Source organism: Hemitrygon akajei, chromosome 32 (genome assembly GCF_048418815.1).
Source record: "Hemitrygon akajei chromosome 32, sHemAka1.3, whole genome shotgun sequence".
Classification (NCBI taxonomy): Eukaryota; Metazoa; Chordata; class Chondrichthyes; order Myliobatiformes; family Dasyatidae; genus Hemitrygon; species Hemitrygon akajei.
The window spans coordinates 24,586,921-24,659,009 of record NC_133155.1 but is presented as its reverse complement, the minus strand read 5'-3'; the positions used below and the strand labels follow the sequence as shown (position 1 = coordinate 24,659,009).

General features: G+C 42.1%; 1 protein-coding gene across 2 annotated transcripts; it reads left to right on the top strand.

Annotated features, from left to right (window-relative positions):
• Nucleotides 1-17,745: 17,745 nt before the first annotated feature.
• zc3h12aa (zinc finger CCCH-type containing 12Aa) lies at nt 17,746-41,723 on the top strand. Of its 2 annotated transcripts, none has more exons than XM_073034481.1 (6): nt 17,746-17,872; nt 25,775-26,376; nt 34,186-34,325; nt 36,348-36,582; nt 37,983-38,089; nt 39,612-41,723. In XM_073034481.1, exons 1-6 carry the CDS (start codon nt 17,825-17,827, stop codon nt 40,628-40,630), a joined length of 2,151 nt encoding a protein of 716 aa, XP_072890582.1. In that variant the 5' UTR covers nt 17,746-17,824; the 3' UTR covers nt 40,631-41,723. The 2 variants fall into 2 exon arrangements, with proteins under 2 accessions (XP_072890582.1, XP_072890583.1); XM_073034482.1 differs by lacking the exon at nt 17,746-17,872 and adding an exon at nt 17,968-18,097.
• Nucleotides 41,724-72,089: the final 30,366 nt, after the last annotated feature.

Genomic DNA, 72,089 nt, shown 5'->3' with positions numbered 1-72,089 from the left:
AGACTTGATGGGCTGAATGGCCTAATTCATCTCCAATATCTTTTGATCTAGCTTATCTAGCACTGCAGTGACACTCTGTCGAAGGTGATGATCACCTCGATGTATGAAATAAAAGTTACTTGCCACTTCCTAGCCCTTGTCTGAGTGGTGTGCAGTGTTTGCTGCCTGCAGGCATTGATTGTTTTGCTGTCATGGAGTTACAAACAGATTTGCAGATTGAGCAGACAACGAGGTTTCTCAACAGTAGAGGAAGTCACACTAACCAATCAAAAGATGTACCGAATGGTGATATGTGTGGAAATTAACAAATATTGCATCCTTTGCTTTTGTATAGACTAACAGAAGGAAAATTATGAACCAAAGTGTCAGAAGTGTGTCACCCAGCAACTTGGGTTTTGATTGATCAACTTTACATGAATGTGGTCATTATATACCTGCCCATGAGACATTTTCTTTTTCCATTCTGCATGGTACACTTTGATCATCTGAAGATCTGATGGTCTGAGAACGGGATTGCTACTGAGAGAAAAGGAAATACGATTTGATAAGCCGAATGTGATGATAAGGCAGGTTGTCACGCAATCAGCCAGAGAAAAGAAAGTGATGATATTTATATAAGACTTTACCCAATCTTGGAGCATCTAGAGATACTTATTAGCCAATCAAACATTCTTGACGTCTTGGAAATATTATTTCCTCTTTGTAAATAGTAAATCTCTCAAACAAAAAAAGTGTCAATAAACAGGTTAATGGAGCACTACAAATTACTCCTGAGAGCACAGAGAAGTCTCCTAAATTTCTTTGAAATACTGACGTGGAACTTCTACGTCTTGGCACATGGGGATATTTGTTTATTTATTGAATTACCCCTAACTCAGAAAACCTTGTGTTAAAACAGGAGGTAGGAACTTTAGTTTTTCCTTCATCTGAGTACACAGTTACATGGCCTATTTTTTTGTGATTGTAGTGAGATTCATAACGTACCAGCAGATCAGTAATTTCAGCCTGGAGGAGAATGGATGTGACCAAGTGACCTAGAATGTACAGGAAAGGGATCATGAATTAGCTCGGCTATTTCCTGCCAGCATTTGTTCTCCAAATTTGACTAACATTTTCAGTATAACCTTTTAGATGTTAGCAATTCAAGATTCAAGACTGTTTATTGACAATCATCAGTACCCAAGTGTAAAGGAGAACAAAACGATTATTACTCTGGATCTGATGCAAAATTTAAAAAACTCAAAAAAATAAATATAAATACCAAGCTTGGCCTGACTGAAATCCCTGACTAGAGACATTGAAATACTGTCCAAGAATTTAAAACTAGCACCATTATTGGGAGCCACTGCATTTCTGCATACTACCATTTTCAGACCTAGATGATTAATACAATTTGATTGAAAATGGGAGAAGAATAGCTTAATAATGGCAGTCATTGCATCAAATGGTGTTGCCAACATGGTCTTTCAGGACAGAGTTAACATGTAATGAGTTACCTGTTGTCAAAATGGTAATAGGTTGTGCATCTCCTTATAATGGAAAAACATGCTGATGACCTCAACAAGAGGACCACAAACTTGCTGTGGTTTGGAGGCTTGCATGCCTCAATGACCTGGACAACTATGCTGGCTGGAGTCAGGGCTTTATGTTTGTCTCTTGGTAGGGTCACCCAGGCCAAACAGGTCAAAGGGTGGAAGCCAGATTAAGAGTCGTCCACCGATCCTCCAGGTTCGGGGGTTCAACCCTGACTGGCTAAACAAAACTGTTACGGACACACAGCAATGAAGAATCCTTCTACATCCGTGCGTGACGGGATTCCGAGTCATCACCCGGAACTTGCGTGAGTGACAGTAAACCGAGAGGGAGCTAGTGACACGATGAAGGAAACCGTGACGGTCGCCAGAGATGGGGGGGACCTTCATTGCTGCCCTAAGCGCCAGTGGCATAACGGGCAAAATGTTGATGGCAGCTCAGAAAGAAACAGGATACTGATTGTACATGGCCTTGTGTGGCTGTAGCATGACACTCGTCCCATTGTATAACCCTTTAAAACCATGCCAGTTTTAAAGTACAGGAGAAAGTCCAACTTTACTGACTGTCGGTGGGGTCATTTAGTTCAGTTTTCTAGAGGAACAGCTTATCATCTATCAGGGCTCTCGTAAGTCCTAGGAATGAACACTAAGTACCCCAGCAGCAAGCAAGATGCTGGGGTAACTCGGCAACCAAGTCCAGATGAAGGGTCTTCACCCAATGCACGCACTGTCCATTTCCTGTCATAGATGCAGTCCGACCTGCTGAGATTCAGTATCTGCAGTCTCTTGTGTTATTCTTCCCCCTTCAGGTAACTACTGCCCTATTGTATCCCAGCTTCCTGCTTGTGTCCCTTTATCACCTCATTTCTATAAAAATGCCTTCCCAACGATCGACCGGTGCCCATGTTCCTTATCACCTGGTCTGTTTTTATTCATCTCGATTTATGTCTTGTCTTACACGTCACTACTCCTCTCAGCTCTGTTGAGCAAACCGTAAACACTGCAGTCTTTCTCCAGTTCAGAACAAGAGCCCATCACCCAAAAACGGTAATCGGTTTCTCTTCCCACAGATGCAGCTTGACTGGCTGGGTTCTTCCTGTATCTCCCGTAATTATTTCAGATTCCAGCATTCTAAGTTTCCATTTGTTTTAAATCTATGTCATTTTAACCATCCCATAATGGAAACAGTTCCTCTCTAGGAATATGGCACACCCTGCAAGCTCCACTGTAAACGAGACACTGAAGCTCCTGAAACCTGCCAATTAACAGCATTATGTAAGTACCCGGGTGTTGGGGTGGGGATACGTCTCTACAAAAGAAGTTGTAAGGCGCTCCTCCTCCCGCTAACCTGAAGGTCACCCTTGGGCAAGGTGTAGCACATACCTACACTCCCCCTCCCCTGCCTACTGATTAGGGTCATGTGAAGCCACGGGACCTGTGGGTTGAGTGGATGGTCGTATGAGTGGCTGGTGCATATCAGAGTTCCTGGCTATCAGAGTTCAGCCAATCTCTGAAGAGTATTGAAAATGGCTGGCCTCACCCATCTTGTAAAGACACTGCCCAGAAGACGGCAATGGCAAACCACTTATGCAGAAAAAAACTGGCAAGAACAATCATGGTCATGGAAAGACCCTGATCACAAATGCCATGCAACATGGCACATCAGAAACGAATCACGTAAGCACCTCCACTAAAAATCTGCAACATTTCCAAGTATCTTCCAAATCTCCTCAAGATCTATTAGGGATAGATTCTTTTCTTCCCCAGTGGTACCTACATAGAATGAATGCAAACATAAAGTGATCAGAGGGCTTTTTAATAAGCATCTATTGCTGTTTATACAAGTTCAGTGGTAAAATTTGCAGATTCTGGCTAAGACAGGTATATAAACAAGGAAATAAAACACTTGAAAAATAATGGGTGTAAACTTTTAAGGCTGTCTGTCAAAGTTAACAGAATGACAGCTTGGCACATTCCCAATTATTTCAATCAATGAAATCCATTCTGCAATGGATAAGAGGTCCACCCTCAATTAATCTTGTTATGTACTAAGCATTATGTAAAAGAACAACTTAAATTGGCTCCTAAATTACTTGAAGGATCTTATGCGGGGAATATCATTGAAATTGACTCACACAGTATGAGCATAATATAAAATGCTTGTTGAACACACATTAATATCCATCTGAAGTAAAGTTAGCCTCCAGACAGCAGATACATTGCTCTATTATCACAGCCCAAATGCCTTCATCGTGAACTTGTTCCAAAAGAACGCTTGTTTCTTTTTAAAGAACACAGAGCTTGACTGATATCTGCCATAATTTTTTTAAAATATCATTTCTTTGATAAAGGTCAGTCTTGCGAAATAGGGAAAGCCCGTACTGCCCAGGCTAAGATACATTAGATTTTCCTCTCAGATGGTCGTTGACAGTTGACTCTGGCCTACACCTGTAAAAAGTTCTGAGACTTATCTAGGACTGCTCATGCAATTTGTACTTTGCATATCCAGCAACAGAAGGGTGCAGCTGTGTATCAGATTCTGGGAAATAAAGAAGGTCACATGTCTATCAAGACAGCACTATCAACTGCTCAATGTCCTCTGATATTTTTGTGGTTTTCTGTCAGAGTGTTTATGCTCCTGTTTAAATCAAACATTCTTGGGCAACTGGGATCATTAAAAGTTTGAAACAGTTTGGCTCTTTTTACCTGTTTAGATATTCATGCAAGAGCATGTCTAATACCCAGCTCCTTTTCTCTATCTCTTTTAATACATTGTTATCAAACTGCCATCAGTTTCAGATATAAAACGTGTTCCAAATTTCCACATCTACAACTATTTCTTAGCCTCTGTCCTGAAAGTTTGGCTTCAGCTTCGCTCTTCTCATCTTACTTTCCCAAGCCAACAAAAATAGTTGCCCAGCCAAACGATTCTCATTAACATATTGAAATTTTCAATGAAGTCATCCCAATCTGAATTTCATGGTGCATCACATGGTTTCTGTAATCTCTTTGCTTTAACATCTGGATCACTCCTGACATTCTTTCAAAACATGAGCCATTGTTCTTCCACAGTCAATATTTCCTTCTCTTATGTAAGACAGCTGAAACATTCACACTGTTCTGAGTGTGATCTGAGTCAGGCTTTGGCACACAACATCCAACTACTGTCCTCCAATCCTAAAGCCAGAGTGTCATGATGACATCGAGCTTGGAATGAGCCATCAAGTCAGCAATGGTGTCAACCACACACTTACACTCATCCTACATTAGATCCAATTTTTTATTCTCCCCAGTTGAAGAATCTGGTCCATTGTGCCTGAATCCATGATTATCTTCTTTAAGAGACGACTGAGCAGTAGTGTAAGTTTGGCGTATATATTTTGGAGTTGGTTCTTTCTCTATGGACCTGCTTTCCTGTCGAGTAACATACCATTCCTTCTTCACATTTCTCAAGTCCGGTGTTACAGCAACAAAATCAAAGAAGCATTGTCTTCATGGTGCCGTGTGTCCTTGGGTCATCGACGTGCAGGACCTTCACAAACCCAACAGAAATAGTTTTTCACCCAACTAGTTCTCATTAGCTTAATGAAAACTTGAACAAAACCACCCCAATCTGAATTCCATGGACCATCAGCATGGTTTTTGTTTTAATCTGTGCATCTCCGGTGATATTCTTTCAAAATGTGACTCACTGGTCCTCCAAATCTGAATGCTTGCTTAAAGAGCACGCAACCCTAGGAGTTCATTAACACCGCGTGGTTGTGTTAATTGGTTGCTGTGTGGCTTAAGCATAGAAACAAGCCCTTTGGCAGAGCCAGTCCATGTTGGACTCTCTCTCTCTCTCTCACATTTTGCTCTGCTGTGTGCTGAAACTAAAGCTGAGGCTGTGGGCCTGCTCCAGCTGCTGCTCCAGGCTTCATGCCTATGAACACACTTTCATACTGTATGCTGATTGCTTGCTTTCATTGTTTGCAACGTTTGGTTTTATTCTCTGTCTGTATATAGAGTGTTAGTTGGATTTTTCAAATGGGTTTTTTTGGGGTTCTTGTTTTGTGGTTGCCTGTTGTTATGTACCCCTAGGGGTCATATTTTCTGTGGACTGTCACTTGAAAATGCCGGGAGAATGAGACTGACTTTTGGACAGTGTTTGAGCTGCTCCAGAGAGAGAGAGAGAGAGATGAGAGGTGAAGTTATTTGATGGACAATCTATGTTATGGTTTCTCTGCAGCTTGTTTTGAATATACAAGGACACACAGACACACAGTTAGAGTCAAGATGGATTCGGTCAATGAAAGACACCAGTGAGTCAGTCGCTGGTTTAAACTTTCAGTAGCCCAAAAGAGGTGAGTTGAGGTTGATCCAGAGTATTGATACATGACTCTCACAAGTTTGCTGCAACGAGAAGTTTGCAGAGAAGAGAGAAGAGAGGAGAGGAAGGTTTGAAACAGAAGAAACCTAGTGTCAAAGAGATCACTGTTTGGACTCACTCTCTAAGTGGCCCATGAGGGTGAGTTTGTTTCCATTCATCTACGAAAGTGTGTTTGTCACAGAGTTAATCCACAGGAGTGGGTTCTCTGGTGAGGTGAAACCCTTTGTGAATACCACATTTGTGTTTACCCTTTGTCTGGGTGTGGTAGTTCCCTGAAGTAAGGCACTCCTGTGACAAATCACTGATGGAGTTATTTCGTATGTCATGGAACTGAATAAGTGGCTATCATGTTGTGTGTGATTGGAGTAACCTTGTGGAATCTACCGGTGTGTCGACCCTTGCCTGGGTGGTGGTTCCCTTGAAGATGGTCCCCTTTGTGATGAGCTACTGTCAGTGATAATCCATACGTGGATTCTGTTTAAATATCCTGTGGCCACCACATTGGGATGTCCCGTAGCTGAATTCGGCTGTGGTACCACTTGTGTTGAAAGAACATTTGTTGAAGTTCACTGTCAGTGATACTTCTTGTGTGGATATTTTATAATGCTGTTTATATTATAAATACATGCTGGTAGGTACATATTTATGTACATTTTACTCCATATCCATACTTCAACCTCTAACTTTATTTTGTATGTAAACCTTTATTCTTTATAATTGTTCAATGGTTTTGTTTCTCTGTCGCACGCTGTACCCTGACCAACACATCACAGCAAACTCCTAAATGGATAGGCCGAAAAAGGTTGACCCTTGATCCTAAATCTTTGATCCAGTTTGACTAACTGCAACTGGTCAAAGCAAGAGTAGAAACTAAATTTGCAATATCTTCTTCTGCCTGATTTTAGATATCTGTGTGTTGTCACGTAAGAAAAAAAGTCAACCAATTCATTTGACCTATTTATACAGTAATTGCTGGCACAGTAATGAATGGTGGCAATTATGTTTTGAAGATGTACACAGATTAACTGTACTCAGCCAAACTTTCAGTCCCCACGGTCTTCTCCACTGTCAGGGTGAGGCTAAATGCACACCCATTAAACAGCACTTCATATTCCACCTAGCAGTGGGATGGATATTGAGATCTCCAACATCTGGTAAACTGCTCCTTGTCTTTCTCCTAATAATCTACCCAGTTCTTCCTTCATTCCTAACACCATCCCAATCACCCAGTTCCTTTGCCTCCTCCACCGCTTCCATTTGCCCATCATCACCTAACTATACATTCCTTTCACTTGGGTCCCCACCCTTGCCACTGTTTTGAGACGTACCCAACCACGCTTACTTCCGGGGATTAGATGGTCTAACTCTCTGGAGGTTGGACAGCTGGTGTGGCCCCTTTAAGGGTTCGGGACTGTCCCGGTAACAGGCAGTCATGTTTTGGCACCAAGAATTCGGTGTTTAAAGAGCACCTGAACAGAGCCTTAGTGCTCAATCGTAAGATCAACTAGAGAAGTCATCGAGCATTTTGTATTGTGCTCCGTTCTCGTTCCCGTTTAATTCCATGTCCCAATTCCAGACTCGGATACTCCAGCATCTGGGTCCTAACCACCCTTGTCAAGAGCTCTTGTCACAGTAGGACTGAGCCAACATGGCCCCAGTGGAGTATCAGAGTCTTTTGTCCACCGTGGCCAGTCACAGCGTAAATATTTCTAGATGGAGCCTGCAGACACACGACCTCCAGGTCACCTTGTGCCAGTTATTGCAGGGAGGAAGTCAGAATCGCTCGGGTGAGGCTGTTGGTCGCTCTGCCGAGCCAGTCCATCTTTCGACCCTGAAGAGGTTCGATAGTGAACAGGGTTCTTGCCACAGCTTCTGGACTTGGCCCGTTGGCCCAAAGTACCACTACAAGAGTTGAGCCAGTCCTTGCCCGCAACTGTCTTGGATGACTGTCCTCTGGGTTCCGGGCAGATCTAGCAACAAACATTGGTCTTGCAGATGAGGGCTGAGGATCATGTGGAAGACATTATTTCTACATCATTGACTCACCATTGATCCTCGGTCACCCTTGGCTGATCCAGCATAACCCTTCCGTGAACTGGAAGGAAGGGAGAATCATTGCTTGGTCCAGTCATTGTAAGAGCTTTTGTTTGCATCATGGGGATCCTACTGCCAGACTCTCCCGAGCCCAACGACCAACATGGGGATAGAATTTGGTGCAAAGTAACCAGAAGCCTTCTGGAGAACTAATACTGCCCTCAGAGACAGACAAGTTGGTTCCAGTCAATGGAACTGTGTGAGTCTCAACCCTGTCTAGTCAGGGGCTCGCTGGAATTGGAAAGAAGAAATCTCTAGTTCAGGTGAAGACCAAGAAGGTGCTCAAGCAGACAGGAACTCTTGCCACTAAACCCGAGGGATCTAGCGACCAGGTCCCGACTAAAGGTAAGACTCCTAAATATAGACCCTTGGAACCTGTTCCTGGGGGTGCAAGAACCATCTGTAATACCTTCTTATCTTCGTCTAAGGATACAGATGAAGATTTCAACTGTAATTCAGTCACCATTTCAATGAATGAGTCTCGTGAACCTGGGGAGGAGACTTGGAGGTCTGTTGAATCATGCCTGCCACCTCAGAAACCTCAGGAGTCGCTCTTGAGGGAATATTCTGAGGAACTTGCCACCAGCAGACCGGTCGATGTTCCTTTCATTTACAAGGACTTGGACGAGGTCTTCAGCAAGGGAAAGCCCTTAACTCTTCCACCATGCTGACCCTACGACTATGCTTTAGAACTACTGCCTAGTACTTGTCCTCCACAGGGTCAACTATACGTGTCCTCAGGCCCAGAGAGAATGGAAGAATATATAAAGGAGGCTCTCACCATCGGATTTATTTGGCCCTCCACCTGACCAGCTGGAACAGGCTCCTTCTATGTACAAAAAAAGTGGGAGCCTACAGCCATGCATTGATTATAGGGGGTGAAACTGCATAACAGCCAAGAACCATTAACCCCCTTCCACTGATAAATCCGGTCTTCGAGATTCAGCAAGAGTACTTACAAAGCTAGACCTGCGGAGTGTATACAATCTGGTCCGCTTAAAAGAGGTTGATAAGTGGAAAACTGCATTCAATACACAGATGTGGCACTATGAATACCTGGTTATACCCTTCGGTCTTGCAAACACTCCAGCAGTTTTTCAGGCCTTTATAAACACCGTGCTCTGGGAACTCTCCATAAGTATGTCTTCATCTACTTAGATCATATCCTAATCTTCTTGGTCTATGGAGGAGCACGTCATTCACAGTAGGTTCATTTTAAGGAGGCTCCTAGACCATGGACTTTATGTCAAGCTGGAGGAGTCTGACCATCATTTCATTTTTGCCTTTTATCCTTTCTAATAGCAATCTCAAGCTGGACCCCACTAAGACCCAGGCAGTCAGAGGTTAGCCACCACCATCCAAGGTGAAACAGGTTTAATGATTCCTGGGATTTGCCAACTTTTACTGGAGTTCATCAGGAACTTTAGCTCTGTGGCAGCTCTGCTGACAACTTTGACCATGAAATCCTCGGGACCTTTTGTCTGGACTACCGAAGTAGAGGCTACTTTTGCAGAGCTCAAACAAGGGTTAACATCAGTTCCAATCTTGGTTTGACCGAACCCAGACCTTTATCATGGAAGTGGATGCCTCCGACATCGGAGTGGGTGTAATGTCTCAATGGTCAACTTCATGCAGTAAACTGCACCCACGTGCATTTTTCTCCAGGAGGCGATCCCTGGCAGAGAGAAAAGGGGCCAAGAACCCTTTCAGCAGACCAGAAGAACCTAGCTTATATTCATAAGGCCAAGAGATAGAATTCTAGGGAGACGAGGAGGTCTCTTTTCTTTATCCACTTTAATTTTTCCTGACCTATCGACCAGGGTCAGAGAACTAGAAGCCAGATGCTTTGCCACGTTAGCTTGATGAACCAGATTAAGAAAATGTGCCTACACCATGTTGCCCCAAGCCAAGGTCGTTGCACCAGTTCATTGGGGAATCGACACTCTCATTCGCAAGGCCCAAGTGCAAGGGGAGATTCCTAAGAATAGTCCTTCAGGTTGGCTGTTCTTCCCAAGTTCTGCCTGGCCACAGGTATTCCAATGAGGGCATTTATTGAGAATGACTGCTCACCCAGGGGTTGTCAGGACCCTCATATTCATCAAGAGAAGGTACTGGTGGCTCGGACTGGCAAAATACGTTCAGCAATACATACAGGCATGTGAGGTGTGCCCTCAGAACAAGGAGCCCCATAACAACCTCAAGGGTCTCTACCCGGAAACCAAAGCTAATTGAAGGAAAAGACAGGGCCCACCCCTCCCCCCATTCCCGCAGCCTGGACAACAGGTCTGGCTGTCCACTCAGGATTTGCCTCTCTGGGTGGAGTTTAGAAAGTTGGTGCCCAAGTTCATCGGACCTTTCAAGCCCCTCAAGAAAGTAAACCCAATGATTTAGACCTTGCAGCTCTCCAAGACCCTGAAGATCAATCCCACCTTCCACATCTCTAAACTGAACACCAGTCCTTTAGCACCACTCCCATCAGCCCCGCCACCACCCAGTTTTATCATGGTGTGAAGAATTTTGGACTCACTAACTATTTGGGCTGTTTGGCAATATTTTGTGGACTGGAAAGGAACTGGACTCGAGGAAAGGTGCTGGGTGCCTGAAAGAGACATTTTGAATCTGGTTCTCATCCATGACTACCATTTGTGCAGCCAGGGTCAACGGTGGTCGGCCTTAGGGGAAGGGATCCTGTTACGAGATGCACCTAACTGCACCAGCTTCCAGGGTTTAGATGCTCTAACTCTCCGGAGTATGAATAGCTGGTGCGACCCCTTTAAGTGTTCAGGACCATCCCACTAATCGGTCAGCATGTTGTGGCGCCAAGAATTCAATACTTGAAGAGCACCTGAATGGAGCCTTAGTTGTCATGTTTAAGCTCAACCAGAGAAGTCGCCAAGCGTTTTGGTTTGCCTTCCATTCTCATTCCAGTTTAATACCGTGTCTCAATTCCTGCCTTTGGATTCTCCAGTGTTTGGGTCCTAAACATCTTTGTCATCCTTGTCAAGGACTCTCATCAGACCCACCGCCATCATTTTGTTCAATGCTCCACCATTCTCACCTCTCAGAAGATTCACCGTCATTAGACTTTTGTCACCTCCACCCGTCGCCTCCCAGCCTCTGTCATTATTTCCACTCTTCTGTCTTCCATCTGCCTGTCAACACCCCTCGTATGTTCCAATACCCTTTCCCTTCACCACTTTAAAACTCCCTCATTTTTTCAGTCCAGATGAAGGATCTCAATCTGAAACATAGACTGTCCTTCCACCTGCACAGATGCTGCCTGATCCTTGGAATTCCAGTAGCATCTAGATGGTCACTTTCCTCAAGAGACCATGGTATGCTGAACTCAAAGGATTCATAGATGATGTAGCAGAAGATGGTTGTCCTTGTGGAGGTCAGTCGTCCCAACACTAAAACATTGTGTTTAGAAAATGATAAGAGGCATAGATAGAGTGGGCAGCAGAGACTTTTTTCCCAAAGAGGGAATGACTAACATGAGAGAGCATTATACGAACGTGACTGTTGGAAAGTATTTTGGAGATTTCAGATGTAGTTTTCTAAAAAAGAAAGTGATGGTTGTGGAACACGCTGCCAGGGGTGGTGGTGGAGGAAAGCACATTAGGGACATTTAAAAGAGTCTTTGATAGCTACATGGATGACAGAAGAATGGAGGGCTTAATGGGAAGGAAGGATTAGATTGAACTTAGCGTAGGTTAAATGTTTGGCACAACATCATTGGCCAAAGGTCCTGTACTGTTCTATGTTCTATCTCCTATCATTTCTGAAGTTCCACAGGGCAGTTGCCCCTCAATCAGGTGCTTCTACAATGACCTTGCTTCAATCATAAGGTCAGAAGGGGGATATAGATGATGACTGGATAATTTTCAGTTCTAGCTGCAACTCTTCAGCATAAGAAGCAACCTAAGTTGGCCTTTCTCCAAGTTAGAACCTCAACTCAAGGACTAGATCTATCCTCCTCCATAGTTAACTTGAAATTAATGGCATTATGATCACTAGATACAAAGTGTTTCTCTACACAAACCTTTGTCACTTGCCCTGTCTCATTCCCTAACAGCAGATCTAGTATTGTATTCTCTCCTATTGCAACGAAATCTAGGCAATATTCAAGCTCGGGGTGATAAGCGGCAAGAAGTATTTCAGAAGTGGTAGATAATGACTGTATCCAACAAGAGAGTGTAACAAGCTATCCCTATTCAATCTGGTTCTAATTGTATAGTCTTCTGAAGTGAATCACCTGGATTGTTATGGATCAATAGCGTAAACTAAATCAAATGTCTAAATTTCTTTTCACAGCAGCAGGCCAGATTTTTGAAATGTTTAGCATCTCTGGTAATTATCAGATTTGTTATCATTGGCCTACATGACATGAAATTGGTTGTATTTGATTGATTGTGATACCCTAACCCGCAATGCCCAGCAACCCCCAATTTAACCCTAGCCTAATCACGGGACAATTTACAGTGACCGATTAACCTACCGACTGGTATGTCTTTGGACTGTGGGAGGAAACCAGAGCACAGAGAGAAAGCCAACACAGTTGCGGGAAGAACATACAGACTCCTTATACTTTTTGCAGCAGCAGTGATGTACAAAGACATAAAATTAATTTATTTATAAATAAATAAATAGATCAATGAATGAATGAATAGTATAACAAAGTTACGTCCATGAGTTCATTCAGAATTCTGCTGCCAGAGGGAAGAAGTTGTTTCTGAATCATTGAGTGTGTGCTTTCAGATGCCTGTACCTTCTCCCTGATGGTTACAATGAGAAAAACGCAAGTCTGGATAGTAAGGATCCTTAGCGATGATGTCACCTTCCTAAGGCATGGCCTCAATGGTGGGGAGGTTTACGCCTGTGATCGAGCTGGCTGAGTGTAGAACCCTCTGCATTGGAGCCACAATACCTGGCTGTGATACAACCAGTCAAAATTCTCTCAACAATACATCTACATAAACTATAATGAAATATCAGCAGATGTAAGTGAGCAATCTTTAAACGGTATGTTTGATTAGGCAAACTGTCTTTTGCACTGATATGCATCCAAATGAGAAAATTATGATTAGACACCTACAAATTTTGTTTATATATTCCAATAACACTGGCCGCCAAGTTTTTGCTTCCTGAATACTTCTGGGCATATCTTATGGATTTTGGGCTGGTGATCATGAAACCACCATGATACTTTTCTATCATGCACCTATCATTTTTTTTGAAATAGCCGATAAATGTTATTTCAATTTATAATTCAAGTCAATTCAAATATTGCTCACAGTGTAAGCTGAGAAGTTTTTTTTTATTTTGCCCAGGCATGCTTGGGCTTAGACAGGGTGAATGCTGCATGCCAGGCCAGGTTTTAGAAAGGCTATAAATTTCCATGAAGGATTTTGATATTTGAGACAGATGTTTCCCAGAATAACTGATAGCAAGATAAAGATTAAGAGTCATTGGTCCACAAATCAACAGATCATCAGTGACAGGCAATTTGAAAAACTTCTAATGCAACTGGAGAAAATCACATGGAAGACATTCAAGGATGCTGTTGAAAATTTTCTTGGCAACTACAGAGCATCAAGCTACGTGCAGCTAGTTGACAACATGCCTCAGGCATACAAAACCATGAAGTGCAACATGTCACTGAAGATTCATTCTCTGCATTCCTATTTAGACTTCTTCCCTGTAAATCTTGGTGCTGTCAGAGATGAGCATGGTGAAAGGTTTCACCAGGGCATTGCACTCATGGAGAAATGGTATCAGGGCAAATGGAATCCATCAATGCTGGCTGATTATTGTTGGACACTTAAACAAGAAGCCTCAGACACTGAGTACAAAGAAAATCATCAATAAAACATTTTTCGCTTAGTTGAACTACTGCAAAGCATCAGCACTGTTATGCAATTAAATGCATTACAGTCAATAAAAATTAATTTTTCTTTCTCCAAACTCAAAGAGCAGCCACACTGACCCAGAGTCCTTCTGTATTCACATCTTCTTCAAGCATCCCCAAAAATCTGTTCAAGAATGCAATGAAGAAATTCTCCTGGCTTGTCTATTTGCATATTGCCTACAATACTGGAACACAGGGACATGTGCTGGTGCTGTATGGGAAGGGCAATAATTATAATATTTGCTCGATAAAAATAGTTCAATGAGAAGGAAAAAAATATCATTCTTCTAAAGTTCCTCTGTAGCCTTGGGGTTCCGATGACATATTGCAGCCACATGTCTATATACTATAATTAGTACCAAACTAGAAAAAACCAACAGTCAATTTACAATCAGCAAATTCTAAGAGGCAGAAACCATATGATCATTTCTGGATATTGGGTGAGGGACAAACGACTGGCAGGACTCCAGGATGAATTATTTTTAACTTCACCTGAAAACCTACTCATACTTAGTCACGTTCTAGAATTGTGGCCCGCAGCACTTCAAGGTTTTATTTTGCAGTAATATACCAGTTTGCTTCCTTCCTTGTCATTATTAGGCTAAGTCCTGTCAGAGTCCTATTGCAAGATGATCACAAAGTAGGCAACTTCGGCCAGTGTTGGGAAATCAGCCTACTGCAATTTCTGCAAGTGTAAATTTAATGAAGAGCTATGTAGAAGGGAAGAGTAAGACCGATCTTAGAGTAGGTTAAAAGGTCAGCATAACATTGCAGGCCAAAGGAATATTACTGTGCTGCAATATTCTATATTTTATGTTCTATGCAAATTTATTTCCTAATTTTTATATTTCAGCTAATGCAATTTGCCACTTAAAGAACCATATGTTTTTAACTTTAGATGGAAACATTTCTGGATATCTCATTGTCTGATCTTCCTCTCCAAAGGACATAAGCCGACTCAGAAATCATAGAATCATAGAATCAGGGAATGTTTATGGGATAGATGTTTTGTTTTTAACTGATTATATCACTGCTAGCTTTCTTCCAGAGCAACTCACAAATTCCATACCCTTCCTTATTGTCCACAGCCAACCTTTCCCTCAATGTCAGTGAAAACTGTGGTCACTTCTACTTTACAAAAAGAAGACTCAACAACTTGATGGCCAAAAGAGCATCTTTATCTGGGACGGCAAATGATATTTACAATCCAGAGGCTTCCAGGTACCTCGTGCGGCATGGGTGGAGGGACTGTATACACTGCATACTGGGAGTAAAAAGAGCGGAAGTAAAGACCCCGCCAACCCCGGATCCCGCCTCTTGCTACCAACAGCTCCCCGATTAGTATTAACTTACTTTTAATAATACTCACATTACAACAGAAACAAAAGAGATTGTCATTGACTTCAGAAAGTGGGGGGAGTGCGGCTGTGCTCAAATCCCTGATTAATGAAGCTGAGGTCCGGGGGGTGGGGTGGTGTTGAGAGTATCACATTCCTGGGAGTGAACGTCACCAATCGGCTGTCCTGGTTGGTGCTCAAGAATTGATGCTGTGGCCAAAAAAGCTCACCATTGGCTCCACTTCCTCAGGAGACTGAAGAAATTTGGTCTGTTCTCTTGACCTCACCATTTTTTTATTGATGCGCTATTGAAAGCATCCTATCCGATGTATCATGTTTTGGTATGGCAAGTGCTCTGCCTGTGACCACAAGAAACTAGAAATTGTGGGCACAGAAACCAGTCTCCCCTCCATGGACTCCATCTACACTTTACATTGCCTCGGAGGGGTAGCCAACATATTAAGACCCCAACCACCCTGCACATTCTTCTCTCCTCCCTTCCATAGGGCAGTAGATACAAAAGCCTGAAAGCATGTACCACCAGGCTCAAGGGCAGTCTCACTCCTGCTGTGATGACATTATCCAGTATGATAAGATGGACTCTTGGCCTCACAATCTACCTTGTTATGACCTTGCACTTCACCGTCCACTTGTAATGCAACACTTTATTCTGCACTCTGTTATTTTTTAACCTTGCTCAACCTCAATGTCCTGCGTAATGAATTGATCTGTATGGGCAGTAGACAAGACAAATTTTTCATTGCACCTTGGTGCATTTGAAAATAAACTAATTTACCAATTTACCCAGTCTTCTGTCACCATCTATTTATCCAATTCCCTCAGAAAGGCATCTATGAAACCTGCCTCCAGCACATCCACAAGCAGGTTCCAACCATGTGAGTCAAATGAAACAGCTTTTCCTCACGTCACTACTAATTCCAATCTCCTTAATCTGACATATCATCACTTCTTCATCTTTGGAAGGGAATAATCAGTCGATGCTTCAAGCCAAAATATCAGTTGTTAATTCCCTCCTTAAATGCTTCCTGACCTGCTGAGTTCCTTCAGCAATTTGCACGTGTTGCTCAAGATTTCCAGCAACAGCAGAATCTCCTGTGTTCCTTCATCCTTTCTGGGTTCAAAATCTAAACCCTTCCCAATAACATTGTGGGAGTGCCTTTACAAGAGAATCTGAAATGGTTCAAGATGATACCCCATCAACACCTTCTCAGGTGCACCAGGAATGACCAACAGGCTTGCCAGTGATACCCACATCTCATAAGTTAATTTTTTAAAAAACAGGTCTTTACATTTCCAATATTTCTTATAATTATGTTCCATGTATATGGTACTTCCCCATCCCTTTCAGGATGTCCTGCTGCATCTTAGTACAATGAAACTAGAGTCCTGTCACAGATGCAATGGGATAAATGCAGCAAGGTAATTACGCACAAGTTCCCACAAACAGTAACCTGTTCATGAAACATAGAACACACAGCACAGTACAGGCCTTTTGGCCCACAATATGATGCTGACCCTATAGCCTACCCTAGGATCAATCGAACCCTTCCCTCCTATATAACCCTCCATTTTGCTAACATTCATGTGCCTAAGAGTTCCTTAAATGTCCCTAATGTACCTGCTTCTACCACTACCCACAGCAGTGATTTCCACACACCCACCACTCCCTATATCAAATACCTTACTTCTAATATCCCCTGTATACTTTTCTCCAGTCACCTTAAAATTATGCCCCCGTGTTCCTACTATCATCTCATCGCAATATTGAATGAAATTTAAATATTGACCAGAGCATGGAGATTATTTTATTGAGGTTTTTAATAAATATGCTGCATTGGATGTAAACTAACAATTATTTTGTTCTCCTTTAGATTCGTGTATTGGATGACAACAATCTCGAATATCTGCCTGGCCCTACCACAGAATTGTGTGGTGGGGTAAATCTGCTCCAGAAGATAGGAGGGCAGTATTGGAACACCAGCCCGCATTTCTGCGGATTGCATATGCTGGAAACTGGAGCAGTACAAAGGGGCGCAGGAGGAACTCATCAGGTCTGGTACCACCTACGGAGGGAAATAATACTCCCGGGCCCGCTGAACCCTTACAGCGGCCCTTCTGTGCTGCTACATTTTTGTGGCCAAGATCGATAAACTTGAGATCCAGAGGTTACGCAAAAATAATTGCTTTGCGCTGTCGTCCCATAGTGTTCCATTCCTGGAAATCGGTGGTAATTGCTGAAATGTTGCTGAACGCAAGGAAACTCTTCAGAATGTGACCTTGCATCGGGCTTAACAGGGAAGTCAAATCCACAAAACGGGAATCAAAACAGATCCGAAACGCGGACTTCCGGATTTCTTTCGACTGTTTGGTCTAGTGAGAAGGAGGAAGTTCATCTCGAGGCGGGGAACTGTTTGTTCTTCAGTGTAGACATTTGCAGTCTCCTGGCAACATAACACTGTCATGACATCACGGGATGGGCGGGACCGGGACATATGTGTATATAAAATAACTTGTGAGTGCCCGGCTGCAGTTTGGCGAACAGGCAGACTTAGGTGAAAGTGGAATGCGCCTTCCAGAACGATTACATGGGGAGCTCGACAGGCAGAGCTTGGTAAGTGTGATTTAAGTTTCCTCGCCGAGGCTTGGTAACAAAACCAACGTCACGAGAGTGATTATACCACTTCAGGACTGCGCCTTAAGAAATAACATTACGTGTGAGTTGGAGTTCGCTGTAAATCCCAGTCAACTAAGACGCGGTCGCTCCGCAGTGTTAAGAAACTTAATCTCGGTGCGATTTCGGATGGTATATTAAGTCCCCAGCAGGGAGTGAGTGCTGGTAAGCATGCGTTTCACTTCGGAACTGAGGTTTTTCAGATTTTGGGCGCCAATTCTTACTTCAAGTATAGAGGAAGGGTGTTGAAAGATTTTTGTTAAATTAGTAAAATCGTGACCAGCTCCTGTCAAAGAGAGTCTGTGAAAGGTCTAACAGATTTTGCCAGCCACACACATCCAGGCTGAATGCCTTTGGAGGAGAACCCACTCAATTCACCGGATTTTCGGCTAGTTATTAGAATATTGCGAAATAAATCGTGCCGTGCGCTTCGTCGTGAAGGGGGGGGGGGATTCAAACATGACGCAGTGGGCTTATCTTTGAAAATGAAATAGAAACGAGAGTTTGGAACATATTAATCATAAAAAGTGTATAATAAGGGTTCAAGTGAGAAAATCAAGGAAATTACCCACCCACCTCCCCTGAACGCTTGAGAACTAATGTTTGTGTGGCTCCGAGTCTGAGTGTTATTTTTATCAGCCACTGAAATCCCGGCGGGGTCAGATGTTCTATGCTTAGTTTCTGGTATTGGTGAGGTTAATCAGTTCATTGCCGAGCGAGCGGCAAGTGGAGCTCGGTTTCACCAGTTAGCAGAGGTGCGCTGTGCAAGCGGCGGCTAAGGTGAGTCCTGGGGGAGAAGGCAGAAGAAGGGTCCGGGATGAGGTGGAGTGAGCCGAGAGGAGCTTTGCGCCGACCGTAAACGCCAATGTGGACAGGTTGGGTTGAGTGTGCTGATTATTGAACAGTTCTATGGTAGTTTATTTCTTGTGCTATTGTTTGAAGGCTGTCTTTTTTTCCCCCGCAAGTTATGTAGTGCGGTCCTCGTTACCCGAAACCGAAAATACACACATTTCTCTCTTCATCCCCTCGTCAATTTTTCTTCCAGGATTAAAAAAAAATAGGAGTCAGGTCAGGAAAGAACTTATGGAGCCAATCACCGAATAATCCACCGTCCCTTCCTTCTTTCCAAGCAGCACACACAAGATGCTGGAGGAACTCAGCAGGTCAGGCAGCGTCCATGGAAAACTGGTACCGTCGACGTTTCGGGCCGAGACCCTTCAGCAGTAGAGTAGCTTTAAAAGGTGGGGGAGGAGCGGAAAGAGAAACACGAGGTGCTAGGTGAAACCGGATGAAGTAAAGAGCTGGCAAGTTGGTTGCTGAAAGAGATACAGGACTGGGGCAGACTGAGAAGAGGACAGAAAGTCATGGAAGAAAGAGAAGACGGGGGGGGGTGTAGGAGCACCAGTGGGAGGCGATGGGTGGACTAGAAGATGAGGTGGAGGGGGGGGGGGGAGGAGAAATGGATGCACACACAAAACAATCAGTATTACCTTGTCACTTTCTAATCAGGAAAGGCCCATAATCAAGCAGCTTCCTCACTTCACTACCAACCCACCCCTCACTCCCATCCCCTCTTCACTCTTCTTGGATTCATTAATTGGAGGGAAATGGAGCAGTGATAATTTCTTTCATTCTCAGTGTAAATCGAAGACATTTATCATCAGCATATTCAGTTGCACTGCAAAATACAAATTAGGCAGTATGCAAACATCAAGGAGAAAGTGTTACCCTGGATCCAGAAAGTAAGGTGAACCCTGGTATCTTCTAATTCTAATGCAACTGGAACTACGGGCTAAAATGGGCATCTTTTCTGGCCTCACTTGCAATAAAACAGCCATTGCATTTAATCTTTCCCATCTTTCTCAGTGGGAGGTAGGTGCAGGCTCAACTGAGTGTGCGGCAAGGAGAGTGAGTGAGAAAGAGGTTTTGTATGATCAGTACAAATGGGTTAAGTCTGTAATGTTAGCAATACAGCCTTAACTGGTAAGAAACTTGTTGCCTTGAACCTGGATGGGAAGTGGCTGAGGAACCTAGAACCTCAATGGTAAATTGCAGAGGGGCTCCAGCGTGGATGTGTTTCTGAGGAGACAAAGGGTGGGTGAGAAAACTGGGATTGAGGCTTCACTTGCAGTCTGTATGTGGGTAGCAGTTAAGAAGGGATTGAATCTTTTCCAGTCCCTCCGCCCAAGCTGCGGGGAAGGAAGGATGTCAGGAAAGTTGTAATAGGGATGAGGAGGAAAGACAAAGAGGCCAGGAGATCAGTGAGGATAATATGCTGCAGGAAATCCTAAAGAAACTCAGTCAGGTGGAGGTCCTCCTGCAAGTCAGGACATACTGAGTAAATTTAAAGAAGATGTTAGTTGAGTATTAAACTTTCATGCCAGTTTGGTGCTGTGCAACTAAGATTTTCTTGTCCCAGGAATGTCTAATCACAGCTTCCCAGGAAAACTTGGTCCAGATTTCCCTGCCCAAAAGGAGCATTGCACAGGGATTGATATCCTCGGTTGTAGCATTGGCGTGATGTTGCAAGAATGACTCAGGACATGAGGCATCCATACCAATTTCTAGAGTGGCACTCAGTAACCCAGAAACGATCATGGTTTCATTTTGAGGAAGATCAATTTGAATTGCATAACGATGCAAAAAAAGACATGCTGTTGAATTCCCTGTACCAAACAAGCTCACATGCAGTTTTTCTGCTCTGAGGGTTGTTCAGCAACTCGAGCAAATTCAGTGTTTTGTCTATCACTACAAACTCAGGGAAAATGGATCAGTAACCTTTCCTGGTCATAAATCACCTTCTTGTTGTGACTGGCTCATTTTTGGCCACTTAGACATTTAACTGAATCTTTAGGGACAACATATTTAAATCCACTAAAAATCCAAAAATGTGAAAATGAAAATGCAGCCTAATTGTTTTTTTCTCTCTAGGAAGCCCTAGATGGGAAGTTCTAACACCTTCTAAATTCTTTTTTTTTAAACTTTTTTTATTGTTTTCAAATAGTTACAGAATAAATGTGTGTGAGAAAAAAAAGTTACCCAGCCCCCCTCCCCTTAACCCCTCCCCCCCCTAACATCCCTATTTAAAAAAAGAAAGAGAAAAAAAAAGGAATGCCTGGATATTGGAGGGTCCCCAATCACTAATCCAACAGAAGGAAGGGAAAATGTTTTGCCCATTAATGGCACTGTTTACTACTTTAATCAATTGTGTCCTGTTGTGTTAATTATTGAGCCTGGGTACTTCCTTCTTTCAGAAACACTGTTGACAGTTTGTCTTACCTTGTGTTCTTGTTATGTGTATGCATAAGACTTCAGTTGAACCAAAGCTCTGCAGTAGGACTTGAGGAATCACTGAAGCTAGTGTACTTTTAAAGTAGTAGAGCACAAACACAAGCTGAAGAAGGGCATACGGAAATACTGAGTTCCAAAGGTGGATGTTCAGAGGGTCTAAAGGACATTATGTTGGAGAAATTTTGAGTTCCTCTTGGCTCAGTGTAAAGTGAAAGAAATTCTTTGACAAGTACACCTTGTGATGCAACTTCCCAGAAGGGTGATTCAGGAGTGCTGTGGTATAGTTTTGCCAAATATGGACATCACTGACATTATTGACAATCCCTACTTTCCATCAGAATAAAGTGGTAACCTCCTCTCTTAAACGATTACAGTCCTGGCCATCCCAATGCACTGCAAGGCAGAGAGTTTCATGTTTAAGGCCCAGAAACATGAAGGAAGTTTTAAAAGCTAATTGTCCCAGAAAGCAGGAAATTGGTTCTGCTAAAATGAGTAACCTGAGAATTTGTTTGCATATAAATAGAGATTTTACCTTTGCCATTTCCTTGTCTTCAGTAAGGTCACAGATTTCTTAATTGCAATCAAACTCGGATCTCTAACGTAAACAGTTTTTACTGGAATAACAGAGGTACAGTCATTTGGCTCCAATTGTGCTATAAAATCATTTGGATGTTAAGGAAAACATCAAGGTGTTGTTCATTACCCTTCTGGTGGAACAGGACATTTTGTTTGCATGTCAGTCACTGCACTCTTTAAACAAAGTACTGAAAGTGCTTTGAGGCATTTTATACCATATAGTGACCTTTACTATCATAGACAAGCAGTAGTGGGCAAAGATCGTTTACATTGTGTGGCTTAGTGAAATGGGCAAGTTAACTACACCAGCCAATCAGGACTGCAGTGCACCTAAAAAGAAGTTCAAGGTCATAATTTCCCATAGAGGCTTTCATTAACCAGCTGCTGTTGAAAATGTATAGCAAGATTCACAAATCCATTCAAAATATGTAAAATCAGAGGCCTAAAGCAGGTGAGGCCACACTTCACCTGTGAGTCTGTTAGGGTCGTCTGCTGTATCTGGCGCTACCGATGTGGCCTCCTGTGTGGTGAGATTGCTTCGCCGAGCACCTGCCGAGCACCAGCAAAAGCTGGATCTCCCAGTGGTCGCCCATTTTAATTCCACTTCCCATTCCCATTCTAACATGTCTGTCCACGGCCACCTCTACTGTTGTGATGAGCCCACACTCAGGTTGGAGGAGCTACTCCTTGTATTCCGCCTGGGTAGCCTCCAACCTGATGGCATAAACATCGATTTCTCAAACTTCTGGTAATGTTCCCCCACCCCCTTTCACTATTCCCCATTTACCTCTTTTGCCTTGTCTCCCTACCTGCCAATCACCTCCCTCTGGTGCTCCTCTCCTTTCTTCCATGGGCTTTTGTCCTCTCCTATCAGATTCCCCCTTCTCCACCCCGTATCTCTTTTCCCAATCAACTTCCCAGCTCTTTACTTCACCCCTCCCCACCCTCCTCCTGGTTTCACCTATCACCTTGTGGTTCTTCCTCCCCCTACTCCCACTTTCTTACTGCTCCTCATCTTTTTTCCCCACTCCTGACGAAGGGTCTCTGCTTGGAATGTCAACTTCACTCTTTCCCATAGTTGCTGCCTGGCCTGCTGAGTTCCTCCAGCATTTTGTGTGTGTTGCCTAACTTGTATCCTGTTATATTAGAGCATAATTTAAGATGAAGTAAATAGTTTGACAGAATAATACTTTAATAAAAGATTAGGGCAGGAAGCTAATCTGGTAAATATGGAAGTCAATTGAGCTAATTACTGTAATTCAACTTTGGAACCAAGTATGCTATGATTAATATATTGCATTATGCAAACATACGTTAAGATATAATGAGTGTTGAACAAATCATTGGGTTTCCTTGTTCCTGGCAATGAATCCTTTTTTTGGAAATCCATGCGAGATAAGTTTAAAAAAAAAAATTGGCATCAGTCTTAAACTTGTCCTTGACTCACATGAGGTTGTTTCTCAAGATAAGAGCCCATGGTATTACAGGAAAGATACTAACATGGATAGAGCATTGGCTGATTGGCTGGACACAGTGGAAATAAAGGGAGCCTTTTCTGATTGGCTGCCGGTGACTACTAGTGTTCCACAGGGGTCTGTATTGGGACCGCTTCATCTACATTGTATGTCATTGATTTGGATGACGGAGTTGCAGGTTTTGTGGCCCGGCTTGTTGCCGATATGAAGATAGGTGGAGGGGCAAGTAGTGCTGATCAAGGAGGGAGTCTGTCGAAGGACTTGGACAGATTAGGAGAACGGGCAAAGAAGCTGCAGATAGAATACAATGTCAGGTAGGGTATGGTCATGCACTTTGGTAGGAAAAAATAAATTGTCACAGTATACATTGGCACAGCTGAACCCAGCTGCGGAGGAACAGCAGATACCCATGTTGAGACAGAATTAAGAGTCTTACACATAGGAATTCAAATAGAATATTGGTGGCTCGACGGAGTGACAGCATGAGGTGAGTTACTCTCAAAACAAAGACCCCGTCATAAGCACTACTTAGGAGTCCACTTTAAATAATCACTGAATGCAGAAAACCCATGCCAGTCAAAATCAACTTAACGAGATTAAACAAAGCACCAGGCATGAATGACACTTGTAAATCAGCAATTATAAATGAAGGTGCTCACAGAGACCTTGGGAGCCCATTGCTCTCTTGGGAATCCCGCACGAGGACTTCCTAAAGATTAATTTGCAGGTTGAGTCAGTGATGAGAAAGGGAAATGCAACCTTGGCATTAATTTTAAGCGGGCTAGAATATAAAAGCAAGGATGTAATGCTTGAGGCTTTATAAGGCATTTTGTGAGGCCTCACTTGGCATATTGTGAGCAGATTTGGGCTTCTTGTTTAAGAAAGGATGTGCTGACATTGGAGAGGGTTCAGAAAAAAGATTCTGAGATTGAAGGGTTTATCATCAGAGGAGCATTTGATGGCTCTGGGCCTTTACTCATTGGAATTTAGAAGAAAGTGGGGTGGGGGGCAGAGAATCTAATTGAAACCTATCAAATTTTGAAAGATCTTGATGGAGAGGATATTCCCAATGGTGGAGGAATCTAGGCACAGAGGTTACAGCCTCTGAATAGGGAGACAGCCATTTAGAATGGAACTGAGGAGGAATTTCTTTAGGCGGAGGCCGGGGATTCTGTGGAATTTGTTGCCACAGGCAGCTGTGGAGGCCAGGTTATTGGGTGTATTTGTGACAGATGTTGATAGGCTGTTGACTAGTCAGGGTTGCGGGGAGAAGATAAGAGAATGGGGTTGAGAGGGAAATGGATCAGCCATGATGTAATGGCAGAACAGACTAGATGGGCCAAATGGCCTAACTCTGCTCCAGTATCTTATGGCCGTATGATCTAAGTAGTCTGCTGAATTCTCATCGGTAGCCCTCATGCAATGTATTTTAATTGCAAAGGGCTTGGGTGCCCTTTCCAACAGGTTTTGGAAGTGAATCTGATTGTTTTTAGTCTACAGAAATGTCTAATTTGTTTGCTGAGCAAAATAAAGACTGAAAATCTTGCATTTATACTGAACCTCTCACAGCCACAGGACATTCCAAACTACTTTTAGCCAATGAAATGCTTATTTGACGCTGTAACTGCAGTAATGCAGGAAATGTGGTAGCCAACTTGTAAAAGCTGATATCCCGCAGACATGACAACTTATAACCAGGTACGTGCAATTAGAAAAAATGAGACTTTGATGTTATCTGCTGTGTAAAACAGTGCACAACATTATTCGCAGATGTGCCATGCGTCACAAAGCTGGTTCCTCTTCCTGACTGATGTCAATGGTGCTGCAAATTCAAGGTTGTATTGAGATGCTGTAAGAAGAGCTGATTTACTAACTTGTAAGCTATAGGGCACTTGGGAGCACTGGAGAGAGGTCCTGGAGGCAGTGCATGTGCACTCTGATTACTGTGAATGCAAGGCACAATGCAAAGAGATTTGTTGTACAGCCATGCTACTTGGTAATTCATAAAAATACATATTTCCGATAATCAGAATAGCTTCAGGTGAGTAAAGCGGGCAAGTTTGCTTAAACATAACTCCAATGGATTTGAGCAGAATGGGGGATAATTTTCTCAGTAACCATTAGCTTTTTATAAGTGTTCTAGGCACAAAATGAGGCAAAGATGGCCATTCTTTTTCTTTTTGCCCATTTTTTTTTTAAACTTGCAATATCTGTGGTTATTCAACATGTACCGAACCGTAGTTTCATATTAACAGAGCAGGTGAAAGTTTAACTTTATTCGATAAGAATTTGCAAGAGTTTTGAGTCATTTCCCATAGCAAATTTTTATCTGACTGACCCTGTTCAGCACAGATAAGTAACTTGAACCCAGTGACCCTACTCCTGTCTACAACTGGACAAATGTGAGCTTTCCATTTTGGTCAGGACAGCTAACTGCCATGACTAACCTCAGTTTTCTGCATTCAACAACACAAATGTGTATCTCTGTGTTTCTTTCTAGGATTTAGCTTTGGAGGAACGTGGATTTTACCCACAGGAGAAAATGAGTTTGGCAGAGCATGCCCAGTGTAGCCATAATTCCTCCTTGGACTTTCCCTCCTGTGGCAGAGCTATCCTAGCTGATTCTTCTCATGGTACAAGGACCTGTCATACCAAGTCAAAACTGAATTCCAGTGAAGTCTATTCAACCAATGATTGGAAAAGTAATAGTTCAAAGGAATCCCAAATAGCCAATGAATTCCAGGCAGAGAATGACACCAGCAAAGAGTGTGGGAGGTCTACGCAGAGTGACGCAGACTCTACTGAATTGCAGTTGAAAATGGAATTTTTTCGTAAACTTGGTTACACCTCAGAACAGATCCATGCGGTGTTTCAGAAAGTGGACAGCAATGCTGATACCAACACCATACTTGGGGAGCTAGTGAAGGCAGAAGGGCCCGTGGAGAAGGATAGTACACAAGAGGAGGAACCAATATCTGTCCTGGTGTCTCGTGGCGGCCCTTCGATCAAGGTTCCAGCTGGCGGGCCAGCGAAGGAAGAGGTCCAAGAGCAGAAAGCCAACTTGCGGACAATTGTTATAGATGGCAGCAACGTTGCTATGAGGTAAGATGTATTGTTGTGTTTTTTTTGAGTACTTGTGCTCAAAACATTTGGGAATGTGCTGCAGGCAATTCCCAGCCTCCTACAAGTATTGCTGCGGAATTTTTCCTTCTACAGGTTTCCATTCCAGTTTGCTGAAATGCGATGGGGGAAAAAAAGGTTTTTTCTTTACTGAACTATTACTCTAACAGTGAGTTAGTGGGGCCGAAGCTAGCTGGGGGGAAATAAACAGTAGCAGTCATGAAGGATAAGGAAAAAGAATTCCAGAATGTTCTGAAGCAGTGTGGCAAGCCTTCCATAAGTACCACCTAGCTGGGAAGGACACTCGAGATGTTGTAGGAACTCAGTGTGTCAGGCAACATCTCGGGAGCAAAATGGACAGTTGATGTTTCAAGTCAAAGTGAAGACTTGACCCAAAACACCAACTGCCTCATTTCCATCCATACCTGTTGCACGATCTGCTGTTCCTCCAGCATCTTGTATGCGTCACTACGGATGCCAACATCTGCAGTCTCTTGTCTTTCCCTTATCTGATTATCATATGAGCTGACACCAGAACTGAACCCCTTGTTGAACTCCAAATACTTCATTATCTATGTGCCAAGAAGATTATAGGTTAAATTAATATGAGCGCTATCATTTGTGAACATTACAAAATAACAAATAAGTTCCTGTAACTCGCTGAGATTACAGGAACTTAATTCTTCCTGCTTCTTGGACCTTTAATCCATCCTACCCTTTTCTATTGACTCATGAATGACATGCACTTTCATCCATAAAACTTTAATGAATCGTATGCAAATAGTTCTGTATTTCCTTCTAAGGGGAATTTTCTGCCAGGTCTGGCATGGTCAGCAAAACAGAAGGTATTGTTTTTTGTCACCAGATACCACAAAAGATAATCTGCAACTGGAGCAGTTCCAGGGAGAATGACTAACAATTCATTGAACCCTATGATAGTCACAGTTTAGAGGTGGAGTTGGAAGCGGTTTGGCTAGGTGAAAGGAATGTGGGATATAAGAGCGTTTCTTTAAGGATGGTGCATGAGTAAATGCTTAGTAACAGCTCCCAAACACCCCTGAATATTCCTCCAAGATCTGCAGATTCCACATACTGGAACAACGTCCATTGGCAAGGTGTGGCATGGTGACAAACTCTTTCAGATGACTAGAGTACTTATCGTTATTCTTTCCTTAACACTGAGCCAAATTCTCATTTCCCCATCCAGCAGAACTGCGGAAGTCCATTTACTGCAGAAAGTCCAGCATATAAATAGAAAGTTTTATTGAGCTCAATAAACTCATCAGTTGTAGGGAGGCACATCCAACCATTTCATGTTTATTATAATCCTGCTGGATCCCGCCAGGGCTTGTACCAAGTCTTTTGCCATTATTCATGAAAGGATCAACTGATTTTTTTTTTTAATTAAGCACGCTTAGTAGCTGCCTGATTTCTTTCTGGTGAAGGTTACGTGGCCTCTGAAGAAGAGACTGTCACAGTCTGGGAGCTTTAATCTTCTCAATCCAACTAATAATGGCCTAGCCCCATGTTGGTGACTCTTTCGCATGTCAGCTTGACATGTATTTTTTTCATCTATTAATTTTTTTTTTTGTTTTATGGATGTGATCTTCATTGGCAAAGTTTCATGAACAAAGTGGTTAGCTGGGTAATTTAAGGGTCAGTGCAGAGCAGGAGTCGCATACAAACCAGAATGGATGAAGATTGCAGATGTCTTCCCCAATGAAGTAAGGTAATGGAGGATGTTACTGAGACTGCAAGACCTGAGTAACAAGTAGGGGCTGGAATAAGGATACTCAAAGATTCACGAGGATGTTACTCAAGTCTGCCCGTCCTGGTATCAAGGAGAGGCTGGGACTTTTTCCCATGGGAGTGCTGGGGTGATAAAGGAACTGAGGGGCAACTTCTTCACACAGAGGATGGTGGGTATATGGAGCCAAGTTGTAGAGGCAGGTACGATTACAATGTTTAAGAGCTATTTGGATATCTACATGTTTACAAGTTAAGATGGCTATGGGCCACACACAGTCTAATAGGACTGCCTTGGACAGATACCTTGGTCAGCATATGGGCAAGTTGGGCTGAAGGGGTTGTTGTCATGCTGAACAGCTCTATAATGGGTTCATAACCTGGAGTCTGCAGACCGCTCGGTTAATGGCAAGGGTCCCTGCCATAAACAAGGTTGGGTAACCCTGCTCTATAATCATTGATTCATGTTTCTTTTGCTTATGATTTCAGATGATTAATTGACTTTAAGTTTCAGGGCTGTGAAATGAATTCCGGTCTGTAGATTGTTGGTTCAGTTACTCATTTAGATTAATTGCTGTGCTGCCCAAGACCACTGTAAATGTCAGTGTCTTGGACTACTGTGGACAATTGACAAACTAATGTGATATTATGACTGGATAAGAATCAGCAGTGAAAGTCAGTATTTTCTTATATCTGGCATAAAGTCCACAAGGCCATGAGGAAGAATATCCCACAGCCAATCTTTAGTCTCAAACCTGTTTTCATGTTGGATTTTTGTAATTGGTGGAGCACCATCCCGTTGAACCAAGTCAATGGTAATAGGCCTGTGGCAGCGGCTCACCAGCTCTGAAGTAAGACACCTGGAGGTGGGGAGGGTAGCTGACCCAACGCTGAAGCAGAAGGTTTCAAGGAAGAAAGGAAAGCGGAGGGGCACTTTCAGATTCTCAGTTGGCTGAATTTGAAAGTCAACAATCATGGATGGAAGAAAATTGCCCTTGGTTTGAAGGAAAGTGGATTACCCAGGATGCAGGGGCATTTACAGAGGGAGAAATAGGTGGACATGAAGTCATGAGGGGGAAAGTCGTATATATCTGGATGAGCACACCTGAACTTTGACACTGGAGAAAACAACAACAATTTCTGACCTTTTGGTCCCTTCGAGCTATAGTCATAATCTTCCTACAAGCTACTATTACTCACTCTTGACTCCACATTAAAATGGGTCTACATTCTGCTCTGTTCTGTCAGTTCTTCGGATGGCTTTGCCCTGTTGGGAGGGTAAGGGTTCACATTGTGCAAGCTGTTCAATTGGACAGTGATTTAGTATGACCGTTGGTACTTTAGATAAATCCAAGGCAAATTCCTCAAGATAGTGGCTAAGGAAGCTGGGGGGGGGGGGGGGGGGGGGGAGGGATTTAATCCTCACCTTTTATAGGTTAGTAATTATTTGAGTCAGCTGAAAAGGGTTCTGTCCCAGATGGAAATAATGTTCATTTGAGTGGGTATTCCCTTCAATAAGGAAATTAGTGATCTTGGTGATATCAGCAGCTGCTTATTTAGAAACCAATTTAATTATAACTGTTTCCTTATTATCCTGCCAAAATCAAAAGATCATTACCTTTCTTTCCTGTAGGGCAGACAAAATGTTTAATGTGTTTTGTTTCAGTTCTGAGTATAAAGTCCCTGTGATTGAATTAATGTCATACAGCACTAAAACAGGCCCTTGAGCCTATTGAATCTGCACAGGGGAAATTAAGCATCAATTCACTATAAATCTACACCTTCCATTTTTGTTCTCCCTCATTCCCATGACCTCAGCCCTTCCCCAGATTCTACCACTCTTCTACACAATTGGGACAATTTACAGTGACCAGTTAATCTGCCAACCCAGAATCTTTAATGTGGGAGGGACACCAGGGCATCCGGAGAAAGCCCACATGGTCACAGGACGAATGTGCACACTTCATAAGGATAGAACTGGTGTCCAGAATTAAACCTGGGACACTGGACCACAGAATGCCATCCCAAATGAAACACTGCCTCTGAGGAAACCTTTTAAGTCTCTGGTTTAAAAGCTGTGGTTAAATATATTGAGCTAGACCTCCCAGAGATATCATTGGCACCATCCCTCTGGGTTGCTGACGTGGCCCAGCAGAGCATGGATTGTTTAAGCCCAGGCAGCTGAATGCTCTCAGAGAATGGCAGTGAGACCAAGCCTTTTGGACTGATGGTTTACTGTGTTCAGAGCCGTTGAATCTTTGTGAGCGCCTTTGCTGTTGAAAGTGTACCACAGAATGAAGATCAAAAGTTATTTATGACCTGCATCTCCTACGATTATAAACTTAAAGCATAGGCATACAGTAAAATTCAATTAATTAAAATGAGCAGAATAATAAAATTGTAACTAAGTACCTTTTTTTGCTGTAGCCAATGTTTGACATTATCTTAGTGGAGAGTGATGCACAAGTTCTGGGCAAATTTTGTGGCCTATCAGCTGGGAAGTCCATGGAAGATCTGTTGCCATGCTGGTTTCCATGACAACCCTACCATTACTGCATAGGGGTAGCAGCAAAGGCCTTCAGGCAATTGATGTTACTGCAATCCCAAAAGCTCACACGTGGGCAGTGATATATGGGTAAATCTAAGCGTTAGTGCTGGCTTTGGGATGGTACACCAGTATCTTGCACTCGGGAAGCACAGGCCAAGATAGATAGAGGTCAAGGAGCAGTTAAATTTCATGAAAACATGTCAATGATGGAGTTTCGTTCAACTTCCTGCTGTGGCTATTCTGCTGTGTGACAGAAAACCTCAGGGAAGTGGTTCTGTGGTGCAAGCTGTCATGTTATCAGCTAGAGCCTTCATTCTGTTGATAATGCCCTTATCTCAGCATGTCAGAAAACAATGGGTTCAGCTCCCACTCCAGGGACTTTGGCACAAAGTTTAAACAGGCACATCAGTACAGTTCTAACAGAATGCTGCAGCTTGAAGGTTGCTTCTGTAAAGTAGAATGTAACTATCCACCTAGGAAAAGTAAAGAAATCTTAAAGACCAGCAGAGACCTCAAGTGCAATGGCTGGTCTATTTTCCTCAGTCACTAAATATCTCAATTTGTCACTATCCTATTTGTGGAAAATAATTATGTGATAATTCATCACCATGTAATTAACATTAAAACCCTAACTACATTTGTTGTAAAGGGCTGTAAACATGTTTGGCAATAATGAAATCTTGCCGGTTTTCACTATTGTAAACCTTGAACTTTATAGTAATACACGGAACATGCTGGAGGAACTCAGTGGATCAGGCAGAATCTATGGAGAAGAATAAATGGTCAATGTTTCAGGACTAGAGCCTTCATCAAGACCCTTTGAGTCCTGCTGAGTCTTGGCCCACAATGTCTATTTTTTATTCCTCTCAATAGATACTGCCTGACCTGCTGAGTTCCTCCAAAATTGTTGGCTTGTTACTCTGGATTTCCAGCATCTGCAGAATTTCTTGTGTTCTTGAATTGTATAGTAGTTCACATTGCAAGCGATTCACAATATTCTAATCATTTTGATGATTATGCATTATTTTCCCCTGTCAAAATCTGTCTGGTATGAAAGCAACAGTTGTTCCTTTACTGAATGAGCATCATGGTTCAATAAATAATGGCATGTATTTCAAACAGAGGTTGCATCATCATTCTGTTCCTCACTTGGAGAAGGACTTCATGGAAAAATTTAAGTTTACACGTATTGAATTGGTTTGCATTAATTAAACAGAGGATACTGGAAAGATTGAGCAGGCTGTGCAGCATCTGTGATGAGAGAAAGGAAGTTATCTTTTCAGGTTGAAGACCTGCATCAGACACTGTCTGAGTAATTCCTGTATTTCAGATTCAATTTGTTGGCAGGGTGGGACATCTCTGATGTGTTATTATAGTTACACATTGCTTTAATGGTAAAGGGTATGTTCCACATTGGCTCCAAAACAGAAGTTCTTGCTCTTATGCTAACAATGGCATTTAATCAGCATTTGACTATTTTTTTTAAATGAGGATGGGTTAGCATAATTTTCCTCAGGTTCAAATAGAGAAGACTCTCGGACCTTGCCATTGACTACCTGAGTATTTCAGCATCAGCTGAATTCACCAGCACATGACCACACCAGAACCTTGATGAGTTCACGCCTAATCAGAGAAAAACAAGAATTAAGCTTGAAACTTTGTGACTTTGCATGCTATTGCACAAACCACGGCACACACCGCAGCAGATTCCTGTAAATGTATTTGCTGGATAAAATTGAAAATTGAACTTTGATTAAAAATTTGTTTAAAACAATATAACTTTCATAAATTTATTTATAGAAGCACATGCTTTTGCAGTCACATAAACCCACAAAGGAATCTCTGTTCATGTGATGGTGCATTTTCTGTTATCTAAATAAATGTTTCTTTCAAGTAAGCAATATTTGGTTAACGTACATCCAATTCCAGCTACATTGTTGGTGGGATCAAAAGTATAAAATTGCCTGATTTCTAGGTCAGAAAAAGTTGTGACCAAACTTAGAATAAAAAAAACTAATATTTTATGCCTGAGGATTATGCATCATGGTCCATGAAGGTTAATTCCTATTATGCATCAGATTGATACATAAATGGCAAGGATTAATTGGCGCACAATAATATGACCTAATGGCCCAGATCCAATGATTGAAAATCAAGTCATTCAGACAAGCATGGATTTATGAAAAGGTGGTCTTGGTGAAACTTTTGAAGCAGCATGATTTGATGCTCTCAAATATATACATTGGCATTCTATTCTGGAAATAATTGATGTTGACATACATCGCAGTGAGCATACGTGAGTTTCTAAGAAACCAACTGATTCATCCATTTGTATGACGAGTCTGATTTTCCTTTGGAACTTAAAACTTGTTCACGCCCACATGCCTGAAGTTACTAAAGTTTGCAGCCTAAAGTAGCCCCTACTTGGTTTCCAATGTCCATTACTGCTGGGGTTATTCATCACTCCGTCTGTCTCTGTAACACAGCAGAGGGTGCATTAGTGCACAGAGTGCAGAGCCGGATGGACTTAGTAACTCACCTGTCGCTACCTGGTGTGGACTCTGCTGCTACCAGCCGCACATCTCACACTAGGTATTAGAATGAGGCATGAAGAAATCCAAAACACAAGCTATTGCTTAATGCTTTCTCCTAACTCACAGGAGTAAACTTACTAAACCTTTATCAGGAGCCCATAAATATATTCCAACAAGAGCATGGTACATCACAATATTAAATTAAACACAAAGGTTCTTACATTTTGGGAGGACCAGGGAGCTGACAAGATTACAACTCCAGGCGACCCAAGAAAAGCGATTGCCCAGCATATAAAAATAACCAAGGTATAAAAAAATCAACAAAACTGAAACTGAGAGCTTAGAACTTCCATTAAAACTTATTTTTCAGTTATTTGTGATTATTGATGTTGAATTTCTTGATTCTGATCTTTCATGATGGGCACAAGATTTAAATTATTAATAATTTGGCTCATGGATATCAATACAGCTGAAACAGCAGTAAAGCCATTAAATTCCAGTGAACTATTCAAAAATAGTTTAAAAACAAAAGTTGGCTTTATTTGTCACATGTACATCAAAACTCAGTGAAATGCGTCGTGCATCAAATTAATTCCGAGGATTTTGTGGACAGTGCACGAGTGTTGCCAAGCTTCCAGCAACAACATAGTGTGCTCACAACCCACTAACCGTGACGTCCATCTTTTGTGATGTGAGAGGAAGCCAGTGCACCCTGAAGAAACCCATGGGGATAATGTACAAAGACCTTACAAACAGTGGTGATAATCAAACCCCAATCTTACTGCTGCCCCAGTTGACTAGATTTTGTCAGTTGCTATCTTCTAGTCCCTGAGCCCTCAATACCAGGTAAATGTCATATTAATTGTAAGAGTAGTGTCATATCCTTGAAGACTACAAAGCTTGTCAGAATTTCTAGACTTGTAAGGCAAATCATCTTATTCTGGATGTTTTTTTTTATTGCAGTCATGGGAATAAAGAAGTCTTCTCCTGCCTTGGAATTCAACTGGCAGTCAATTGGTTCCTTGAAAGAGATCACACAGATATTACTGTCTTTGTCCCGTCTTGGAGGAAGGAGCAATCAAGACCAGATGTGCCGATCACAGGTATGCGGTATTCAGATTGTATTCCAATTTCGCTGCAGTAGAATCTCCAAGTGATGGATTATCAATGTTGCGAGGAATCTTTTCTACCACATCAAAAGAAGGGAGCAATTTACCAGGAAACTAGTTCCTAGTTATTTTGTGTCCTTGGTCTACAGCTTCATAGATGGAAGATAATATTAGGGAAGTTTTCTGCTCTCTGTTACTGTGCACACGGTAACATGTAAGGAAGTCATGTTTGTATAACCCTTCGCTAGTCTACATTTATAAAAATATAGTGAATTAACAGAGCTTAGTTATTTCACAATGGTGGTTACAGGTGTTCCAGACACTTCACTGTTATTAATGGGAGCTTGCTGTAGGGACATGGACTACCATATTTTCTGTATTACGTATGTGACTACATTTCAGGTACATTGGTGTTAATGATATTGTGATGTCCTAAGGTTAGACCATTAGATCTGATATATGTGCATAAATGCAAACCCTTTTGATCTAAGTCTCTGCTACAGTGAACGGTTTAGGCATATATTTTCCACACTGTGTGTAATCAGGAAAGAATCCTGTATAGTTGTCTAGGACTCACATCTGAAATAAAGTTCCTTGTAAATATGAAAATGGAATCCAATACCTGTTTGAGGTCCCCCTTTCTACTGTGCATTTTCTGGTACTTGGCAGCCAAACCTGTGTTTGTTCACATGCAATTTAATCTGTGGTTTTACTTTTCTTTGCAGTCCAACATTAGATCAAATTCCCACTGCCTTCAAAGGTCTGCCAACCATTTCAGCCATTATACAATCCAAGCCCTCTTTGTATTCCCATGTTCTTTTAGCTTCCATTGCTGGTCAACAGTCCTGTTACTTAAATATACCACCCTAACCATGCCTTAAGCTGGTTGGTGGTGTAGAGGCATCCACACCGGACTTAGTGGTTCTAGGTTCGAATCCGGCCAGCTACTTGTACATTTTCAATCCATACTCGGGTTAAGCGTCGAGCTAGCAACTCGGCCTCGTAAAAAAAAAACAAACAAACAGAAATGCCAGAGAAACAGCAAGTTTGCCTCCCAATGCATCAGAAAATTCAGAAAAGAAAAGCAAAACCATAACCTTGAGTTTAATCAGCATCCAATTTCTTTGCCCTTCTGATGACTGGGGACATTGGACAAAGTCTTTGACAGAATTCTTTTTTTTTTAAAAAGTAAACTTAAAGCCGTTTTCAATGTCAAACCTCAACATAGTAACATAAGTTACTGTTTTCTTCCGTTGCTGACTGGAAAATTTAATCTACAGCTGGAGAATGAATGAAACTCAAAGTAAATTATTAAGATTGTGTTACTACAATATAGGTAGTGTTAGGTTAGCGTGCAACATTTATAACATTAAGTGGACTTCATCTCAGTCCCTCAAGTTCAGCTGCTTGTATGATGGGCAATTGTATTGCTCAAAAGGAGATCCATAGGTATATGTTTCTTAATTTTTTTTTCTCAGTATAACTGAGCTGACAATAAACCCTTCAGCTGCCTGCCTGCATTTTGGACTTGTATTTTCAATAGTCCCATTTCATATCAGAGCATATATACAGTGTAGAATCCGAAACTCTTATCTTCTGTAGACATCCAAGAAACAGAAGAAAAACCCCAAAGCCCCCCCCCCCCAGCACAAGCAGCAGCAGAAGCCTCAACCCTCCCCCTCCAATTTATTCCAGCAGAAAGCCTCAGCACCCACCACGATCTGCAGTCCAACAAAAACTATTCTGTGCGTGTGAGAGAGGGGTATCAGTCCTTCCACAGCAAAAGGGAAGACAAATAGCTTGCTGTTTTGATGTTACAGTTTGAAGCAAGCTATTCATCTCCCCTCTCGCTGTGGAAGGACAAAAGGAATTTGAAAGGAACCTTAAAATTAGAGATTAAAGTTTTCTGAAATACTTCACTACTATAATCTCTAACTCTGTGATACAGTTGTGTCTCCGTACTGTGATGCATCCATCAGAGCTGATCTCTCTCTCTCTCTCTCTTTTTCCTTTTAGACCAGCATTACCTCCGGGAGCTTGAAAAGAAAAAAATACTTGTCTTCACACCTTCACGGCGTGTTGGTGGGAAAAGAATCGTCTGCTATGATGATCGCTTCATAGTCAAGCTGGCGTATGAGACAAATGGCATCATTGTTTCAAATGACACTTATCGAGATCTGCAGAATGAAAAACTTGAGTGGAAGAAGTTCATCGAAGAACGTTTGCTGATGTATTCATTTGTGAATGACAAGTAAGTGGAACTTTACCAGAGACCACCAAGCACAACAATTAGATCAGCAAAGGGGAGGGTGGCAAAAATAGAACGGGAATTTACATCATGCATTTCACTCCAGAACTCTAGTAGGATTAGAATTGGATAGGCAGAATTGATCTGAACATAAGATAACTAGAAAGCAATTTCACTACATGCCAAACAATCGCTAATCTGACAACACATTATAATCAGCAAAGGTGAGACTTGCTACTATCCTCTTAATGGTGTTAGGTTTCAAAATGAGAACTAATTTAAACCGCATTTTGAAAACAAAGTAATTGAATCTCATTTCAGATGACAGTGCACTATAGAAGGCAGTTCTCTGCGCCTTAAAGCGTAGGTGGAATCTATAGGAGTTGAATGCACTCTAAGACACCATGGGGAGTCTTAGGTGGAATCTATAGGAGTTGAATGCACTCTAAGACACCATGGGGAGTCTTAGAGTAATGACAGTGAAAACAGGCCCTTCGTCCCAACTCGCCCATGCTGGTCTATTTGAACAAGTGCTCTTGGCCCATGAACTTTCTCTATTCATCTCTCCCCTCCTCAGGTTCCCATTAAAACCTGTCCAGTGGAGTTTGTTGCTTGGAAGCAATTTGCCTCCCTCAGTACCTAATCTTCAATTTACAGAAGACTGAAAACAAAGAATGTCATTTTGATCATCAATAATGTTTGCAAGAAACAATTGATTTTAATTGTTCACATCAGGAAATAAGTTGGTTGTTGAAAGGAAAGCTGAATGCAGGGTGAATTGGGCAGTGGACAGGCAGTCCCCTGATTTGGAGCAGCCTCAAATGCATTCTATTCTGTTTGAGGTTGTCTGAGTTTTCTACTGCAGTTAATTAATGGAGCTTAATGTATGACCACGACTGTGAATTTGACTCTTTTTGTTTGCATTGAACCTGTCCTGAGTTATGTACACTAAAGCGAACTGAACTGCTGACTCAGAAACTGCTGCAGTTAAACCAAAAGCGACAACTAATAGTGTTTGGCTCGACAAATCAGTCATTCCTTTTCTTTCATTAAAATTAAATAATTAACAAGCTCTCAATAAATGGCACTGAACTCTGATCACTGAAGGAAGGTTGTCTTGTAAAACATACAGAATAAGGTGTGATCTGCAGTTAACAACTATTAAGGGCTGAACTCATAAACTTAGACATTGTTAAAGGCCACCATGGCTCTTTTGACTCTGCATCCCTTTCAGCTACATGAAAACAATGGTGTCCCTTTGCTGCTGAGTGATATTTGTTCATCAGTTTTTGACCTTGTCCTGCAAAGCTTTTCTTTCCCAGTGCCTTCATATCACCTAATGATTTTAAACCAATTGCCTGAAGTAGTTCCTTTCTGATGATTTTTTTTCCCTTGTTACACAGGTTTATGCCTCCTGATGATCCTCTTGGGCGTCATGGACCTAGTCTTGATAACTTTCTCCGAATAAAACCCGTGATTCCAGAGCATAAGCGGCAACATTGCCCCTATGGTGAGTACCCTGTGGCGTGCTCTGGACCTTTCCTGTAGTAATTTAGTTCCTGAGGGAGGAGTGAGCTTTATTCCTGATTTGGATTACACCAAGGTATGCTGCTTGGGTCGAATTCAACTCTTTGAAGACTCTGTAGCTAATAGCTAAACCAGCTAGGTCTAGTATCCGAGAGAGGACTGTCAATAATTTGATCAGTGAACCTAACTTTCTAATAAAACATGGAGAAGTAAACCTCTCATTGGTGCTACACATTGTTTCAGCCTCTGCTTTTACTCCAATTTAGTTGAACTTTGCTGTATCTGTGCACTGTATGAAATGAACTTGTTAATCTTCCACCACAGAGTTGTGCACAATTAATTTTGCCTACCTATGCCCAAATTCCTTGCAGTAGCAATAGTGTTGTTTAATTGCATGAGTGTGTCTAAATATTGGGCAGCTGTACCTTTGAATAGCCTCTGGAATCAGGGATATTATGTTGCCCGACTTGTATATCTAGACAGCTAGGACGAAATATCAATGGTCAACTCTGACTGATTGAGGCCTCTGATCTTAAATCAGAGAATCAGGGATAGAGTAGCAGCAACCTTCCGTCATGCTGTTACTTCTGTCAGCTGGTTATTCAACGTTTGTCTGGCTTTCACATTCTATTGCTTATTTTCCAACAGAGTGTACAATTTAATAATCTAAAGTCCTTTAGCCAACCATTGTCAGCCTAGCATCGGGTAGAGGTCAGATACTAAATTTTGCACATTTGGTTGAATTGTCCAGAATTTGTCCTCTGTCCCCAACATTACAGAAAAATATCAGCTGGGTTTTAATGTAGGTGCTGCTCAGTGACAATACTGCAAACTGGATAATCTGTAAAGATTAGTGCTGGCCTTTCACAGTTAAACAAAATCTTAGACTTTCAGGTGCATATCCTGAAATATGAGGACTAAAGTTGTCTTGGTTTATTTAAATGCCATTACAAGTTGGTATTTAAAGATTGTATGTTGAATTACTAATATGAAGTGCTTGGTCTCTGCAAAACTGCAAGAAAGGAAGGAAAAAACCGAAAAATAAACAGTAACATACACAAAATCTGTCAATTCCTTAGGGTCTCGGCCCAAAATATTGACTGTTTATTCCTTTATATTGATGCTGCCTGGCCAGCTGAGATCCTCCAGTGTTTTGTGTGTGTTGCTGTGGATTTTCAGCATCTGCAGAATCTCTTGTGCTCCTGAAAATAAATAAAACATAACATTTTACTTTGGTATCAATATTCACACTGAGAGTCAAATGATTCGATAACAGCAACTTGCATTTGTGTCCCATCTTTAACATATTAAATAAAGCTTTAATGCTCTTGTCAGAAATCAAACAAAATCGTTGCATATCAATTAGTGGATCCTATAATAGTGGCTTCAGCTTGGTCAAAAGATAAGATGTAAAGGAAAGAGTGATCGAGAGATAGATGTTTAAAAAATGAAATTCAAAGCTTGGGACTTGCTCTGAATGGTCACCTTCGTTTCTTTCGTTACAGGTAAAAAGTGCACTTACGGAATGAAATGTAAATTCTATCATCCTGAGCGAATTAACCAGCCCCAGCGTTCAGTGGCAGACGAGCTCCGTGCTACTGCCCGATCTTCTCCAACAAAAAACCTCAACTCTGCAAGTGTGAACAGGGAGGAGAAAAAGGCCAGTGTACAAAAACGGTTGCCATATTCTGACACTGGACCCGTAGCGTTTAACCAGGGTGAGAACGGGTCTTTGCATAAACATGGTTCAGATAAGCCGTATCCGAAGCAGAATGAGATCTCCGCAGAGAGCAGTGGAATGTTAAAAGGGCCCTCAATGTCAAGTGAGAAGTCCGTTAACTTGAATGCTGAGTGGCTTCAGCGTATGGCCTTTGACAACAGCATGACTAATTCAACATGTTCAAGCTTGCATAAAAGTTATGATGAAGGCTTTTCTTCTTTTGAGAAAGAATTCTCTGATATGTGGCCTTCCAGATCTCATAGTCACAATGAAGTCTATACCACCATGAGCAATGAACCGTATTATTTACCCACACCCAGCTTAGACCATCACCAATATAGCTACCATTCCCATGAGTCAATGCCATCATTAGGTCACTATAGTTACCCACCACAAAACCCATCCACTGGTTCGAGATGCTGCGTCCCTATGCACAGAATGGCAATGCAGCCACATTTCAGTCTGTCCAATGAGTTCAGCTCACTGAGTTCCCAGAGGTCTCACGGTTGCTGGCCCGACTCGCACCTCACTTCGAACAACAGTCGGTCACAGAGTCTTCCCGACCCTCATGGCTGGTCAGTGAAAAGGTGTGACCAACAACCTCCAGAATCCTACTGGAAGAACAGCCAGTGGCCATCTCTTGGCCACTGTGAAGAGGAGCGGAAGACTGTGCGCATGAAGCTGTGTGCCATCTTCCAGCCCCACTTGGTAGATGCTGTTATGAAGCAATATCCACAGCTTCTGGATCCCCAAGAATTGGCTGCCAATATCCTGGCGTATAAAAACCGAAACCCTAATATTTAGTATGAGGCATCAACAAAGATGTCAACACAAATGAATCAGCTCAGGTCACTAGGTACAAGTAATAATCAATACACTCCTGAAATCAATTAAGATTATTACAACATTCCTGGAGAAGAGTTCATTCAGAACACTTTTTGTTTTCTGGAGTATTGTCCGTGTTTCAAACCTTGCAATTCACTTTCGTACATTAGGTATGAGTAAAAAGTTGCATTAACATCCTTGAGTTTTATAATTTGGTGAAGTAGATCTCATGGAGGATTTGAAAGGTTTTGTCAGATTGGTGGTTTGTAGGTTTAAGACCAATGATTTATGTTGTAATTTGTATATACTGTGTATACTATAATTGTTCTGCACTGTAAATTGTTATGGCACATGCCTTAATCCATATGTGCTTTAATCTACACTGTACATATTGTTATGTTTATCCTTTACAGGATGTACTTAAAATATACATTATTACATGGTGTGATTGGTATATACTGTGGTGAAAACAGAAATGTGCTATAATTGTGTATGCAATCTGATAAATACTGTAATTTGTTTATACTGTACATACTGTAACCCATCCATTTCAGGTCAGTGTTAACTTCTCCTTTATGTAATTCAGGGCAGTTTCACACCTTTTACTTTTTTGTGTACCTAATTTACTTCTGGAAACTCAAGAATGTTGTTAATTCCATGTGAGTCCAGACAGGACTTGTAATGTTTCTACACACAATGTGAATTGTTTGTAACCAATGTTTGAAAAAGAATTGACTTGCAGGTCATAGTGATACACTGTGTAAAGTTGCAGCTTAAGTTGGCAATGTGAAACTATTGACCTGTGAGCTGAATATGTTGGTACATATTGTATCTTTACTGATTCCCAATTAACCTTATCAAGTGAATGAAGAGTTGTTCTTGAAGTCAATGCTGCAGTCAATGCTGAATAGCAATTAAAATTGGCTGTGTTGGCACCATGTGCCAGTCTGACTGTTGTAAGAGGTATTGATTTGGTTGAATTGTTATCTAAAGAATTCAGAACTACAAAATCATATGTAATGGTTTTGTTCTAGTTAAGCAAACTGCTTACATTAAAGAAATTGTAGTATAAGACATTGTAATTTGTCGTCTTTATATAAGTGATTTGCTCTTTTTATGAGTATGTTTTTGAAGTCGAGATGCATGAAGGCTTTGTGCCAAAATTTCCTAGTCCTGAATTGAGCAATGTGATCTGATGAATGATGTTTCAAGATTATTAGGCTTTAATTGTAGAGAGAACAATGTGTAGATAGGTTTTAGCAAGCCAACAAAATCTCCCTGATTTACCATTCATGAGATGATGACATTATGAGATCTAATGACAGACTATGTAAATTTCTTTGCTGAGTGTCTGCTGCAATCACATTGCTGATCATAGTAATTTTCTCTGGTAGCCCTTGAAATGGGAGTTAGTGAATTTTCTGCTCCTGGACTTGAGCATTCCCTAATCGTGGTTGGGGGAGAAAGGGAAGGGAGTGGGAAACATCTGAGAGACATTCTGTAATGATCAATAAACCAATTGTTTGAAATCAAATTACCTTGCCTGGTGTCTCATGGCTAGGTGCACGTGCACCTGCACCAAAACCACCCGCCCTCCCCACCCTGGCAATTGTTTATTGTCACATGTCCTATCCCTGTGACACTCCACCTCTCCATTCCCAACATACTTTGCTCTGACCTGGACAATGCAAGCAGCTATGTCAGGATGCTGTTCATCGACTATAGCTCAGCATTCAACATCATCATTCCCACAATCCTAATTGAGAAGATACAGAACCTGAGCCCCTGTACCACCTTCTGCAATAAGATCCTGGTCTTTCCAACTGGAAAACCACAGTCTGTGCGGATTGGTGATATCTTCTCCTTGCTGACTATCAACACTGGTGCACTTCAGGGGTGTGTGCTTAGCCCACTGCTCCACTCTCTGTACCCATGACTGTGTGGCTAGGCATAGCTCAAATATCATCTATAAATTTGCTGATGATACAAACATTGTTGGCAGAATCTTAGGTGGTGATGAGAGGATGTACAGAAATGAGATATGCCAACTAGTGGAGTGGGGTCACAGTACCAACCTTGCACTCAATGTCAGTAAGACAAAAGAGCTGACTGTGGACTTCAGGAAGGGTAAGACAAAGGAACACATACCAGTCCTCACAGAGGGATCAGAAGTGGAGAGTGTGAGTAGTTTCAAGTTTCTGGGTGTAGGATCTCTGAAGGCCTAACCTGGTCCCAACATATTGATGCAGTTATAAAGAAAGCAAGACAGTGACTATACTGCATTAGGAGTTTGAAAAGATTTGGCATGTCCACAAATACACCCAAAAACCTCTATACCTCTACAGATGTGTAAAGGGGGTTTCTTCTTTTTCTTTGTTACTGCGTATGTTAATCAAAATGGCTTCTTTGTTTTGTTAAAAGTAGGACTGCTTCTTTGTTGCGAGAGAGTGCTGGAAGCTTGTTTGGGTTAAAATTTACTGATAACGAGAATTGTATTCCTTTGTAAACCAATTGGGATTAAAGTTGTTCTTTCTTCTGAGTCTGTAAGCTATTGTTGGTGGGCTTTTGGGGAGATCAGGCGAGGGGTTGAGAGAGAGAGGACATGATGCTGTAAACTGGGCGAGGAATGGACCCCAAGCGGGGGTCCAAGGCCAGGAGGTACCCCGAGGAGACGAGACAAAGATAGAGGTGCTTGGTTGACCACTTTGGGTGGTCCTGAGCTGCGAGTCGAGGAGTTCGAAAGGGATCGAATGGTGGCCAGAAGACTTCAGTAATTGAGCTCCAACGGTTGTGCATGAAGTGGTTTGGACTTTGATAAGTTTGGTGCCTTTTCTTTATTTTCTTTTCCTTCATATATACTGTATCACTATTAATCACTTAGTGATAGTAATCTTTATAAATTGTACTCATTTAATCGCATATGGTATACTGTCTGTTATTTGGCGAGGCGGGGACATCACACAGCATCCACACTGGCTGATTACCCAGTTTGGCGGGGCCGAAGGCTGCTCCCCCTAGACGAGAATGAGCTGAGCGAGCCTGAAGTGACCCAGGGGGTTACAGATGTATTGTGGAGAGCATTCTGACAGGCTGCATCACTGTCTGGTATGGGGGGGTGTGGGGGGGGGGGGGGGGGTGGATTGCTACTGCACAGGACCGAAAGAAGCTGCAAAGGGTTGTAAATTTAGTTAGCTCCATCTTGGGTACTAGACTACAAAGTACCCAGGACATCTTCAAGGAGCTGTCTTTCAGAAAAGCAGCACCCACAGCATTCCCTTTTCTCACTGTTACCATCAGGTAGGAGGTACAGAAGCCTGAAGGCACACACTCAGTGATTCAGAAACAGCTTCTTCCCCTCTGCCATCTGATTCCTAAATGGACAGTGAACCCATGAACATTACCTCACCTATTTAATATGTATTGTTTCTGTTCTTTTGCATGATTTTTAATCTATTCAATATATGTATGCAGTAATTCATTTATTTATTTTCCTCCTCCTCCTCTTCTATATTATGTATTGCATTGAACTGCTGCTGCTAAGTTAGCAAATTTCACGACACATAATAAACCTGATTCTGATTCTGAATCTAATTTACAAACTCTCTCTCCACACCACATTGACATATACAGTACTGTGCATTTGCACAAAGTGCATCAAGCTGCAACTAGTAATGGGCTGTGTTAAGAAACTGGAGCTGCCTCTTGATGAGCTTTGGCTCAAACGGAAGAATGAGGAGGAGATAGGAGCTACAGGGAGGTAGTCACCCCTAAGCTGCAGGAGTCGGGAAGCTGGGTGTCTCTCAGGAGAAGGAAAGGGAGTAGGCTGCCAGTGCAGACTACCCATGTGCCTGTTTCCCTCAATAAGTTTCTGGCACTGAGTCTAAATCGAAAGGGAAAGGGAGGGAAAGGAGTGCAGTAGTGACAGGAGATTCCATAGTAAGGGGAGCAGGCAGGAGATTCTGTGGACATGAAAGAGACTCCCAGATGGTATGTTGCTTCCCAGCTGCCAGGATCAGGGATGTCTTGGATCAGGTCCACGGCATTCTAAAGGGGAAGAGTGAGCGACCAAGAGTCATGGTACATATTGGTACTAATGACATAGGTAGCAAGACCTAGAGGAGGTCCTGTTGAGAAAATATAGGGGAGTTAATTAGAAAGTTGAAAAGTAGGGCCCGCAGGGTAGCAATCTCTGGATTGCAGCCTGTGCCACGCGCCAGTGAGGGTAAGAATAGGATGATTTTGCAGATGAATACAAGGCAGAGGAGTTGGTGCAGGGGGCAGAGTTTCAGATTTCTGGATCTTTGGGATCTTTCCTGGGGATGTACTGAAGCCCACCACTTGGCTATGATAGTAGTGTCCTCTGTCCTAAGACAATGTCTCCAGGTGGAGCCCCTCTTCGAAAGATGACGTCTTTGGAGCTTCTACTGGTATTTCTGCAGCGCTGGGATTTTCTGGGATGCCAAACCCTGTTTCTTTTGCAGTTGGGGTTGAGGCCATCCATGGCGGAGTTTGAAAAAGGTCTGACCTGTACAAAAAGGATGGGTTACACCTGAATGCAAGGGAGACCAATATCCTTGTGGGTAGGTTTGCTAGAGCTGTTGGGGAGTGTTTAAACTATGTTGGTGGGGGATGAGAATCAGAGTGATAATAGCAGTTGGTATACTGGGAAGAAGGAAAGGCAGGTGATAGGGCATAGTTGCGGTCAGTTAGATGAGTTGAAGTGCAACATGAGGGCAAAATCAAAAATGGGATGAATACAAGGCTGATGGTGTTATATTTGAATACTTGCAGTATATGGAATAAGGCAGATGATCTTGTAGCACAATTAGAGATTGACAGGTATAACTCTGTGGGCATCGCTGAGTTGAGGCTGAAAGAAGATCATAGTTGGGAACATAAAATCCAAGAATACACATTGTATTGAAAGGGCAAGCAGTGAGGCAGGTGGGGTGGGGCAGCTCTGTTGGTAAAAAAAAGAAATCAATTCCTTAGAAAGATGTGACGTAGGATCAGTAGATGTAGAATCCTTGTGGGTAGAGTTAAAAAAACTGCAAGGGTAAAAAGACCCTGAAGAGAATTATATACACAGGACCCTGAAAAGTAGCCAGGATGTGGGATATAAATTACAATGGGAGACAGGAAAAGGCAAGTCAAAAGGGTAATGTTACAATTGTCATGTGGGATTCCAATGAGCTGGTGGATTGGAAAAAATAAAGTTGGCGCTGGATCCCAAGAGACGGAATTTGTAGAATGCCTATGAGATGGCTTTTTAGAGATGCTAATTCTGGATTGAGAATTGTGAAATGAGCCAGATTTGATTAGGGAGCATAAGATAAAGGAACACTTCGGGGAGACAGTGATCATGATATAATAGAATTCACCCTGCAGTTTGAGAGGGAGAAGATAAAGTCTGATATATCAGTATTACAGTGGAGTAAAGGGAATTGCAGAGGCATGAGAGAGAAGCTGGCCAAAGTTGATTAGAAAGGAATGATGGCAGAACAGCCTTCAGAGGGCCACTCAGATACATCCCAAAGATGAAGAAGTATTCTAAAGGAAGGATGAAGCAACCGTGGCTGACAATGGAGGTCAAAGGCAGCATAAAAGGAAATGAGAAGGCATATAGTATAGCAAAAATAAGTGGAAAGCTAGACGATTGGGAAGCTGTCAGAAAGCAATTAAAAAAGCCATAAGGAGAAAAAAGATAAAATATGAAGAGAAGTTAGCCAGTAATATGAAACAGGATACCAAAAGTTTTTTTCAGATATATAAAGAGTAAAAGAGAAGTGAGAGTGGATATTGGACCACTGGAAAATGACATTGAAGAGCTAGTAATGGGGGACAAAGAAATGACAGGCAAACTTAATGAGTATATTGCTTCGGTTTTCACTGTGGAAGACACTAGTAGTATGCCAGAAATTCGAGAGTGTTGGGAGGCAGGAGTGTAGTTATTATTACTAAGGAGAGGGTACTTGTGAAGCTGAAAAGTATGAAGGTGAACCAGGTGGACTGCACCCCAGGGTGCTGAAAGATGTAGTTGAAGACATCATGGAAGCATCAGTAATAATCCTTCAAGAATCCCTAGATACTGAAAGACCGGAAATCTAGGTTCAGGAGGACTGGAAAATTACATATGTCATTCTACTCTACAAGAAGAGAGGGAAACAGAAGAAAGGAAATTATCAGTCAGTTAGCCTGACTTCATTTGTAGGGAAGATGTTGGAATCCATTATTAAGGATAAGGTTTTGGGGTACCTCGTGACATATGATAAAATTGGCCAGTCCTCATGGTTTCCTTAAGGGGAAATCTTGCCTGGCAACTCTATTGGATTCTTTGAGGAAATCGCAAGCAAGATAGACAAAGGAGAGTCAGTGAATGTTGTTTACTTGGATTTTCAAAAGGCCTTTGACAAGGTACCGCATATGAGGCTGCTGAACAAGATAACAGCCCATGGTATTACAGGAAAGATACTCGCATAGATAAAGGATTGGCTGACTGGCACGAGGCAAAGAGTGGGAATAAAAGAGGCCATTTCTGGTTGGTTGAGGGTGACTAGTGGTGTTCCACATGGGTCGATGTTGGATCTTTTTACGTTATATGTCAATGATTTGGATAAAGCAATTGATGGATTTTGTTTCCAAGTTGGCAGATGATATGAAGATAAATAAAGGGACAGGTAAATTTGTGGAAGCAATGATTCTGTAGATAGGGAGAATGAGCAAAGAAGTGTAGGGAAGTGTAAGATCATGCTCTTTGGTAGAAGTAATAAGGGCATGAACTTTTCTAAATGGGGAAAAACATTCAACAATTAGAGGTGCAAAGGGACTTGGGAGTCCTTCTACAAGATTCCCTGAATCAATTGTAAGAAGGCAAATGCAATGTTAGCATTCATTCAAGAGGACTAGAAAATAAAAGCAACTATATGCTGGCATTGAAGAGGGTCCAGAGGAGGAGCGTGAGAATGATTCTGGGAATGAAAGAGTTAACATATGTGGAACATTTGATGGCTCTGGGCCTGTACTCGCTGGAGTTTAGAGGGAAGAGAGGGCTCTCATTGAAAGCTATTGATTATTGAAAGGCCTGGATGCGGAGAGGTTGTTCCCTCAAGTGAGTGAGTACAGGACCAGAGGACACAGCCTCAGAATAGAGGGGCATCCATTTAGCACAGAGAAGAGAAATTTCTGAAGCCAAAGGGTAGTGAATCTGTGGAATTCATTGCCATAGATGGCTGCAAAGGCCAAGTCATTGAGAATATTTAAACCGTAAGTTAATAGGTTCTAGATTGGTTAGAGCATCTAAGGTTACAGGGAGAAAGCAGGAGGAAGGGGTTGAGAGGGATAATAAGTCAGCAATGATGGAATGGTGAAGCAGGCTCGATGAACTGAATGGCCTAACGCTGCTCATTTGGGTCTTATGTTCATAAGGCCCAAATCTGACTTTCACTCCTTGCAATGCAAACATATTAAAAACAGCCCAATTAGGGCTCTCACAAACAAGGAAAAATCTGCTGAAAATCTAAACAACACACCCTAAATGACACACACAAAATTCTGTAGGAACTCAGCAGAACAGGCATCTATGGAGAAGAGTGAACAGTCAACATTTCAGGCCAAGGGCGTGCTGAGTTCCTCCAGAATTTTGTATGTGTCATTTAGGAAGTCTGTTGGTTTATTGTATGAATTCATTTTACCCCATATCATCTGGAGATCAAATAAAACCGTAAGAAATGATACCAGATGAGTCAATCTTAATATGCTTATTTCAACATTCCTCTAGCTAGCCGTCCTTGGTGTGCTCTCGCATTGTGTTAGAGTGGCCTAAGCTCCATTCGCCAGAAACTGTTTCACACCAAGTCTAGTTCACCCATTAGACTTGTCTTCACTACTTACCTTGGCTTCTAGCTTTTCTACATTGCTCACATTGCTATAATCACATTAGAAGATTAATTATTAGATCTGAATGATCAATTATTTAGTAATTTGAAAATCTGGAACAAACAGCCAAAATAAGCACACCGAAGCTCTTGGGCGTAAGTATGAGGTGGTGGGATGTATTTTTGTGAACTATCTTTGATGTGTGAAAGATGTGTGGGCAGTGGAGTTGAAGAGGGCTAGGACAAAGATCGGTAGCCACACTGCCATCCCTTTCTTTAGAGTCAACAGTGCAATAACTGCATGAATTCCAGAGCAGCGATAAGAATGAAAATAACCTGTGTGGATCTTCCTTGGATAAATGGGTTATCTGAAATGCAGGCATCGAGTTTATTGCCAAATGCACAAGTACAGATGTTACCGAAAACTTATCTACAGCAGCGTCACTTTCTTGTTCTTGCTTTTAAAAAACTTTTCATTTTTCACATCAACTCATAGCTACTTCCCTTTCGATTCCTCCCACTTTCTAAAAATCAAAGAGTTAACCATGGGCCCTCAGTTACGCCTGCCCTTTCAGTTGGCTCTGTTGAACAGATGTTGTTTCAAACCTACTCAAACATCTCTCCCCATTTTTCTCTCCACTACATTGACAAAAGCATTGATGCTGCTGTCCACACTCATACGGAACTCAACAATTTAATCTCCTTTGCCTTCAACTTCCATCAAGTTCACTTTCTGACACTTCTCTCCCTTTTCTAGACTTCTCGGTTCCCATCTCAAGAGAAAAATGATCCACCAACATTAGAATCAGGTTAACGTATATTGTCGTATACACTGACGTGGAATGGAATTCCTTGTTCATGTGAAGCTCGTAGTAATAATTAATAATAATTAATGATACAGTAACGAGTGCAAAAGAATGGGATGGTGCAAAGATTCTAATGCAATCAAAAGCCGAACAGAAAAGAATATGGAAGTAACAATTACAGTATTCATAGCAGGGGTGGTATAAAGAAAGCAAGAACATAGCAGCACCACCAGGAAGCTGATGAGAAAGAGGTGATTATTTCAAAGGTCCGATAGCAGTAAGGAAGCAGTTGTTCTTAAATCTGCTTGTCCAGCAATTGAATTCCTGCATCTTCTCCCAGAACATAGAAGAGGGATCAGGGAATAGTAATGGTGGCCAACAAACTTAACGAAACAATGACCCCTTCTTGAATCAACACAGCATGACGACGGACGAATGAGAGGAAATAATGAGCCTAGGCAGTGTCCACCCCTCTCTCCAGTTTCTGTCGGTTCCAGAGCAGAGCAGTTGCCATACCAGGCTGAGATGCGACCCACCAAGGTACTTTCTAGAGTGCCTCTATAGAAGTTTGAGCAAATCCTCATGGACAAGCCAATTCTTGTCAGACAGCTAAGAAAGTAAGTATACTGTTACACTTTCCATATCGCCACATCAGTGTGGAGGAAGCAGGAGAGTTTGCTGGCAATAATGATGCCAAGGATGAAGCTGTTAGCTATCTTCTCAGCAGATTCATTGAAGAGCTCATTCCCTCATTCCCTTAGATCAACAATCAGTGTTCACTCCCTCATTTCCTTAGGTCTACAATCAGCTCTTTCTTCTTGCTGATATTAAGGGCCAGGCCATTGTTCTAACACCATGACACCAGATTTGTGATTTCATCCCTGTGCTGCATCTCATCGTTGTTTTGTTTAATCACCTTTAAGCCTATAGAATCCTAGAGCTACCTCAACTATAGCTCCTCATACCCTGTTCCCTGTAAGGATGTCAACCTCTTCTTCCATCTTTTCTGTCCCAATGGCATCTGTTGTCAAGATTTTCTATTCTCTGACTTGTGATATGTCTTGCTTCATCAGGAAACTTAGTTTCCGCTCTGCCATAGCAAACGGAACCCTCATTTGCAGTTCCTCCATTCCTGTATGTCTGCTGTCTTCCAAACACTGTCTTCCCAGAAACAACAGAGATAAAGCTCTTTTGGTCCTTAGATTTTACCTCACCATCCTCTACATCCAGCATTTCAACCTCTGCCACTTCCACCGTCTCTAACAGAATCCCACCACCAGCCACATCTTCTCCACTGTACCCCCTTTCCGCTTATTCAAGGGTCACCCTCTCTCTGCTGCACTTATCCCTTCCCAGCTATCTCTTTCTGTCTCCTGGCACTTTTCCCTGCAACCATAGAAAGTGAAATGCTAGTCCCTACATTTCCTCCCTCACCACCATCCTCGGCCTTAATCAGCCCTTCCAGGAGACAGCAATGTGTATGTTTTCCAATCTGGTCTATCATTCAATGTTCCTGCACATTAGTGGCACGAGGCATAGACTATATGACAATTCTGTAAAGCCAGTGCACACTGTCCACAATGACTATTTTGAGAATCCAGTTTCATTTCCTCTTCCCATTCCAACACTGATCTGTCTATCTCAGGCTTTTTCCACTGCCATAGTAAGGCCCAGCCCAAACAAGAACAACTACTCATATTTTGCCTCAGTAGCCTACAGCCCAAAGGTATGAAAATTGTATTTTCCGGTTTTGAATTAAGTCATTCGCCCTGTGTTCCTTTCCCACTCCCACCAGTCCACACAGGGTCTCTCTCCCTTTGTTCTCCCTTTCCATTCCTACCCCTACCAGCACCATTTGGTCCCCTCTGCCCAACACCCACACAACTATCCACCTGAGTAATTTCTTATCCCTTGGTTTATCTTTCCTATCTCTCCTCCACCTGTTCCATCTGCCCCCTTACCCCTTCCTTATTTGGTTCCAACTACCACCTAGTAGCTTCTGTCTCACCCCTTCATCTCACTTACATATACTGGCTGTCTTCTGTCTACACTCTCAGTCCTGAGATAGGGGTCTCAAAGTAAACCATCAGCTGTAACCTTGCATCCACAGATGTCACTTGACCCACTGAGATCTTCCATTAGTCTAAACTGCCTACTCCTGTTGACCTGTACCTGGATCATAGCCCTCCATACCCTTATCATCTATGTATCTATCCAAGCTTCTCCTAAGTGTTGAAATCAAGCTGGCATGCACCACTTGCACTGACAGCTCGTTCCATCCTCTAGATGAGGAAGTTTTCTCTCATGTTCCCCTTAAATTTAGATAGTCATGAGATCCTTCATTCAGAGGACTTGACCCTCCATCATATGCCAACCATCAGCCCCAATGATTCCCCAATCAATGACCCAATCATATCTCCCAATTCAATTTTGGAAATCCCCTCAGTCCTCTACATTCCTCTATACCATCTCCCTTCACACTCTATCCCCAACTTACGTATCTCTCCTTGTGAGGGATGAACCCACTAAGATTTGGAGCCTTTATCTCACTCCACCCATCTAGTATTTGTCAAATTGGACCTTATGTGTGGACCTACAGGTACTTGGGGGTGCACCTGAATGAGAGACTTGAGCGGAGCAGCAACACAGAGGCTGTGTACAAGAAGGGCCAGAGTCGCCTTTGCTTCCTGAGGAGACTGAGATCCTTTGGAGTAGGCAGGACACTCCTTCACGTTCTAGCAGTCTGTTGTTGCCTATATAATCTTCTATGCTGTGGTGCGTTGGGGCAATGGCATCAACACGGGTGGTTCCAATAGGCTCGATAACGTGATTAGAAAAGCTGGCTTTGTTATAGGAATCAAACTGGGGGCTGTGGCAGAACAAAGAACGTTACAGAAAATCCAGACCATTCTGCACAATGTTTCTCACCCTCTGCATGCCACCTTGGCTGAACAGAGGAGCACTTTCAGTAACAAACTAAGACAACTCCAAAGAGACCGTTCTTACCCTTGGCAATTAAGCCACAATGAATCCACCTATAGCCAGGGAAGTGATGATCCCCTCCTGTTAGACTGTTTGGGGAAACTTATCATTTATTCTTTCTTACTTCTCTTCTAATATTTGTATGCTTGTATATCTGTGCACGTGTAATGCTGCCGTGATACTGTAATTTCCTTTGGATCTATAAAGCATCCATCTAACTAGCTTTATTGACATTATTATTATTATTATTTTTTAATCATGATTTCTCTATTTAACCAGAAAAAAGTTCAGGGAAGCTGTTCAGTAACTTGATCACTTAGTGTTTTTGTTCTCTTTGCTGCATTTGGTGAAGCTGTAGAACCGACTACTATAAAAGAGGGGGTGTTTGAAGGGGATGTCGATTAAGTGGACAAGAGACAACCTATTTTACTCCCCGCCAAGCTGTTCCTTGTGGATAAACTTCCTCCATATGCTGAGGTCCCACGAAGGTTAATTACTTCTCTTCAAGAAAATTTAATCTCCAGTTTAACGCACAAAAGTAATTCTCTCTTCGCTTTGAGCTATGAAAGTCAGAAGAAAGTCACAGGAAACATCTGGTTTCTTTTATTTTTCAAAATGTTGCCATTATTTTTAGGTTTCCTTCCATGTAAATTAATATGAAAATCAAGAGGGAAAAAAAATAAAGAGGTTGGAAATCTGAAACAAAAACAGAAAACAATGAATAATCCCACTAGTCATACAGTGTCTCCAGAAAGAAAAACATTCAATTTTTCAGGACTGTGATTCAAAATAAATATACCAGGCTTTTATTTTGAAAAGTTCTCTGACAGTCCTCATTCCATTCCTAAAAATCTCCAGTCTCTCCACTTACAAGCTGCTGGAATCTCCAGAAGGCGCTCCATCCTGACTTGGAAATATATCACCCGTCTTCCATCAGCACCCGGTCTAAAGTCTGGAACATCCTCCCCAACACTGGATGGACTGATGCCATTTAAAGAGATGGCTTACCACCACCTCATTGAGGTCAATTGGGACTCTAATCGAGAAGCGTGCGGAAGCTGTAATGCAGTTTGAAAAATAAAAGCACAATCAAGTCCATGTTCAATTTCAAGTGAATTGTCATTTCCAACATCTACATGTATACTGCCCAACAAAATAACTTTACTCTGGACCAAGGTGCACAGCACAGTACATGTAATACAAACACAACTCTTAAAGTAGTAAGACCACAAATAAATTGACAAATAATAAGGTGCATTTGCATCACAAATTAAAAAGCAAAGAGTATAAATCTGCGTGCGCTTCATATGTGGTGAGACCTGGGTGGTAGCAGGGTGTTCAGTTCTCATGGCCTGCGGGAAGAAGCTGTTTCCCAACCTGACAGTCCTTGTCCTAATACTATGGTGTCTTCTGCCTAATGGTAGGGGGCCAAAGAGATTGTTGAATGGATAGGAGGGATGACTGATAATGCTAAGGGCCCTACACAGGCAGCCCTCCTGGTAAGTATTTTGGATCGATGAAAGAAAGATCCCGATAATCCTCTCAGCAGTCTTCACAATCCTTGCAGTCAGTTGCCTTGCAATTCTCGTACCAAACGGTGACAGAACTGGTCAGGACACTCTCAATGATGCTCCCGCAAAAATTGGCTAAAATGGTGGGGGGTGGGGGGAGGAGACTCGCCCTCCTCAATCTCCTCAGAAGGTGGAGGCACTGCCATGCTTTCTTCACTAAAGGGGTGGTGTTGACTGATCAGGTCTGTTATGTGCACTCCCAGAAACTTGGTACTCCTCACTCTCTCCACAGAGGAGCCATTTATGTGCAGTGAGGAGTGGTCAGCCGGCACCTTCCTCAAATCCGCTACCATTGCTTTAGTCTTGTCCATGCTGAGGCTCATGTTGTGGAACTAGCACCAATCGACCAGCCCTTCTACCTCCTCTCCATACACTGTCTCGTTACTGTTGTTGACCAGACCAACCAAGCTATGTCATCAGCAAACTTGATGATTCGTTTGGAAGCAGATCTAGCAGCAGAGTCTTGCATCAGCAGCAAGCTGAGCACGCAGCCCTGTGGGGGGAGCGGTGGGTAGGGGACTGCGGCACTCAGCTGGTCCCTCAACACCAGCTCCATAGCAAAGAAAGCCCAGCAGCATCTCTACTTTCAATGAAGGCTGAGGAAAGTCCATCTCCCAACCCCCATCCTCATCACATTCTACAGGGGTTGTATTGAGAGCATCCTGAGCAGCTGCATCACTACGTAGTTCGGAAATTGCACCATCTCGGATCGCAAGACCCTGCAGTGGACAGTGAGGTCAGCTGAGAAGGTCATCGGGGTCTCTCTTCCCACCATTACGGACATTTACACTACACCCTGCATCCGCAAGGCAAACAGCATTATGAAGGACCCCACGCCCCCCTCATACAAACTCTTCTCCCTCCTGCCGCCTGGGAAAAGGTGCTTTCGGGCTCTCACGACCAGACTATGTAACAGTTTCTTCCTCCAAGCTATCAGACTCCTCAATACACAGAGCCTGGACTGACACCTTACTGTCCTATTGTCTTGTTTATTATTTATTGTAATGCCTGCACTGTTTTGTGCACTTTATGCAGTCCTGTGTAGGTCTGTAGTCTAGTGTAGTTTTTCTCTGTGTTGTTTTTCACGTAGTTCAGTCTAGTTTTTGTACTGTGTCATGTAACACCATGGTCCTGAAAAAACATTGTCTCATTTTTACTATGTACTGTACCAGCAGTTATGGTTGAAATGACAATAGAAGTGACTTGACTTGTCATGATGGAGCTGCCAGCACAAAGTGACCGCGGTCATTCTGTCAAGAAGTCCAACAACCAATTGCAGAGAGAGATGTTGAGACCCAACAAGGACAGTTTACCCACCAACTTCTAAGGGATGATCTTATTAAATGCCGAACTGTAGTCGACGAACAGCATCCTGGCACCTGAGGTACCATTTTCCAGTATAATGCATTCCAAACAATAAAAAATGGCGGATGTCGCCAATGGTCTTAAGATGAAGAAATAAACTGTGCGTCTCTTTAGGCAAAGTGAGTGAGTAAAGGAGGCCTGATTTCTGTTGAAGCTGCACACCTTTTCTCTCCTGACATCCATTCCCTGAAGGTAGATCAGACAAATTGGAGCAGAGGGCAAGCCTTATGTTATTTTTCTTCACACATTGCACCTTCCTAACCACTCCTCAATGCATAGCCTCTGATGTTGATTTCATCTGATCTGTATAATGCAAAATGCATAATTAACTAATGAAAATTCAATGCTGTTTCAGAGAACACCACTCGCATGTAAATCTCAGACTGAGCCAAAGAATGGGATTCCTAGGATCATGCAGTAGCATCCCACTGTTCAGAGGGCCCAGGTGTGTTGAGAGACCTCAGTTGAATCCTGGATCTAGTGGTGGTCATCTGTCAGGGAAAGACTGCGAGATTACACCCTGCACTGCAGTGCAGCACCTTCTGGAATATCACCAGATAGCTGAGGAGTGAGCAACCCCTACCATTCGGACCTGAAAGGATGAAAATGTCAACCAATGGGTTGGACAATTCAACTTCATGTGATGTCATTGGCCATGGTAAGCTGTAGGAACTGCTTTGGGTTCTCCTTGGGAAATAGCAAAATGAGGCAATGAAAGAACCATCAGGCATTCATCCTGAAATGCTCATTCCATTTGACTGATTGCATTGCAGAAACCTCCTTTCCTCAGCTGACTCCATCCACCCTTCTGCCACTGGTCACCTGATTTGCCATTTTTTGCACTAAGCCTTTTATTCATCTCTTTATAGGGGATATCTCCCCTCTACCATTCAGGCCAGATGAAGAGTCTCAGTCCAAAATGTGGGCCGCTCAATTACCTCCTGAGATACCACCTGACCTGCCAATTTCCTCCGGCAGCTCATAGTTCTTGCTCCAGATCACAGCATCTACGTCTCTCACAGAAACTGCCTGTATTATGGTGCTCCTACGCCCAGCATGATTTGATGACAAATCCTTTCCTACAGCAGACAGGAAGAAGATGTTAGCTAGTGAGCAACTCATGATGAGTTTGAATAATTTTAAAGTAAGTACCTCAAACTCAAATTTGTACTTGTGCTCCGGTGTTGTAATAAAGCAAAGAGAATGACATTCAGAGAGGGGGAAAAAAAGTAAGTTTAGCTTTACAAAATGCGAACTATAAACCAGTGGAAACAACACACCCATCACATGCCTGAGCTTGTACTGAGCAATGGGGACTTTTTTCTACTTACATCAACCAATCAAGATAAGCATATCCTGTCCCAATCTACCTCATTAATTTTGGTCAAGGCAGCAGATAAAGTTGTAAGTAAAAAATAAGATGCAGAGCTGAAAGAAGGAAACCTTGTTTTTAAACGCCCCAGACATCCTAATGCACTTTGCAAATAATTTCAATTAAGTAGAATTGTCTTGAATTATACAGTTTATCTAGTAACTCACTGACTTTCTCATGACAATTGGGTTTCCTCCAAATGCTGGAGGTATTACGAAGAATTTTTTGCAAGCCTGTTCTCTGGAGTTATGATTTTGCTTCCAACGAGCTCAAGATGCTGGGGAAATCCCCATTGCTGTCCCTCACACAACGTGTAAGAGGAAGTAAAAGAAATTTAGAGTGCAGAAAGCCGACAGGAGAACAGAAAATGAAGCTCGCAGGAGAAAGCAGAGCGGATCTCTGGGCTGCTGGTTGCACTTAATGGATTCTTCAAATGACCAGATTTGGCTGGTTACAGCAACAGACACACACAAGGTTAAATTAGAGGTTAAATTGACGGTTCAAAAAAAAAAGACACACTAGGAATGAAAACATCTGTGAAAGTGAGCAGTGTTTTCTGGGTGCAATAGTTTCCAGTTGCAAATAAAACCCTGGTATGAAGAATTTTTTTTTTTAAATCAAAAAAATCAAGAAAATAGGGTAGCGCTGAAATATTCTGACTCTTTCACGTACTTAGGAAGCACTGTGACCAACACCAGCTCATCAGATCTGGAACTTGAGAGGAGAATTCAATCAGCTACAAAAGTCTTTGGTGCTTTGCAGAAGCCACTTTGGTCTTGCCACGACATTAAAATGGCAACCAAGTTCTAACTGTATAACACAGCTGTTTTACCATCTCTGCTTTATTCAACTGAAATGATGACATTGTATCGGAAGCACGTCATGAATTGACCAAGACACAACTCGGGCATTTACGCCAAATATTACACATCAAGTGGAAAGAAAGGGTACCAGATGTGGAGGTGCTCAAACATGCTGGGACAGTCAGCACAGAATCGATCCTCACAGCTTCTCAGCTGCGTTGGACTGGTCATGTCACTAGAATGAGCGATGATCGTTTACCCAAACCTGTTTTCTACGGCAAGCTACATGAAGGAAAGTGGAAGCGTGGTGGTCAGAAGCTGCGCTACAAAGATGTGCTGAAGCTCCGTATGAAGAACACTGACATAAATGTCAACACCTGGGAGAAAGATGCTTTGGACAGAAGAAGTTGGCACTGCATTGTCAAGAATTCAATCCCAGCTATTGAGGAGAAAAAAATAGAAGAAATATGAAGCAGGTCATGACCGCAGACATTTGGTGCTAGACCAGTCAAATCACAAATGCAACCGATGTGGGAGACAGTGCTGATCCAATGCTGGTCTTGTGGCCCATAAACATGCCAGCAGAGACTAAACTCTCAGCACAGTCAACATCGAAATCGATGGACAGCCGAAGAAGATGAAGAAGGTGGTATGAAGAACAGGAGCACAATGGCGCAGCTGGTAGCGCTGTTGTCTCATCGCTCCAATTATGTATGTTTGATCCTGACCTGGGTGCTGTCTGTGTGCAGATTACATCTTCTCTCTATCTCTGTGAGAGTTTTCTATAGATGTTTCATTTTCCTCCCACATTGCGCTGTCACAGGGGCTGAGAGTCTATAAACTGACCACTATGCATTGCCTCTGACATTCAAGTAAGTAGTAGACTTTTGGGGCTATTGATGGATATGCAAGGACAATAGTCTACAAAGAGAATTAGAGTGGACTGCAATTGTACTGTGAGCAAGTACAAACACAATGTGCCAAAATGGCCACCTTCTATATTGTAAGGATCTACGGTAAAATAGTAAACATGTGAGCCATGTTCATTCTGCTTACCTGCAGGAAACATAGAGAAAGGCAATTGTTGGTGACAGTCCTCATATCACCCTGATTTACCACCAGCTCTGCCACCTTGGACCAAGTGGATCCAAGTACTATGTAAATCACATTTATTATACCTGTCCTTATCACCGGGCCCTCCAAGAGGACTACAGCCTTGTCATAGGGTTTGTGGAGACTTGCATGCCTTACTGACCTGGAGACCTATATTGGCTGGGGTCAGGCCTTGTGCTTTGAGTCTTGGTAGGGTAACCAAACAGGTCAAAGGGTAGAGGCCACTGCTCCACTGGTCCTCCAGTATCTGGAGTTCAGCTCAGTGGTTCAGCTAGTAAACCTGACTGGTCAAAAAAAAATTGTTATGGAAACAGCAATGAAGAATCCTATAGCTGTGCCCTGAGTCTCCACCTGGCTTTTGCACGACTGACAGTAGTGAAAAGTGAGTGGAAGCAGCTGACGTGATGAATGAAGCCCTGAACACTGCAAAGACCAAGACCAAAATTGGTCTTTGGAATGTACGAACCATGTACAACGCTGGCAATCTAGACAGAGAACAACCTGGCCAGCCTGTCGTCATTCTACACCATGTGATGAGAAGAGGAGCCAACTCCATTATCGAGGCAGCACTTCATTGGACTCTTGAGGAGTATTTGTAATAGTGATGGAGCCCTTTATGTCCTTACCTACCACCCAATCAGCCTCTGTATCCAACTTCCACCATCTCCTAGAGGATCCAGCACTAAATATATCTCTACCTTCCACACCCAACCCCCACTTTCCACAGGGATTGCTCCCTCTGTAATTTCCTTATCCATTCATTCTTCCCCACTAATCTCCCTCCAGGCACTTACCCCTGCAAGTGGCCAAAGTGCTACACCTACGCATACATTCTCCCCTCAACTCCATTCAGGGCCCCAAAAAGTCCTTTCAGGTGAGACAACACTTCACCTACGAATCTGCTGGGGCTGTCTATTGTATCCGGTGCTTCCAACACGGCCTCCTCTGCATCGTAAATTCTGGGACCACTTCATCAAGTACCTCCACACCAGCCGCCACAAGTAGGACTTCCCCGTGGCAAAACATTTTCATTTGGATTCCCATTCCCATTCTGATGTGTCAATCCATGGCCTCCTATTGTGCAAAATGAGGCCACTCACAGGGTAAAGAAGCAACGCCTTATATTCCGCCTGGGTAGCCTTCAACCTGATGGCATGAATATCGATTTCTCCTTCTGGTAAACAAAAATTCTCCACTCCCTATTTCCCATCCTGACCTTTTACTTCTCATCTGCCTATTAATCCCCCCCCACCGGGTCCCTTTCTTTTATTGCCCCCTCTCCTATCAGATTCTTCCTTCTCTAGCCCTTGACCTTTCCCACGACCTGACTTCACCTACCACCTTCCAGCTAGCCTCCTTTCCTTCCCCGCACCATTTATTTCAAGCATCTCCTCCCTTCCTTCTTAGTCCTAAGAAAGATCTCGGCCTAAAGCATTGACTGTTAACTATTTTTCATAGACGCTACCTGACCTGATGAGTTCCTCCGGCATTTTGTATATGTTGCTTGGGATTTCCAGCATCTGCATATTTTCTTGTATTAGCTAATCCAGCTCAGGATATCTCTCCACTAGGATTTCAGCACAACTTCCCTATTCTAAACTCTGCGAGTATAGGGGAGTGAAGAGAAAATTAAGTACAGAAGCTTTTCTCACCATATGATGCCCTAAATCACTCCACAACCAATGACATATTTTCTCTGTTGCATCTTCAGAATCAGAAAAGGTTTATTATCACTGCCATATGTCATGAAATCAGTTGTTTCCTGGCAGCAATTACTATAAGTTACAGTAAGAAATAGCCAGAGAGTGGTGTAGTGGCATCTGCACTGGACTTCGAGGTGAGTGGTGTCGGGTTCGAATCCAGCCGTCTCCTTGCATGCTTTTCATCCGTGCTGGGTTGAGTGTCAGGCTAGCAACTCGGCCCTTGTGAAAAACAGACGAATGCTAAGGAAGTGGTGAGGGTGCCGACCGATTCAACACTAGCTGCATGACGACGATAAGAGATAAAATAAAAAAATAATGCGAAGGTGGAAGAGCGAGCTAGAGTTCATGGGTCGATTGTCCATTCCAGAGTTTGCTGGTGGAGGAGAAAAAGCTGCTCCTAAAACATTGAAGGCGAGTCTTCAGGCTCTGAGAGAATCTAGCATCCAATTTGTGTACAATAAGCTTCCAGTGACTGGAAAGTTCCCTGACACTAGTTAAAAGATATTTATTACCCAGATCAACACACACAAACTACTCTGTTCCTCTTCATTTGGAATTGTGTGTTTCTTTATGTCCACCTGATTGAAACAATGGTCGTTTTGTGTTGACCTTTGAAAGTGCTCTCACATCATTAAGCAAGGAATCACATCCAGTGACTGAGCCGGAAAAATCAAATTAGCAAATCCATTATTTCCTGCTCTGGTAATTTGCCACAGAATAATTCAGTCCAGTATATTCTGTACCTTTCTAGCTTTCCCCATTCCTAATTTGGAATTTCAGAAACTTCCATTTTTATTTTTTGGTTAATAACTTCCACCTTTGTAAGGAGTTGTACTGGTTCATCAAATGAAAACCCAATTATTCACTTCTTTCTCACTGAGGATGGTACTGGTGCTTATAATGTAAAGTGTAAACCAAATAACAAACTTCCTTCCCTCTCATGGGTGGGTGATGGAAAGGTAGAATTTTCACATTGAGGAGATTTTTTTTGAGGTAAAGAAGATATCAGAACCAGATTTATTATCATTGACATCATCAATAAAGACTGAAGCAAAGCACTTACTAAGTTCAACTGCCATTTCTTTGTCCCCCATTACCACCTCACCAACATCATTTTTCAGTGGTCCAAGATCAAACTCTCAATTCCTTTATATAACTGAAAAAACTTTTAGTATCCTTCTTTATATTATTGGCTAGTTTGTCTTCATATTTCATCTTTTCCCTTCTTATAGCTTTTTAATTGCCTTTTGTTGGATTTTAAAAACTCTCCAATCATCCAACTTCCCACTTACTTATGCTACTTTATATGCCCCTTTACTTGGCTTTTATGCAGTCCTTAACTTCCCTAACCCTACAATTGCCTAGCCCTGCCATTTGAGAACTTCTTCTTCTGTGGGATTTACCTCTGCTGTGCCTTGTGGATTATTCCCAGAAACTTCAGCCACGTCTGTTCTGCCATCATCACTGTCAGTATTGCCCTCCAATCCACCTGGACAAACTTCTCTGTCGTGCCCCAGTAATTCCCTTTATTCCATTGCGATACTGGTACATGTGACTTGTACTTCTCCCTCTCAAACTGAAGTATGAATTCAGCCATATTAAGATCACTGCCTCTGGAAGGTTTCTTTATGTTAAGCTCGCTAATGAGATAAGCCACCTCGTAGGCATTTAATAAATCCCCTTTTTTGCCTCTGACATCAACCTGATTTTCCCAATCCCCTTGCATGTTGAAGTCCCTCATCACAATAGCAACACTACCCTTATTACATGCCTTTTCCAGCTACCTTTGCCATCAAAGTCCCACATCGTGACTACTATTTGGAGCCCTATACATGATTCCCATAATGGCTTCTTTTTCCTTGCAGTTTCTTAACTCCAACCACAAAGGTTCAACATTCTCTGACCCTATGTCACCTCTTTCTAAAGATGTAATTCCATCTCCTACCCATAGAGCCACACCACCACCTATGCCTTTCTGCAAATCCTTTTGATACAAAATATAGCCTTTGATGTTAAAGTCCCAACTATGACCTTCTTTCAGCCACGATTCAATAACTCCCACAACGTCATACCGACCAATCTCTATGCACCACGAGTTTGTTCACTTTATACTGAATGCTAAGTACATTTAAATACAGCATCTTTAATCCTGCATTTGTCACCCTTAAGAATTTTACCTCTGTGGTATAACTTAACACTTTGCTCTGTCTGTAGTTGTCTCTAAACATTGTCCTTCCCTATATTCATATTACATATTACTTCATCTACTTGCAAACCTGCTGACTCATCCTCAGCTCTAACATATTGGTTCCAAACCCCTTGAACTATTAATTGAAACCACGCCCAATAGCTCCAGCAAAGTCCAGGACTTTGCTCAGGCAGAAGTTAATTCTAGCCATAATCAACCGCTCAATGCACTTCATGATGGTAAATGTGAGTACTACCACACAGTAGTCATTGAAGTAGCCCTCTCTGCTTTTCTTGGGCACTAGTATGATTAATGCCCTTTTGAAGCAGCTGGAAACCTCTGATTGTAGCAGCAAGAGATCAAAGATGTCCTTGAGCACTCCAGCCTGTTGTTGGTACAGGTTTTTAGTACCCTGCCAAGTGGACAATCAGATCCTGATACCTTGCGAGGGATGTCCTGACATTAGCCTTGGGGACAGATATCACAATATCATCAGATGCTGCAGGGATTCCATAAGACCATAAGATATAGGATCAGAAGTAGGCCATTCGGCCCATCGAGTCTCCTCCGCCATTCAATTATGGGCTGATCCAATTCCTCCAGTCATCCCCACTCCCTTGCCTTCTCCCCATACCCTTTGATGACCTGGCTAATCAAGAACCTATCTATCTCTGCCTTAAATGCATCCAATGACTTGGCCTCCACAGCTGCTCGTGGCAACAAATCCTGCAGATTTACCACCCTCTGACTGAAGTAATTTCTCCGCATCTCAGTTTTAAACGGACGTCCTTCAATCCTGGAGCCGTGCCCTCTTGTCCTAGACTCCCCTAGCAGATTCAGGGAGGCAGGATTTTATGTTCACTCACGAATTGTATACAAAATGTCAGGTTTTGCGTTTATCAAATGTTGGGCTTCCTCATCATTTTAATACTTTATTGTTACTGTAGTATAAAATGCTTATTGCTCTGATTATCTCCATAAAATTATATTGGGATTTCCCCCAGATTCTCCCTTCTGGCACTCAGGAAGTTGAAACCTCTGCCTTGTTCCGGCCTGTGTTCCAAAACTGATTCCAGATGAATTGCAACAATGATCTGTCACTCTTGGAGATCTAGCACTTAGCAGAAAGGAAATATTAATACTAATTGAGGACATATAGTTCCACTGGAAATTATCTGCTGTATTTGGAATACTTTCAGTAATTCAGCGTGTTGGGAGCATATTCATTTTCCCATTTCATTTTCATTTTGGACCTTTTCATAACACAAATGTTAAAACCTGAGGTATTTCACACCAAGGACCATTGCTATACATAACTCAACCTGTTACCCTTTGTTACATACCCACAGTTTGAACACGGGAAGTGGGATGATGTAATTGCCTCTTGACCGTGGGGTGATGTGATGTCAAGTGATGGCATGTTCCAAACTGCATTTAAACCAACCCGCGGTTTATGACGCAGTTTTCATTTTTGTTTTTGTGCAACATTCTTGCTTCCGGTCGGAGTTGTGGAGGCTCCACCAGTTTTGTTTGTTGCAGTCCAGTATCGGAGAATGAAGGCATTACTGGAGTTATCCGAGTTCAAAGAATTGGATAAAGTTAATGTCATTTGGCGTTTTGGGGAATGATAGACCTTTGACTTTGTTCAGGAATTGTGGCATGCACATTTGAGTTAAACCCCTGCAAGGTGGGGAAGGTTTGTGCAGTGACCACCCTCCAGTCAAAAGGTCAGTTCCTTTTATTTCCTTGTGATTTCTTCAAACAAGTCATCTCTCGGTTGTGGATTCGGCAGATCATCGATACTTCGAAAGAATCGTTTGTTTCGGGGAAGCCTCTCCTTACTGACTGTATGAATCACATGGACTTTTGAATTTATCACTTTAAGTCTGTGCTTGGATGAGAACTCATTAAGAACAGTTTCTAAGTTTTAATGCTTGTGCCACCTAACTGTTAACTTCCAGTTAGGTTAATTATTTGTTTACTTTTCTAAGTTTAAGTAGAGGTTAATAAATCTCGGGATTTGTTTAAACCCTGTCTCAGTTTCATATTCATTGCTGCTGCATTCGTAACACCTTCAAATGGATATACTAAGTTAGACAGGAAATTATAAAATACAGCCAACCCCAAGACTGAAAGTGTATTTTGTTGGGGGATCAGCTTTCCCTTATTTTGAGGACAAGATGATTTTGGGGACAGAGAAGGAGGTTTGGGGTCAGGTTAGGGTTTAGGGACAGAGATGTGGGATAATGAGAGGGCAGGTGAGAGTCTTAAACCTTAGCTCCGCACTTAAAGCTCTGCAATGTGGACACAGTCAGATGCTGGGCCAGAATACAAGATCTGCATGTTGGGCAAGGGGCATGAGCGATGGTAAGATCCTAGGTCTGCAAATTGGAGACCAGAGTTGGAGGCCTAGTGTTCAGGGGTATTGGGATCATCAAGATGGGAGTTTGAAGTCTGCATGTTGGATCCTCATTCAGGAACCTCATTCATCGTCATTGACAAGTCCTGGGTCAATACTAAAGATCAAAGCCTGAAGGTCAATCAGAAGTCCAGATTGAAGCTCAGAAGTTGATTAGACGTCGAGAATTTAAGGACCAATTGCCAGATCTCCAAAGTCTGCAATTCTCTGCAAGTCCGCTGGGGAAGTCAAAGATTCAATGTTTCCAAGTCTGAATCCACTGAAGGCTGGAGGCCAAAGATAGTCTGTCGTGGGGTTAGAGAACTGTGTATGTACATGGGTGGGTGGGTGGCTGAGAAGGAGGGACAGGACTTTTTTTGCTACATTGAGGCTACAATGCGTGATGCCTCCTGGAGGGTTGCTGCCCGCGCATCCTTAAATGCATTGCTTGTTAGCACAAATGGTAGCATTTCCCTCTTTGTTTCTACATAGATGTGATATGTAAATCAGAATCTGAAGATTGCTGTAACAATCATCGAGGTTCCTCAGAGATTCAACAAGCACAAAACCACCCTGGCTACAGGTACAAGGATTGTGATGAATTGTGACCCTTACCCACTGACTGCAATTCATGTGGCATTGTGATTTCATATTGCCTGCCTACTTAGAAAATTACTCCCATCACACTTTTAATTGGCTGCATGCATACAAAGGATTTCCAATATTACATGCTCCTAGCATGGGCTAAATTCAGTTTTCTACATTTAAGCTGCTCCTGCAAAAGAAACAGGCTTTTCAAGTTGTCAAAGCTGCAATACATGGGAGAGGTCGTTATTTTCAATGGAACCTTTGGTGGAAGAAATGCAGAGTTGGAGAAATGCCCAGCATCTGAAGGATTATGGGGAAAGGAAGGCCTTTATTCCCTGAAGAGTAAGAAGAATGAAGTGAGACTTGATCGAGGTATACAAAACAATGAAGGATATGGATAAGACAAATAAAAGAAGGTTTTTTTCCCCTCTGTGGATGGGTACGACTAGAGCTACAGACCATACAGTACTGTGCAAAAGTCTTCGGCTCATAAGATTTTTTTTAATATAAATTTTGTTTTAGATGTTTATTTTTTTAACCTTCCTACAATAGTCTGCCAGTAAAAAAGTGAATTTCTAGATCTCCAAAAATTCGTTTTCTCAAAACTTAAATGTTAGAGAATTTTTTTGTATTTGGTTAAAGAAAATAACATAATAAATATAGACCACTTTTCAAATAAAACCTTGATTACATTCTTGGTATATAGCCATTTGCATGATTAAATAAAGAAGCCAAACAGATACTAATGATCAATAACATAATGTTGATTGATTTAGACTGATAACTGAAACAACAGCGGGTGTAGAAGGAATCAAACCTGGTGAAGGATAACTAAACTAAAAGAAGAGGATCTGGGAAATGTGACTGTTTAACCTTCGCATCATCAATTCTTACACCATGGCAAAAGTGAGCATAGCGACAAGACACAAGGTGGTCATCCTGCATCAGCAAGGTCTCTCCCAAGCAGAAATTTCACAGCAGGCAGGAGTTTCACGACGTTCTGCCCAAGCTCTTCTGAAGAGGCACAAAGAAACGGGCAAGGTTGAGGACCAGAAGTGCAGTGGGTGCCCAAGGAAACTGAGAGTAGAACACAAAAGTTCAAACTGAAGTCCCTTCTGAATTGATTTAAGTCCAACACTACTATCAGCTCCGAATTCACAAAAATCATTGGAACCCAAGTACACCCCTCTACCATCTAGAGATGTCTTGTCAGAAATGGTCTTCATGGAAGAGATGATGCCAAAAAAAAAACATTTTTCTGAAGTGTAAACAAGGCCAAGAGACTCGCCAATGCAGCGAAACAGTGGAAGTTCCCTGTAGATTTGGGGCTGCGTTTCTTCAAATAGAAGTTGATGATCCAGTCAGAATTAATGGAATCCTCAGCGCTGAGAAGTACAAGTAGATTCTCATCCATCACACATTACCATCAGGGAGGTGTCTGATTGGACCCAACTTCATTCTGCAGCAGGACAATGACCCCAAACACACGGCCAAGGTCATAAAGATCTATCTTCAATAAAAAGAACAAGGAATTCTGCATGAGATGGTGTGGCCTCCACAGAGCCCTGATCTCAAGATCATTGAGACTGTCTGAGATTACCTGGCGAGAAAGAAGCAAGTGAGACAGCCAAAGTCTGCAGAAGAACTGCAGCAAGTTCTCCAAGATGCTTGGAACAACCTGCAAGTCAATTTTCTTATCAACTGTATGACAGTATACCTAAGAGAATTAATGCAGTTTTAAAGGCAAAGGTTGGTCACACCAAATATTAATTTGAATTAGTTTTTTTTTAAAAACTGTTTACTGCTGTTTATAGTAATTTTTTTCATATTTAAAAAATTTCTATTTCATTGCTTTTGAAATCATATTTGCTGTACATAATTTTTTTTACATGTGCAAAAGACTTTTGCACAGTCCTGTAGGTTAAGAATGAAAGATGAAATATGTAAGGGGAATCTGAAGGGAAGCTTCTTCACTCAGAGGGAGGCGTGAGTGTGAAGTGAGCTGGCTGTGGAAATGATGGATACGTGTTTGATTTTAACATTTAAAAGAAACTTGGATAAGTCCATGGACAGAAGGTGTATGGAGGGCTATTGTCCAGTGTGGGTCAAGGAGACCAGGCAGAGTGATAGATTGTATGGACTACTTGGTTCGAACATCTGAGCTATTGTGCTCCATGATGCTCCCACTGTACTACAGCAAACCCTCCAGACGCATGAAGCACAGCAGAGAGTGAAATTATTTGCAGCAGTCAAAGTCCAAGAAGCTGCATGTAGTTTTGCAAAAGGTTCAATGATCTCACATGAGTGATGAATGGCAATGAATATTTAATCAAATGGCAATTCGCATTAACTAGCTTTAGACCTGCACAATTCGCCACAACACCATTACTCACACTTCAAACAGTTTCCATAAATTACATCTCGGAATACAAATTCATAACTCCAATGCATGCACACTTAACATTGCTGGAAAGCTGACACCCATGTCTGGCTATCTCACTCTTTAGATGCAGTCCAACCACGGCATCACCTCTTTATACTCTTTGACAATAAATTGGAACTTGCTTGCTCTTACAGGACAAATGATGCACAATGTTAGGCATCAGATGCAGCCCTGGACATGCTGCATGTCAGGAATCATACCTGCATTGCTTCAGATTGATTCAGCACAGTCTCACACTTCTACACTAATCTATTCCTACATTAATCCCATTTTACTCATCCGAAATTCCACCAGCAACATCCCCCTCAAATTCTACCACCTCTACTACTCACATACTAGTTTATACATTTTTTGATATTGGAAGAAACTGGAGCACCCTAGAGGAAACCATGCAGTCACAGGGGAAACACGCCCGCTCCACTCAAATGGCAGATCGGAATCTCTGCTTCTCAAGTCCCCATGCTGGCTTTGAAGGTACGTCTACAAATGGAGAACTTAGTCAGTCATTTGTAAAACGCAGGAGACCAAATACGCAAGTATTGGAGATTAGACAGTCACTTCTTGATGAGTGTCCTTGGAGATGGTGGAACAACTCTAGAAGATGGCAATGTTAACAAGTCGACTCTGACTGAATGCTTCTGCATTCCCATGGTAACACACAGCAAATGGCAACAACAGCTGAGAGGCCAAAATATGTAGATCATTAGGGAGTGGTAAATATTCAATAACGCAGTGGGTGGGAAGTGCATGAGAAAAGGTGAAATGTGATTTATTACATCTCACCGATGTTGATCTTAATGGAGCATTAAATTGGGTGGAGTGTGTAATTGGCATTAGATTTTTAAACAGTTTTGCAACCAGCTGTTGGGCTGAAATTGCAATGACAGGTAAGAATATTTTCTTTATGCCACCAAGAAATGTGTACTTAATTATTATTAGCAAAATATCAAGAAAAGATCTACTCAGATTATAAAGGTGAATTTAATAATAAAATACTAAAAAGGGTAAATAGGGTATGTTTCTGAAGAGCTCCAAGAGTAGAGAATAAGCACCACATTACATGCCATCATGCCTACACTTGTTATGCCATTTGACACTAATTTCTTAAGCTTAAGTTCTACAATCAACTAAATATCTCCAGAAAAACTCAGCACATTTAGCCTCTGCCTGTTCTCACTGAAGCCTATTGAGTGAAAGCCTAACCACACTAACAATGGCCCACTCCCGCAATAGCTACTCCACTTACACCTCCTTTCTTTATGTCAGGGTGCTGGAGCAAGGATCCAATCGCAGAACCAGTACTGTGCACACAGTGATATTAATTGAGTAACAAATCCTGAGGTGTGAACAAAGTCTGCGTCAAAGTTCAGGCAGCGATCAAAACATCCAGAGAAATCCAAAAACCAGAATCGGAAAACAGGCAGAGTCAATATTCAGACAGGCAGAGTACAGACACAAATGTTGAAAGGGCTCAAGAAAATTCACTGGCACAATCTGGCAACAAACAGGTGAAAAACAGGACTGAAATATACTGAGCAATAAACAGAGAGGCCGATGATAGGTGGAGCACAAGTGGCAGCAAAATAGGTAATAATGAGAAACAGGAGAGAGAGAGAGAGAGAACTCAGTAATACAAGGGCTGGAGTAGAGCAGGATGGGGACAGGATAACATGGGGCATGAAAACAAATGAGAGCACATGGCAATACAAAACCACAGAATGGTGGCTGGGGGAAAACACACAAAAAGACAGAGTTCAGCTGGAGATACTGACACTTTGTTACAATAACGAGCTATTAAAACAATTATAACATTTCAAACCCACATTAATTGAATTCTAATTTACCCTGTCCACACAAACTGAGGCATTACACTATTAAAATCAATTGCAAAAATTATTTAGTTTATCAACAATAATCAAGCTTGAGTTTTGGCCTTTGCCTACCTCATATTTTGATTGTCCAGATAAATTACAACTAGTTGAGCAAAGTCACCTCTCCCCATTAGACCAATGAAAGTGTAATGAGAAGATTGATTCAGTAGCTCTAAACAGGTGGCCAAATATTATGGAGACTGGGGCAACAGACAGTTGAGTGAATGGTGAGGAGAATGATAATCGGGATGATTAGAGACAATAGAAGCAGGAAAGAAAAGTAATTCATGGAAAAATAAGTAACTATTTGAGAAACAATTACTTTGTTTTGAACAGTTAAAATAAAGTTAAAGTGAAGATGATGGAACAAGGATGAAGATGTTCTATAGGTCAGTTGTGGAGAGCGCCCTCTTCTTTGTGGTGGCGTGTTGGGGAGGAAGCATTAAGAAGAGGGACGCCTCACGTCTTAATATTGGTAGCTGAGCGAAGGGCGCTGAGTAGGCTACGGTCAATTATGGAAAACTCTGAACATCCTCTACATAGCACCATCCAGAGACAGAGAAGCAGTTTCAGCGACAGGTTACTATCGATGCAATGCTCCTCAGACAGGATGAAGAGGTCAATACTCCCCAATGCCATTAGGCTTTACAATTCAACCGCCAGGACTTAAGAACTTTTTAAAAGCTATTATTAATGCTTTTTGAGATAGTGATTTAGATGCATATCATATTTTTTACTGAGTTAAGTATTGTATGTAATTAGTTTTGCTACAACAAGTGTATGGGACATTGGAAAAAAGTTGAATTTCCCCATGGGGATGAATAAAGTATCTATCTATCTATCTATCTAAACTGAGTGGCCACTTTATTAGGTACACGTGCACACCTGCTCGTTAATACAGATCTTTAATGAGTCAATCACATGGCAGCAACTCAATGCTTAAAAGCATGCAGACATGGTCAAACAGTTCAGTTATTTGGCCATCACAATGGGGAAGAAATGTGACCTAAGTGACCTTGACCATGGACTGATTGTTGGTGCCAGATAGGACAGTGTGAGTATTCCAGAATCTGCTGATCTCCTGAGCATTTCACAGCCAACAATATCCAAAGTTGACAGAGAATAGTGTGAACAGCAAGAAAACCGCAGAGTTACAGTTCCATAGGCAAAGATGCCTTGTTAATGAGAGAGGTCAAAGGAGAATGGCCAGATTGGTTCAAGCTGGCAGGAAGGTGACAGTAACTCCAATATCCACACATTACAATAGTGGTGTGCAGAAGAGCATTTCTTAATGTTCAACGTGTTGAATCTTAAAGTGGATGGACTACAGCAGTAGAAGACCATGAACATACACTCAGTGGCCACTTGATTAGGTACAGGAGGTACCTAATCAAGGTAGATATGGAGCAGCATGTTGGTGTAGTGGTTAGGACAACGCTTTACAAAATCAGCAACCTGGTTTCAATTCCTTCTGCTGCCTGTAAGGAGTTTGTATGTTCTCCCTGTGACTGCATGGGTTTCCACCGAATGCTCCAGTTTCCTCCCCCACCCCCCTCCGTTCTGGTTAGTAAGTTAGTTAGTCATTGTCAATTGTCTCATGATTAGCCTAGGATGGGCAGCATAGCTCAAAGGGCTGGAAGGGCCTATTACATGCAGTATCTCAATAGATATAATTATAGTATTTAATGTCAGCTCAATAGCTCATAAATTGCTTATAATTTTGTTCGTAAAACTACAAAAGCACTTCTCTACCATTGCGTCAAGTTACCTGGTATTTGAATATTACTCGTCACATATGTTGCCAGGCAGACTTAAAAGGTCATTTTAAATGAATAGTGCCCAATAGTGATTTGACACCAGCCCTACAAAAATTCTGTAGCTGTATTTATCATGCAGAAATTACTAACTTTCCATCAAGTGCAGTTAATCAGAGGATAAATTTGACTTTAACAGTAAGAAGAATCTCCAACCTGTTCTATTTATAGGTACCCTCAATTGCATTCAACTCGATGGATAGTGAATTCATTTGAGCTTCACCCTTGAAGGTGCTTGTTTTCACCCTGTAGTTTCACATCTGAGAGGTCCCATCTAATAAATTGTGACTTTGTATTGGTTGAGAGATTTGGGTGTTTCTGAACCTGTAAGAGATTAAGAATTAGATTAAAAGATTAGCTTTATTTGTCACGTGTACATTGAAACATACAGTGAGTGGTCATGGGGAGAATGTACAAACTTCTTATAGGCAGTGGTGAGAATTGAACCCCAGTCGGTGATTACTGCAAGTATAACAGTGTTACGCTAACCGCCACATTACTGTGTCTCCTCAAGAGAAAAGGTTACATGTCAATAATTGGGGGAATG

What these genes read in the sequence shown, in the direction of transcription:
- zc3h12aa (XM_073034481.1), top strand. Translation starts at nt 17,825, where the DNA reads ATGCGCCTTCCAGAACGATTACATGGGGAGCTCGACAGGCAGAGCTTG. An exon ending in AGCTCGACAGGCAGAGCTTG is followed by an intron (nt 17,873 to 25,774) that starts GTAAGTGTGATT and finishes GTTTCTTTCTAG; the next exon opens with GATTTAGCTTTGGAGGAACG. An exon ending in GGCAGCAACGTTGCTATGAG is followed by an intron (nt 26,377 to 34,185) that starts GTAAGATGTATT and finishes TTTTTATTGCAG; the next exon opens with TCATGGGAATAAAGAAGTCT.